The sequence below is a fragment of the Bidens hawaiensis genome, unplaced genomic scaffold (genome assembly GCF_021521415.1).
Source record: "Bidens hawaiensis isolate Kalapana, Puna unplaced genomic scaffold, B.hawaiensis_p1.1 tig00005935_1, whole genome shotgun sequence".
Taxonomy (NCBI): Eukaryota; Viridiplantae; Streptophyta; class Magnoliopsida; order Asterales; family Asteraceae; genus Bidens; species Bidens hawaiensis.
The window spans coordinates 1,068,550-1,140,638 of NW_027491390.1; the positions used below are offsets into that span (position 1 = coordinate 1,068,550).

General features: G+C 38.9%; 4 protein-coding genes across 12 annotated transcripts in view; 2 read left to right on the plus strand and 2 right to left on the minus strand.

Moving 5' to 3' along the window:
- LOC143631056 (E3 ubiquitin-protein ligase RHA2B-like) overlaps positions 1-332 on the minus strand; it is a 441-nt gene extending 109 nt beyond the window's left edge. Inside the window, exon 1 of the mRNA XM_077099915.1 lies at positions 1-332. This exon is cut by the window's left edge and continues 109 nt beyond it. Coding sequence (XP_076956030.1) covers positions 1-332 — 332 coding nt within the window.
- Positions 333-14,603: 14,271 nt separating this feature from the next.
- Positions 14,604-21,861, plus strand: LOC143631087 (DExH-box ATP-dependent RNA helicase DExH5, mitochondrial-like). Its single transcript, XM_077099935.1, has 19 exons — positions 14,604-15,002; positions 15,873-16,024; positions 16,115-16,202; positions 16,277-16,522; positions 16,622-16,717; positions 16,798-16,986; positions 17,149-17,308; positions 17,393-17,523; positions 18,107-18,274; positions 18,369-18,641; positions 18,714-18,908; positions 18,987-19,190; positions 19,286-19,355; positions 19,860-20,008; positions 20,082-20,391; positions 20,460-20,530; positions 20,611-20,763; positions 21,159-21,269; positions 21,345-21,861. The coding sequence occupies exons 1-19, from the start codon at positions 14,757-14,759 to the stop codon at positions 21,810-21,812; spliced, it is 3,480 nt and encodes a 1,159-aa protein (XP_076956050.1). The 5' UTR covers positions 14,604-14,756; the 3' UTR covers positions 21,813-21,861.
- Positions 21,862-41,410: 19,549 nt separating this feature from the next.
- Positions 41,411-50,791, plus strand: LOC143631090 (CDP-diacylglycerol--serine O-phosphatidyltransferase 1-like). 8 transcript variants are annotated; one of them, XM_077099942.1, is made up of 14 exons: positions 41,411-41,687; positions 42,202-42,231; positions 42,457-42,633; positions 43,092-43,157; positions 43,234-43,293; positions 43,495-43,585; positions 43,674-43,728; positions 43,829-43,908; positions 44,290-44,406; positions 44,801-44,885; positions 45,182-45,273; positions 45,596-45,849; positions 45,937-46,025; positions 50,531-50,791. In XM_077099942.1, coding segments are annotated over exons 1-14 (1,326 nt in total). In that variant the 5' UTR covers positions 41,411-41,685; the 3' UTR covers positions 50,659-50,791. The 8 variants fall into 8 exon arrangements, with proteins under 8 accessions (XP_076956057.1, XP_076956056.1, XP_076956058.1 ...); XM_077099941.1 differs by having other exon boundaries at positions 41,411-41,683; XM_077099943.1 differs by lacking the exon at positions 42,202-42,231 and having other exon boundaries at positions 41,413-41,693.
- A 1,159-nt stretch (positions 50,792-51,950) lies between these two features.
- LOC143631088 (nuclear-pore anchor-like) lies at positions 51,951-61,731 on the minus strand. Of its 2 annotated transcripts, XM_077099936.1 has the most exons (5): positions 61,308-61,731; positions 53,201-58,838; positions 53,071-53,123; positions 52,309-52,396; positions 51,951-52,217 (listed from the first exon to the last, which is right to left on the minus strand). In XM_077099936.1, exons 1-3 carry the CDS (start codon positions 61,611-61,613, stop codon positions 53,116-53,118), a joined length of 5,952 nt encoding a protein of 1,983 aa, XP_076956051.1. In that variant the 5' UTR covers positions 61,614-61,731; the 3' UTR covers positions 51,951-52,217; positions 52,309-52,396; positions 53,071-53,115. The 2 variants fall into 2 exon arrangements, with proteins under 2 accessions (XP_076956051.1, XP_076956052.1); XM_077099937.1 differs by lacking the exons at positions 51,951-52,217; positions 52,309-52,396; positions 53,071-53,123 and having other exon boundaries at positions 53,193-58,838.
- Positions 61,732-72,089: the final 10,358 nt, after the last annotated feature.

Sequence of the window (72,089 nt, forward strand, 5' to 3'; positions counted from 1 at the left end):
AAGTTGCGATGGTCAATCCAACCGTCAACGCACTCCTTGTGGAACACGTGTCGGCACGGCAGCTTGCGCACGTGCTCGCCGTTGTTAAACCGGTTCAAACACACAATACAGTCGGAGTCGGAGTCCGCCGGATCCGAACTGTACTTGTAGGATGGAATACGGTTGAGTATGAGGGTGGTGACGTCATCGGATTGGTGGTTAGAGATGTGTAAGGCGTGGAGGACGGTGAGGATGAGTGAGCGGAGGTAGGTAACGGCGGTGGCGATGGTGGCGAGGAGGAGGAGTGGGAGTGAGTCGGAGGAGACTTCGGTGAGTTGGTTTTGTAAGCCCATGGGTTTGAGTTTGAGTTTGAGTTTGAGTTTGAATTTGGGGGGTGGAAGATTAAGATTAAGATAACGAGGAGCAGGCGGCGGGTAAAGAGAAGAGAAGCAACAGAAATAGTTGTGGGGGGTTGGCAATGGCATGTGAAAGACATTGGTCACCTTTTCTTTAATAGATTCTTTAGTTTTTGGTTGGTGTTTTTATTATTATTATTATTATTATTATTATTATTATTTTCAAATATGATGGAATTGGAATCCAAATTTTATTCGGTTAAAACTTAAAATTATTAAAGTATTTGTTATTTAAATTTTAATAGGATTTTCGAGCGTATTATTTGGTGTTGGGGTTGTGAATCAGCGTGTTTAAAAACATTGTTGGGTGTTTGGTGCGTGTGTGAGGGTGGTGGAGGAGCATACTATGACGGATGCTATTAGGTTTCGGTTGGCGCGTTTTAGGGTTAAGCATCTAGTCTTCGGGTTGAAAGGAATATGAGCTTGATAAAGGTGTGGGATCCAGTGGTGAAACTATTCTGTAAAAGATTATCAATTTGGAAAGAGAAGAATTTTTCTTTTGGGAATTTGGAGTTGGGCTACTGTATTTAGATTAGTTCTTAGTACGTTGCCTATGTATTATTTTTATTTGTTTTGGGTGTCGGATGAGGTTTTGGAGAAACTGGATCGGACAAGAAGGATCTTTTTTTATGAGATAAGTCGCACAAAAAATTGCAGATTAATTGGGTTGCATGGCAACGGAAAATACTCATAATCGCTATGAATAAATATGGTGGGCTAGGGTTGGGGTCACCATGGTAAGAGAATCCCACTATGCTCGTCAATTGGTGGTGATGGTTCAAGGTGGAAAATGTAACATATGGTCTCTCGCACCACCAATATTGTTTGTTTTGCCCCCGATAGATGGCCCATCCAGGGACTCACGGATATGTTTTTGGTTGCTCTGGTAGATACTTCCCAAGTGATGTGTGGTTGAAAGAACGTGTTTTAAGTGTTTTATATTGTGTGTTTTACTTGTTTGTATATATCGAACACAATTTGATTGGTTTTATGTTTACAGGTGATTGGAGCTTAAAGGAGCAAAATGGGAGTATTTGGGAATACAAAGTTGCGAAATGAAATTTTTTTTTTACCAAGTTCGTTATTTAATATAGTGTAATGAAAAGGCCATGGTAAGCTAAATGACTGGCATTGTAAATCGAGAAATCAGAGGTGAACGATTTTTTTGTCTTTAATTTTTTTTTTTTAAGTTTTTACATGAGAGTTTCAAGAAGATTACAAGTTATAAGTTTGTGACTTTCTTGAAAGACCATGGCAAAACTATCATAAAAATTTTAAAACGTGGAAAATCGTATGTAAATTTTTTTTTTTTTTGCGAAAATTTATAATGAAACAAAGATTGCATAATGAAAGTTGTTATAAAATAAATTTGGGTAACGAAAATTCTACCACATGTATTATATAATTTAGTATAATTAAAAATGTCTTGAGAAGTTTAAATAATTAAAATTTTGAAGTGATCGTTCAAAATAAACAGAATAGCTATAAACATGAAATTTTTATACAAATTTTTTGTACATAGACTTTAAAGTAATGTTTTTGCGTTTTAAGGTAAGGATACATTGAAGTACTATGAAAGTGTGTATATGCGTATATTTATGATTTGGTAAAATAAACAAGTATATAAATAAACAAGTGTATTGAACAATAAAGTAGGGTAAACACGTATAGACAACACGTATAAGGATCCTAAAGTAAAGACTATACTAAGTCGTTACGTCTAACCACCTATCCTATAGTAACCTGGCTCTGATACCCATCTGTCACACCCCAACCAAAGGCGGCGGAACATGCCGGGGTGCAACCGATTGCCCAAATACACAAGACACTATTTAAAGTGACAATATTTAATCAACTCATTTATTTCATAAATCAATAATCGACACCTCTCGTTCACACAAACAAATTTAATACAAGTAACATTTATATTGTTCGTTTTACTAATACCCTAATAGTCTTGGTAATGTTTCTCATCAAGTCCTCGAGTCAAATAAAAGTCAAACCTGTAACATTTCATAAAATAAAGTTTGTTAACACAAAGGTTGGTGAGCAATTCATAAGTTTGAGCATATAAGTATATAGTAATAAAAAGCCACAAAACTTGTATACAAACAATAAATAAAAGTTATAAACTTGGATAAAATAGTTATCGCTAAACAAGTTAGCGACACCCAACTATAAGGGGATGCCAAATAGTTTAGGATTTTATAGTTATCGTTAATTGCATTACGTTAACGACACCTTGCGAAGAGGGGTTGCCAAATGGTCTAGGATTTATAGTTCCACCATCCAAAAGCGATAAACACATAAGCACATAATCATGTAAGCATAGAACACCAAATCAAGCATTTATTCAAGTAGAGTATACAATCATATTTGTGGGGTTTAAGATTCAAGTAAATAAAGCATTTAGTTTAATAAGTATGAAATGTCACCCCAAAACGAAAGATGGAAAAAGGGGTATGAAAGTACTCATCTCGATTGACGAATCGGGAAATAATAAATGATTGACATAAAAAAGCTTGTGAATGAAACGAACGAATCCGACTTGAAAGCTAATTGAAAACGAATAAATAAAATATATTAATGAACTTGAACTTTAGTTGAAACTACACTTGAAACATTGAACGAGAAGGTTTGATTATTAATCGGGTTACCGGTTAGTTTGTTAACGATTAGGGACTCGTACTAAATTGGTAATTTAAAATAAAATAATATTATTTTATTGGGCTTTTAAACTAAACCAATATTAAATAGAAACAAGACGGGTTTTAAATCAAGAGTTCGGTTGTTATAAAAATGAATTGATAATAAAGTTTATAATAATATTATTAATGATAAAGATAGTAATGATAATGATAATTTTGTAACATGTTATATATATATATATATATATATATATATATATATATATGTAAAAAAATAATACAAGGTAATACTACAAATTGAGAAATGTTGTTAAAACTAATAGTAGTAGTAGTAGTAATAATAAATATAATAATTATTATGTTATTGTTTGAATACGTTATTAATAGATTTATAAGTTTTAATAATAATAATTATTATTATTATAATAATTATATGTGTCTCATTAATAATAACTAATACTTATAACATTTAAATAATAGTATTAGTGATAAAAATATAACTCGAGTGACGATGACGTTAAATGGTAACTATGCCCGACATGGGTTTCGGTTTAATGAAATAAGTAGATAATATTAACAATATTATATTTTAATAATATCCGTTAATAATCATAATAATAAAGATAATAATATTCATAATAATAAATATTATCTTGTTAATAATAATAATAATAATGATAATAATACTAAATATTATCTTGTTAACAGTAATAATAATAATCTTTATGTATTTATGTTAATACGAAAAGTTATAACAAATTTATTAAGTATAAAAAAGAAACAATACCAAAACCGATATAGGATGAGACCCGAACCCGAGACCTCTAGTCCAACAACTTATGTACAAACCAACCGAACCAAAATATCAATTGTTAATTCAAACCCATAAGAAACATATCCATTTACCGTGTGTTCATCTTTTCCCAAAAACGAAAATAACTCTATACTTAAACCAACTCGTTTCAAAGTATATAACCAAATATATATAACAGGTTATTAACGAATTTAAATCTGGAAATCAATATATGAAAACTAATAATACCAAAACCCCAAATTATTTTACCTAATAACTGTTCTCGAGTCGTGGATCTATACCGGGAAGTAAACGAAACGAACCCGCTGGAGACGAAGCAACAGCAACTACCGGAAAACGAAGGCCGAGAGAGAGAGAGAGAGAGCTGCGAGAGAGAAATAACACGGAGAGAGGGGGAGAGAGAGAGATAGAGTGAGCCGAGAGAGACAAAGAAAGAGAGACAGAGAGGTAGAAGCACAGCGGTGGGCTCTCCGGTCGCCGGAAAATCGACCCGGAGAGGAAGGGGGTCGGTGGTGGCGGAGTTACGGGCCAAAGGAGGGAGAGAAGTGGTGGTGGTGCGGTGGGGAGATGGTGGTGGTGCGTCTGGGCTTGCCGGAAAGACGAGGAGGGGAAAAAGAGGGTTAACGGAAGGTGAGGGTGGTGGCCGGATGTGGTGTTGGCCGGGTTGGCGTCGCCGGAGGTGGTGGCCGGCAGGGTGGCGACGGCGGCCGGAAAACAAGAGAGGAAAAGAGAGGCTGAGTTTATGACGTTAAGGGTAGGGTTAGGGTTTGACATTTATATATGCATTACATATTTACAGAAATGGCCCCTCAAGTTTCAATCAAGGTTTAAAATGAGTTTAAAGGTTTCCAAAGCATATAACGAGTTTACGAAAATCATTTTAAACCCTTTATGTTTTATTTTTTAACGACACTACAATATGACAATCATCGATTTATTTAAGATCGATGTCTATAATAATATTATATAATAATTAAATAATGTTCTAAAATGTTGAGTTAGGTTTACGTATTAAAAGTTTACAAAAGCGAATATAATTCGAGATCAGAATTTAACGAATGTCACAATCATTGACCCGTTTATCATTAACCATAACATTGATTTCATTCATCAATACCTAAAACTGGTAATCAATTAGATATTTATTCAGTTGTGCCAATGTTCAGATTAAGTTTTGATAATCAGCAGAGCCAAATATTTAGTCTTTTGCTTATTAATTCAAACAAAGAGATTTCCAAATAGGTTTAATTACTTGTCCAACTTGCTTCACAACCTGAAACCTAGAGATTGGTTATTTCCTCATAATTTTTTACAAATCAAAGTAACATTGTTTTTGCTTAACAAATCTTTCAAACCGCTTGACATCGTTAGTCCACTTAGTTTAATATTTCATAAATTATGAATTTGATAGCACTTTCCACTGATTTCCTGTGAAGACGACCTTACTTACCCATACTAGTTACAAGTATTTAAGATTATAAATACTTGTTTTTGATTAGGGGACGGCATCTACAGCACCAGGGACTCACGGTTTTGTTTTTGGTTGCTCCGGTAGAGTACTACTTTCACCCGAGCACCTTAATTGTGGAGTGCTCCCTCTCGTCCACTAACATTAAGCCCAAAACGCGTTGGTGATTTAAGAGGCGTGTCATTTACTTATAAACCGATGATCTTTCATGTCCACGACTGATGTGGGATTTACCTAGGGTGCTACAGAAAACGAGGGACTTTCGCGAAGGGCAATTTGTTCAATTCATCAAGTACACATCGAGGGTGTGAACACCTTTCGTTCGCAAAGATGTCAATTCCGTGCCTCGAATTCTTCGTTTTGGTTGGACCATTGGATTGTGGAATGATAGCACATGTTGGGTTTTGGATTGATCGGGTGATCTCTCGGTATCAAGTTTGAAGAACAAAACAATTGTGTTCCAAATAAGGTTTGCGTTCTGGCTTAGCGTTCGGAGTTGGAAAGGTTGCTCGTATGGACCTCCAAGGCTAAAAGAAATATTGGTGTGGAGTCACTTCGTTTTGTACTTTTGCATGCAAATAGTCGACTAACATATCATAACTTCTATGAATTATGATATATGAATTATTATGTAAAAGTTAAACCTCCTAGTCAAAACAAATAGTTGGAAGAAGATAGATATGGGGTTGAACAATGGTCAATGGACCCAAGTTGGCATTAATGGTTTAGGGGTCGTTATCGTTATCACAAAAGCTATACGACAGTTCAAAAATTGTCGTGTTACTTTTCACAACAATTTAAAACGTTTGTTTTATGCGTTTATATTATTATACTAATTTACACTACAAAGTTTCTAATCTTTAAATTCTTAATGGTGACTTTTCTGGTCTTCATATTATTAACCATTTGATTTTCTTTACTACTTATATATACACATGTTGGCTCGACTGTAAGAGTGTCTTAAGGGCTTCAACCTATGAAACTCGTCAGCGGTTATAGTGTTCACAAACTTACTCATGAACGGACAAGACGAAAACAACATATAACACTATTGAGGATCTTTTCAGCAACAAGTTTTGTTATCTAATGTCAAAATACGACTATTTTAATTTGAACTTTTAAATAAGAATGTACGTAAGACATAACTAAAATTGCGTGATATTAAATAAAAATATATAAATATAATCCATACGTTTTTAGATTTTTATGAGAAAATTACTGTTTGTGTCCTTGTGATTTTAATGCGGAGACACAATGAGTCCCCAAATGAAATATAGCTTAGTTTATATGAGAATACTATTTAAACCGTTTTGATTTTTTTTTTCAAATAAAACTTTTTTCATTATATAGAAACATAGATATTACATCAACATAGCAGGTAGGCAGGCAACAAGCTGCGCCGCCACCCCTTTCTGAATTGCAAACCCTAACCTGCTAAAGACATACCCCTACCCCTTTGGAGTCGACACATTGTTATGCACAACCCGTTGGACCCTGGTTAGGAAACGGATAGCTTCCGGTTCCAAGGAGCCAAAGGTATCAAAAGCCAGAGGAACAAAAACATGTTGGTTCTCTTCGCAGGCTTTAGCATGTTTCTCCACCTAATTCGTTTCAGCCCTTTTCATTGCTTGCCTAGCTACAAACCCATTATCCCTCAAACCAGCTAAGGGAGATACCCCTGTGAGGTCAACACAAGCGTGTTTTCCCCCGGCCCAACCAAAGACGAGCAAATTTGCCGGTCGTAGAATGGATCTCCCTTCCGTGGGGTCTGTAAGGAAGTTTACGGGGGCTTCCTTGTTAGCTGATATCCCAGCTCGCCTTAAGATGTCCCAAAGAACGTCCCGCACCCAATCATGTCGGTATTTGAACCCATGCATCTCCTTGCAATCAACCGCATGCTCTCTGAATTTATCCAGGCAAGCTTTACGGCAGATCGGACATGTTTCGTCTTCTGGGTACATTGGGACCATCAAACGGTACTTAAGAATGGCCCTATACTCGACCGCAGACATGCTTTGGCCCAAGCCATCAATCGGGATAATGGTCAGAAAATCTTGGGCATGAGGACCTTGTAAGCATTCAATAACCGCCTTCTGTCGGGGGGACAATCCAAAAACTTCTCCCAGGCTCTGAGCGATTTTGCCAAAAGGGCATTCGCCAAAGTTTTTTGAGACTTTGGTGGGGCGGTGTCCTTATTAGAGAAACCGCCAAAGTCAAAGTCTGGGAGAGCGCCATTAAGGCGTTCCAGGGCCTGCACGTAGTCTGAGTCCAGGTCGACAACTCTGAAAGAGTTTAACTAATAGTTTGAATGTCTAGAATTATCACTTGGTAATTTTGTTTATATGTATGTTTATCTTGTTAGTTTGAAAATCTAGACAACAGGAGTTAGTCATAATATGTTATGTTTAGAAAGTTATAATATTAAATAGATGGCTTGGGGTACGTAATTAGTGTGTCAATAAATATAATAACCTAAAAGAGCCGATCTTGGTAGAGATTGAATTTCATGTCCGTGTTTTTGCCTGATTTCCAACACTTGTGACCAAAAAGAATTGTCGCAGACTTATTGACCGAAATCACAATAGTTTGCGAAACTAACAATTGTTGTCAATCTGGTCAAGTAGCGGCTACAAAACACCCAGTCGAGAACCGCACAAGGGCCAACGAAAAACTAGCGATCGGAAACCGATGTAATATAAAATATTATTGCAAAACTTTTAAATACACTACTACATAAACGAGTATATGTTGTGAAGGTTAATCTTGAAACAAGTTAAAAAAGAAAGTTGAAGGGCAAAGTGAAAGAGTTTAATTAATAGTTTGAATGTCTAGAATTATCACTTAGTAAGTTTGTTTATATGTATGTTTATCTTGTTAGTTTGAAAATCTAGACAACAGGAGTTAGTCATAATATGTTATGTTTAGAAAGTTATAATATTAAATAGATGGCTTGGGGCACGTAATTAGTGTGTCAATAAATATAATAACCTAAAAGAGCCGATCTTGGTAGAGATTGAATTTCATGTTCGTGTTTTTGCCTGATTTCCAACACTTGTGACCAAAAAGAATTGTCGCAAATTTATTGACTGGAATCACAATAGTTTGCGAAACTAACAATTGTTGTCAATCTGGTCAAGTAGCGGCTACAAAACACCCAGTCGAGAACCGCACAAGGGCCAACGAAAAACGAGCGATCGGAAACCAGTCGCAAGATTTGTGACCGCAAAAATGGTTGATGAATTTGGTTGCAAATTAACCTCCGTTGTAAAATAAGATTAGCCACGAAGGGATGCTCCAACGTTAACATTCACATAAGTCAAACATTAAGGTAGCGTTTGGTATGCAGTAATGGGGGATAGAATGGAATGACCCATTATGATGGAATGGAAAATAGTGTATTTGGTTGACCAATGGAATGGAATGACCCATTACATAGTCCATTCCATTCCCTCTAAAATACCTCAATTTCATTCCATCCATACCCCATGTTTTTTTTCCATTCCATTCCCTTCTTCACCCTATATCACCTTCACCACCCTCCCAACACCACCACCACCCAACATCAACACCCACCACCACCACCAACCACCGCCACCACTGCCACTATCGCCGTCCAACGCCGCCCACCACCGCCACCACCCACCTCCACCAACCATCACCATCGGTGCCAGCCACCCAGCACCGCCAGCCACCTGCCGCATTTATCAACCATCGCCCACCATCACACATGCCTCCCACCGACACCGCTGTCACTACCACCACCATCGGAGTCCACCACCGCCACCACCCACCTCCACGAACCATCGCCATCAGTGTCAGCCACCCACCACCTCCAGCCGCCTGCCACATCCATTAATCATCGCCCCACCATCACACACACCGCCCATCGTCATCGTCACCGTTGCCCACCACCACCTCCACTGTTACCGCCACCACCACCTCCATCGTTACTGCCACCGCTCCCACCACCACCACTCACTAGCATTTTAATTTTATTTTTTTTACCTACCAACAATACAAAGTAATGATTAATTTTATTCCCATGTGGTAACCAAATATTTCATTGGAATGGTAATAACTCATTCCATTCCTTTGTACATTGCATTACCACGTCCATTCCATTCCATCGTCCATTCCATTACCCCATACCAAACAAACGCTAATGAAGCATGTATATGTGTCACATACATTATTGACCACTAAACTTATTCACAATCCAAGTGCAAACAAAAGACTAATGTCTCATTCAAAATTTCAAACTATGGACCACATACATATCATAAATTTAATCCATAGATAATTGTACCATTTTTATTGCTTTATGGTGATATATATGTGATTTAACCGTAAAATTCTTGTTTGTATGAAGAATGTGAATAATGTGGAGCTTGCTATATTTGAATAAAAGAATAGTCAAATTGGATTATTGATGGAACCTGTTCACATGTGTGAATAAAATTGTAAAACTTTTGGATCATATAGTTTGATGGCTATGCTCATTTAGCAAAGAAGAATAAATCAATGTGACATCAACCATTATCTTACACGTGGTACTCGTCGGCTACAAGAAAGCTGGATTATCGACTTTTCGTCTACCCAAGAGCTTCAGCTCCTCTGTAGCTAGATTACTAACTTTTTGACTACACAAGTGCCCTGACTCCTATGTAGCTGGCTAGTGTGTCCATCGGTCTCATGTAGCCAAGTTAGTCCTACTGTAAGATGTTGGTTGGATGTTGTGTTGGACCCCAAGTGTTTTTTTGTGTGTTATTATATGTCGGTTTGAATGATGTATGTTGAACGAGCTGAGGTGTCAACCTCCGATTGAGTCTTTTTAGATGTCAAACATACTAATTATCGAAATTTACTTGTTTCCGAAGAGTTACTTGGAAAGAGAGTTATGTGGTTTTTTTAGTGCAAGTTGACAAAAGGCAACTGAGGTTTAAATACTATAAGCTTCGAGGTGCACTAATTTGAGTTTGTTTGTTTGGTTTTCTTCTATGTTTTTTTTTTCTCATTAAGAAAAAACTGAAAAGGTAATCTTATTGGAGGACACGAATGTAAGGGTCCAAATAGTTGTGTAACTTTTTGTTTATTATATTAAATTTTAATAAAATATATGACCCATTTATGAGAATTATATTATTGAAAGTGACAATTTCATAGAATAGTAACCAAGTTTTAAAAGTGTTTTAATTAGGTTACTCAACTTTAAAAAGTATTTCAATTAGGTCACTCAACTTTCATATTTTATCAAATTAAAGGTTTTAACATATTTTTTTAACGTTTTTATTTTTTGTTTCACATAGGAAATCTTTTTATCTTTTTTTATGTTGACGTTGAGTGGCGACGTGGATTTTATTTTTTATTTTTGAATTTTAATATAATTAACGTGTTTTAATTTTTTTAAAATATAACTGCATATATTGCAAATTCCGACCCCCACATCTTATCCTCCATTTCTTTCTTAAGAAACAAAAAAATCGGTGAGACTCGATTTAAAGATTTAGCGACCCAATTTGAGAAAAATATGCATGAGTGACCTAATTGGAACACTTTTGAAAGTTGGTTACTATTCTATGAGATATTCCCTTTGAAACAACAATACGATTCCTATGAAATAATTTCTTTTTAAGACAAATACAATTTGTAATATTATTACATAGTTGTGTAAACACTTGTTAATCAAAAAAATAACTTTTTGTATATTGACCCTTTAAGAAGGTCAAAAAGCTTACTTTAAAAAAAATAAAAAAATGATTTGATTAAAGTTATAAAAGTTCATAAATTATACTTTTTTTAATAACTACTTGAGTGTTTAACATTCTTGTATTCACTTAGCAACCATTTCTATCATGTAAAAGGTTAAAAGTAAAACAAATTATTTTAATAGCATAAGTCATTGTCACTTAAATATTTTTCCTCTAAGGTGGTACGATAATGGTTTTAATAAAGGGCATATTATTGCAATATTATCCAATCATTTTAAAGTTAATTATAATAATTAATAATACGCATTTAGGCAGACTGGGTCAACATATAATTCGATAACTGATGGTGACATTTTTGATAATAAATTTACGCATTTTTTGTGCGGGGATATTTTAATTGCACCAAGTCTAAATCGTTTGTATTTTATAATTAAAAGTGTATTTTATTAGTTCGTGTCGTGTGTGACATAATAGACGTGTGAGGACTGAAGATAGTTGACTTAGGATGGAACCATAGAAACAATAAACATTTGACATATGTTAAAAATAAAGATAAAATAAACATATGACGAGTGAATAAGTAGGTTGATTCCGTGGTCGGTTTGTATAATTACAGGTAAATTATATTTTACTGATTTGTGGTATGTATAAGGTAAGCTGAGAAACAAAATAATTTCAGTGGAATCGGGTTGGGGTTGAGTTAAACGGGTTATGGTTGATTTTGAGTTTGGGTTAGAATGAGTCGTTTTAATAAAACGTGTCACTTTGCTGGTCAAAAATAAGTTATACAAAAAATGAATTCGCCTTGAAATGGGTCATTTTAGAATAAGCTGACAATTTTGTAATGATGATTCAAATTAGTTCATTGTATAACTTTATACAACTTTTATGTAATTTTCAATAGACCATAATTAACCCATATACAACTTCCTTTTCTCCGATCAAACTTGCAAGCAAAACCGGTAAATCAAACCAATGTCCTAAATATGAAATGAACTAGGAGATTGAAAATGAATTTGATATATGCATGGTGAATTATAATTCAAAGCATCCATGCCTTCAGGTTCCCTGCTTTTTATGTAATCTTCAAACAGTTTAAATAAAATGACATCCGAGTTATGCGAATAACATTTCATGTTTTTGTGATTCATTAAACACGGGACTAGTAAGTAGAGCTTTACAAACGGAACCTTGTTTGGATCAAAAAATCAAAACCGATTTTTTTAAACTGGTTTCGGTTCCAAAGTGGTTCTGGTACCCTTTTCTTGTACACATCTACTAGTGAGTAGTGACTAGTGAGGTTGTAATCATGGGCCAGGCTTACCGCTATGTGAATTAGACAGTTTGACTATGGTTAAGCTACTATTGGACTATTGGGCTATGACTCAACATTGTCAAATTAATTTGCTTATTTGGTTATGGGCCAATTCCGTACACTTATAGACCTATCCATAGGGCTGTTGACGAACCGAGCCGAACTGAGCGAGCATATGCTCGAACTCGGCTCGTATTGAAACCGAGCGGCTCGGTTCGGTTCGAATATAGGGAAACGAGCAGAAAAGTCTTGCTCGAACTCGCTTGGTTTACAACCGAGCGGCTAGGTTCAGCTCGGTTTTGCTCGTTCACAATTTCAGAAAAATGGTTACTCCCGTCTTCCACCGATTCCATACCATGTTCGAAAACATGACCTGACCAGAATAGCATCATCGTTGCTGCAACTTGAGGGATATGTTGAACCGAAGTTCCAATAGCCCAATAAGGCTTAGTGTAGTGGGCGACGTTGGATGGCGATTTTGGGCGACGAGGGGCTAGAACACTGCCCCATGGCGATTTTTGGGTGATTTGGGGCGGGGGCGGATTCTTTTTATCGCCTAAACTCTTGAGAAAATAATAATATTTTATTATTTTGACCGTTTGACAACAGTACAAAATAAAAAAAAATTAATTAAAACAATATATTATATATCTATATAAACTTATACCTTCTTCTCCATTTCATATCCTCTTCTTCATTCACATCTATATAAACATAAACCTTCTTCAAAAAATCTAACAAAATGAATCCTACAAACAACCCGAACCAACCGACACTCGTGGAACTCGCCGCTACCATGAAAGAAATCATCAAAAAACACAAAAAGTGTGTCGAGGAACTCATCGATGCCATGAGAGAAACCGACAAACAACACGAAAAGATTGCCCAAATGTTGGAATTGCGGGAAATGAGTGAAGAATACAAATCCCTCAAAAATGCCGAGTTACACGAAGAGGTCGCATTATTGCAACGACAACGAATGGAAAAAATGCGCGAATATTATGGATATTAGTATTTTATTTAGTTATGTTTTTTAATATTTTAGTTATGTAATTTTTTTTTTAATTTTAATGCATTATTAGTTATGTTTTTTAAGTTTTTTGTATTTTATTTTTAATTTTAATGCATTTTTATCTAATTATTTAAATAAATTGGTTTTTATTTGTTTAGTTTAGTTATAAAAAGAAAATAATAAAAAAAGAAACTGTGGGCCCAACTTGTAGCCCCTACACCATTACACCCCAAAAACAAATTTCCACTACTTGTTGACTGGGCGCCACATGTCACAATTCGTCTCCAATTGTAGCCCCTCCACTACACATAGCCTAAGCATTCATAAGTGTCATATCTTCCTCATTTTTGTACTTGTTCAACGTTGGATTGAAACAATCAACGTTGGAGTGAAACCAATATACACTTTCTGAGGTAAGCGAACGCGAACCCGAAACCTACCACTCACATGACGATAAACTAACATACATATTTTTTTACGTTTTAGTTAAACTGTTACATGCTATAGTTTAACAAGTTATAAGTTGTTGGAAAAATGGTTTTTATTGGTCCCAACTATCGTCTTTTGGTCACTGCCGGTCCCAACTAACGAATTGGCTGCTGACGGTCCCAACTTTTAACGTATTTGTTCCTAACGGTCCGCAACTAATAGAATTCTAACGTCGTTAGTTTCAGGTCCCTGAAAAAACGTTTTTGGTCGGAAAACACACATTTTTTCCCGAAAACTCAACAATTTTGTCCCAAACATCATGGTAACTTTGTATCGTACCTTTATGAACCTTTTTTCTTAGTAAAAACTCCAATTATTTAGGTATTCGAAACCCTAGAACCATTGTCGGAATTAGTTGATGGTGCTTAAGTGATGGTGGTTGATTGCTGATGAGTCAATTGGTAGTGGTGGCGGTGTTCAGGTGGTGTTTTTTGGCAAAAAAAATTAACTTTCCAGGTCAAAAACGTTTTTCCGGCGACCTGAAACTAACGGCGTTAGGATTCTGTTAGCCGCGGACCGTTAGGAACAAATACGTTAAACTATCAACAGTCAATTCTTTGGTTGAGAGATCGAAAGGCAAGTCAGGACTAGTAAAAACCAATTTTCCATACTTATAACGTACAAGAGTGATCTCATCTCATAGGATTAACACAAAGTACAAAACCAAACCCCAAACTCAAACTCAAACTCTCAATCTACCGTCCATCCGCCGCCGCCGCCGCCGCCGCCGCCGCCGCCATCACCACCACCACCACCACCACCACCGCCGCCGACGCCACCAATAACACACTGGCAATTAACTGACCAACTGACCGATTCACCGCCGTGAGTATTCACTATTCAACTACTTTCGTGCCCTAAACCCCCAAATAATAATAATAATAAAACCTAATAATTGTCACCAGCAATGACGGACGCACCACGTCCGCCACCGTACGGGTCCGTGTACGTGCCGCCACATCTTCGCATTCGCTCTGTCATCACTCCGTCTGCAGCTGTTGCATCTAATTCTCCTGCTGTTGTTAATGCACCTTACATTGCTAATAATAATATTATTAATAATAATTATATTAGGTTACCGATACCGAGCCCTTATCCTTACGTGCCACCGCCTCATCAACAACAGCCACAATTCGTGCTCCCGGTTCACTCTGTGAGTTTTATTTAACTACATTTTGTTATATTGTTATTGTAATTTGGTAATGTGGTTACTGTAGTAAAGAGTAATGTTAATTTAGTTTGTTTGCTTAGCTAATTCAGTGTTGTGGAACTCGCTAGGTCGTGCGGTGGGGTATTGACTAGCGATTAATAGGAATGAACTGGATTGGATTTTTATACATAAACAAATTAAGTGTTAAGTGTAAACTTGACAAATAAAAAAAGGTTCTATTTTTTGACTGATTTGACTGAGTACTGATCAATGGGTCAGATTAGGTGAAATCGCATTGGTCTAGTGCTGATTACCAATTAGGCACTGTCTATAACCGATATTCACAATGCTGATTCAGTTTCAAGGCAAAATTTAGGTTTCAGAAAGGATATTCATTTGCAAGAAACATGCATTTGGTTTTAATCAGGTGGAAAGTAGGTGGATACTAGGTTAACACAGCTAATGAAAAAGGTGAATGCCGTAAGGATACATTATATGAGTACTGTTACTAACTTATTTATTTTTTTATTTGTTCTTTTAGCAATTAATACCATGTGTTAGTACATTAAACCATTTCTCCATTTGTTTTAAAACAGAGGTGTAGTTTGACTTTGGGGATCAATTGGGCCATTTCTTAACCCCTAAAGTGGTCCAGATTCTAAAACCTTGTGTGAAACTGAGAAAAAGTTGAGTAGTTGAGTAGATTACTAGGCGGTTTTATGTATGTTTCCATGGAGAACTAAATAGTACCACTACTGTACTGGTTTTATGGTTTGGTATTGAGTTAATTTGGTTTGTTGCTAAATGGCCATGAATGTGTGTATTTATAAATTTTTTGCCTTTTTTGTATTGATATTGATTTTATATTTACAGGGCCCTTCCACATCGGATTTAGATCCTTGGAAGCGGAAGCTAACGACACTACTGCAAAGTAAAGATACACAAGAGCTGATTTCAAGGGAAAAAAAGGACAGACGTGATTATGAACAAATAGCAGCTCTGGCTACTAGCATGGGCTTGCACAGGTGTTATTATTGATATTATTTTAAGAGTTGATGTTTTCATGCTTATTATGTGTATTCTTTAAATAAGTAGTTGACTGTAATTCTTGGCAGCCATTTGTATGCTAAAGTGCTTGTTGTTAGCAAGGTTCCATTGCCAAACTATCGTTTTGATCTTGATGATAAACGCCCACAAAGGGAGGTAATTTATCAAATCATATAAGTTTATTTAGAATATTATTAACTTCTTGAATGCTGACGATTATATGTTGGCAGGTGTCTTTACCTCCAGAGTTGCAAAAGAGAGTTGATGCTCATTTGAAGGAGTATCTTTCTAACAAGGCTAAGAGTAACAATGGTTCAAAAGATAGTTTATTTTCAAAAACAAGTAGCAATGGTAGCATCATTAATGATGATGGGTTATTTGAGCAACCAGAGCTGGGCCCACAGACCAAGGCGGCACTGGAGAAGATTAATTGGCTAAGGAGTGTTCAACTGCATACTGACCAAAAAGCATGGCAGGTTCGTTTTTTTACCTTGTATAACATATTATATTATCTAGGTTCTTATGCACAGAAGTACTAATATGATATAATTATGAAAAACATTTGTTTGTTATAGGACTCTTCAGACGGTTGGAGGATGGGCGAGTTCCGTAAAAGCCTACCCGCTTACAAAGAAAAAGATGCAATATTAAATGCCATTCAACAGAATCAGGTATTACATGGTGTAGTTTTCATGCATATATTTTTATCATTAAAAACTATTATACACATGTAAATAATATAGTTTTACAGGTTGTTATCATCTCAGGTGAAACTGGTTGTGGGAAGACAACCCAGATTCCTCAATTTATCTTAGAATCAGAAATTAATTCTCTGCGTGGGGCCACATGTAGTATAATATGTACTCAACCTCGACGTATATCTGCTATGTCTGTTTCTGAAAGAATCGCCACCGAGCGAGGCGAGAAGTTAGGTGATACTGTAAGTACTACTTTATCGTAGCTGGCAATTTTGAGCTGTTTACTTTTGAACGGGTCTTATATGGGCTAAAACGTGTTTGTTTTGTTCCACAAGTTGTATTATAATTGAAACGACATATCTTTATCTGTATAATATATAAATATGTTAACATTTTTGTTGAAGGTTGGATATAAAGTTAGGTTAGAGGGTATGAAAGGAAGAGATACCCGTCTGCTATTTTGCACCACGGGAATCTTGTTGAGAAGATTACTGGTTGATAGGAACTTAAAGGGTGTTACTCATGTTATTGTAGATGAGATTCACGAGCGTGGCATGAATGAAGGTATATAATACTATTAATGATGTTTTTAAAGTCTATAGTTTTTTTTATAGAAAATGTGGTTAAAAATGCTTGTTTTTTTGACAGACTTTTTGCTTATTGTTCTTAAAGAACTACTTCCTCGTCGCCCTGACCTTAGAGTAGTTTTAATGAGTGCAACCCTTGATGCAAACCTCTTTTCAACCTACTTTGGTGGGGGCCCATCGGTTCACATTCCGGTAATACTTTGGTTCAGGTTGAAGCGGATTTTTTTGAAGCTTGTAAACAAACCAAAGGGACACATAACAATTAAACAAACTGGGTGTTCATGAATAGTGTTTTGTTAGTTTATGTTTGTTCATTAATAGTATAAACGGACGGCCAACGAATGTAAACAATGGATTTTAATGAACAACAATATGTTGGCCTAAAAACGTTATTAAAACTAGACTAAATGGTAACGGGCGTAATAATTTTAATGAATTATTAATGAACATGAACGAACCAACAATGAATGTAAACTAACAAACATAAATGAATGTAGACTAATGAACATAAATGAATTTAAATGAACAAGCGGAAAGAGCGTCTACAAGCATAAACGAAAGAACGAGACGTGCTCGTGTTTGTTTGTTTATTAAAATAAACCATAAACAAACTTCATGGCGGGCGGTTCATGATAGGTTCGCTGAATGTTCGGTTTGTTTACAGGCCTAGTCATATTTTAATTTTGGGTTGTGTTGGCCCAAGCACATTCCGTCAGTTTTTATTAAATTTTTTGATGATTTAACTAATGTGTTACTTTTACTGCATCGTGTGTAGGGTTTTACTCACCCTGTGCATGGCTATTTTCTTGAAGATGTTTTGGAATCAACCGGATACCAATTAACTGCAGAAAATCAAATAGACGATTACGGTCAAGAAAGAACATGGAAGTCAAATAAACAATTTATTAAAAAGAGAAAAAGTCAAATCGCCTCAGCTGTTGAGGTAAATCATCTTCTTATTTCAAATCGTTTAGTTTGTTCATGTTCTCGTCTATTAACTTTTAATGCTATATTTTGAAAAAAAAAATTGAAAATAGGACGCACTCGTATCTGCTGACTATAGGAGCTACAGTCAACAGACACGCGAATCTATGTCGTTTTGGAATCCCGATTGCATAAATTTTAATCTTATAGAATTTATATTATTCACGATATGTGAGAATCAAACACCTGGTGCGGTTTTAGTGTTTATGACCGGGTGGGATGACATAAGCTCTCTAAAGGAAAAGCTGCAAGCACACCCTGTTCTTGGAGATCCGGCCCGTGTTTTATTTCTTACGTGCCACGGTTCTATGGCCAGCTCAGAGCAGGTGGGCCCATGTGCATTTACATACTCGTTAGCTTTTTATGATAAAATACTGACTTTTAAGCTATGCATACAGAAATTAATATTTGAAAAACCGGCAAATGGGGCGAGGAAGATAGTTTTGGCTACGAATATGGCGGAAACGAGTATCACAATCGATGACGTGGTTTTTGTTATCGATTGTGGGAAAGCTAAAGAGACATCGTATGACGCATTAAACAATACTCCATGCTTACTTCCTTCTTGGATATCAAAAGTTTCCGCTAAACAAGTAAGTTTTATATACTTTTATCTGAATATGATAATCCTTTTTATAATTATTTATCAAAATTTTTTGTTGGATATACAGAGACGTGGACGGGCAGGTCGTGTTCAACCCGGAGTGTGCTACCATCTATACCCAAGATCCGTTTATAACGCTTTTGCAGAATATCAATTACCAGAAATATTAAGGACACCTTTGCAGTCACTTTGTCTTCAAATCAAAAGTTTAAAATTTGGAAGTATATCTGAGTTTCTATCTAAAGCTCTACAGTCACCTGAATTATTGGCGGTATTGATCAACAGTCAACTCGTATATATAATTTGTTTTGTATTTTTAATATAAATATTACATCATATATACTTTCATTAATTGACCGTTCACAGGTTCAAAACGCCATCGAGTATCTCAAGGTTATCGGTGCTTTAGACGAGAGTGAAAATCTAACTGTGTTGGGTATGCTAATTTTCGTTTACGTTTGTTTATTTAATAAACGAATGAACATGAATTTAGTTAAACGGACAGACATGAACGCGTGTCTTGTTTGTTTATGTTTGTGAACGTTTGCTCATTTAAATCTGTTTGTGATTTTTTGTTCGTTAGTTTACGTTTGTTGTACGCTAATATATTCATTTTTTTAAATATTTCGGCCCATTACATTTAGTCTAGTTTTAATAACAACACGTCAACACATTCTTATTCACATTTACTATTAAATATTAATTGGTTTTAACTCAGTTATGTTCATTCGTGAATCGTTTGCTTATACATTTAACGAACGAACATAAATGAACACAAACATGTTTATTTTTTTAACAAACGAACATGATCAAGAAAAGTTCGTTTAACTATTTATGTTTGGTCGTCTGTTCAATTAAAGCTAGACGAACAAACACGAACATGCTCTGCTTCGTTAATGTTTGTCAGGCTCATCAGTTTTTTATTTATTTATTTTGACAGGTCGTTATTTGGCGATGCTTCCTGTGGAGCCAAAACTCGGAAAGATGCTTATACTCGGTGCAATTTTTAACTGTCTTGACCCGATACTCACAGTCGCTGCGGGTCTCAGTGTCCGAGACCCTTTTTTGGCACCTTTAGACAAAAAAGATGTAAGTTGGACATTATGAGGAAAAAATATTATTTTTATTTTTTATATTATTTTCTGAGTTTTATAAGTTACAGCTGGCAGAGGCAGCTAAAGCACAGTTTTCTCGTGATCATCATAGTGACCATCTTGCCCTTGTGAGGGCGTATGAGGGTTGGAAAGTAGCTGAATTCGAGCTTAACGGTTTTGATTATTGTTGGAAAAATTTTCTTTCCGCACAGTCTATGAAAACCATTTATTCTCTTCGTCGCGAATTTCAAACCGTACTTATAGATACGGGTCTTGTCGATAGCAATATTACTACTTGTAACACGTGGAGTTATGATGAAAATCTTCTCCGTGCGGTTATCTGTTATGGCCTGTATCCTGGAATTTGCTCAGTTGTAAGTTTATTTTGACTATACATATATCTAGTTATTTTTATTTAATATTTTGTATATTATATTTATGTTAAGTTTATTTGCAGCATAATGAAAAGTCGTTTTCACTGAAAACAATGGAGGACGGTCAAGTGCATCTACACTCGGTAAGTTTTATATCTAAAAAACAAATTGAAAATGTGTCTATTTTGAATTTTTGATATGTTTTTTCTTTTGATACTGTAAGAACTCGGTTAATGCACGCGATTCCAAGATTCCCTTCCCGTGGCTGGTCTTCAATGAAAAGATTAAAGTCAACTCTATTTTTCTTAGAGATTCAACAGCCATTTCTGATTCAGTAATGCTACTATTTGGTGGGACCCTTTTAAAAGGCGATATTGTAAGTCCGTTAATTTGTTATCTGTTTTGGTGTATAAAAAACAAAAAAATATTGATTTGCGACTGAATAAAACAAACTGAAATGACCGAAAAGACCGAACCGAACCGAATTTACGGATTTTCATTTTTAGTTTTGATATGTAATTTAGCCCAAGTGTACAACTGTACCAGTGTATTATTCCCAAAATTCACTATTTTGGCCCAGTTTTGTTTTCAGCCCAAAATTTTCCAAGCCCAAATGGTAAAATCGAAACCAAATCAAACCCAAACCGAAGCTGAATAGTTTTTAAAATCTCAAAAGTCGAATTTTCGGTTTGTGTTGGTTTGAGTTCAAATTCAATTCTTACTCTCTTATTATTATTCACTAACATTTTTGCTCTTTTTTTTAAAAAATAGGACGGTCACTTGAAAATGATGGGCGGATACCTGGAGTTCTTTATGGACCCCACATTAGGCGAAATGTATCAAACTTTAAGACAAGAGCTTGACGAGTTAATTCAGTGCAAAGTATGAACTCTATTTTATTTTATAACAATCAGTTATATTTATTTAATTTATTTCTGATTAACATTCATGCATCAGTTAACGAACCCCAGAATGGACATACACACGCACCATGAGCTTTTATCTGCCATTAGGTTACTTCTACCCGAAGACAAATGCAATGGCAAATTCGTATTCAATCGCCAGGTGTTATACAACGACTCGAAACCGTATGTCGCAGCGGTACCACCGCCACAGCCGCCAATTTCTAGGATCGATAGTGGACCGGGCGGTGACAATTCAAAAGGTCAACTACAAACATTACTCACTCGAGCCGGGTGTCCGCCCCCGACTTACCGAACCACCCAACTGCCCGACAACCAGTTTCGGTCCATATGTGAGTTCAACGGGATGCAGGTTATGGGCCACCCGTGTCATAACAAGAAGCAAGCTGAAAAAGACGCTGCAGCCGAGGCGCTAGAGCGGCTCACCGGTAGCAACGCGGGCCGGGATTTTGTTGGGAATATGTCAATGGTGTTAAAGAAAAGCAAAAAAAGTCACAACTAAATGAAGATTTTGACCATGATTTTGTTGTATATAAATATATAATGTAACTATTTCAATCTTGCTTCAATGGTATGACCAACAAATTGTAGGATTAATAATCATTAGTTTATGTTGGCAAATTTTATGTTTTGTTAAGTCCCATGTGATTTTATGTTGTCCCAAAATAAATGAAACCCTACATTTCAAGAGAAACAAATTGTTTTAATTAATAAAGTAATGTTTTTTCCTGTTTTGTTTTCATAAGTTTTCATAATATTGTAGCATTGTCACATGTGTTGTATAGTCTCAAGAAACACATGAATTTCAAACAATTAAAATTAGGGACCTGTGTCTTTCAGTTACTAAAGTTTGGCAAAAAGAAATAAATTCAATGGTCGAATATTCTTTGATCTTGTGGGTAATGAGGTCAAGGCCCATATTATACATAGTGTGTATGAAGCATTAAAGATGAAGCATTTGTTTAGGGTGAGTATATAATGTAATGAACTGTTGTAATGGTTTGTACACACTATTATAATTACACAGTTCGTTCATGCTAGTATTGTTGCAATTGGTTTATACGCATTGTTTTAATTGGATGACTTTGTTGCGTCTCTGTAATTAGTTTGGTTGTCTCGCTATAATCAATAGTGCCTAGCATTTTAGAAAATGTTTTTACATTAATGTAGCAATACATACAAAACCTAAACAAAATTCTTGATTTTAAGATATAATTTGACAATATATATATATATATATATATATAAAGCTATTTGAGTTTAATAAGTTCATAAAACTATATATATTTAAACAAAATAATCAACAATAAGTTAATTTTACCTTGGCAAGAAGGCTGTGGTCCTGTATTTAAGAAATTGGCAACCCCAACTCATTGTTTATTAATGTGGTCATGTGATGATGCTACTTCTTGTTTCCTATTTAACTTAACCTTTTTATACATAGTTTAATAAATATGTAATCTTTTAATATCATCTTCAGCTATATTAGGCCAGGCTATAAGGTTGGCATATCAAAATTTGCTTCATATAGTTACAATAATAATAATAATAATAATAGAAAGTAATTAAAACACACAAGAAATGTATAGAGATATAAAGCATAAACAACAAAATCAGTAGGTCAAGCCAATGGGGTTTCTTGCACAACTTGAAGAGGCAAGTGTAGAATTATTCTTTTTCACTTTTTCCCTTCGTTTTAATTGATGGATTATATGATGATCATGAATAAACAATAATAACTAGTTGTTCAAACACGCACGTTGCACCGTGGGAGCTTGATGTCTCATCTGTTTGCTACGGTACTGATTCATACCGTATTAACAATTTGTGGGGTTGTTTGTGTAACTTAATGGAATATTTGGGTTACTAATACTACATTAAAAATTTGTGAGGTTAATTGCGTAATTAATAGAACTTGGAGATTACTATATTACAAAGTTGCAGGGTTAATGGTGTAACTAAATGAAAGTTATGAGGTACCAAATGAAAATGAAAATAGTCGTGTGAGGTTAATTATGTAATTAATGAAACTTGAAGATTATTGTGTAACTAAATGAATCTTAAAGGGTATAATATATAAATATCTTTGCACGAGTTTCAAAACTAGAGTTGCAATTTATGTAAATGAATCTTGCGGGGTTGTTTATGTTGTTATTAGGGTGAAAGGGGTAACCGTCGGTAGCTGCCCAACATCAACATCCGACTTACCATCGACAACTTAAACGCTCACCGCAAGTATCAACCCACAAGAAACCGCACAACCCAACACTCTCTCTCCTTTGCATGTCTTTTTTGTGGGGCTGTTTATAGTAATTAGGGTGGTAAGAGTAATCACTTTAATTCATATATCTATAAGCACTATGAATTAAATGTCAAATATTTTATAATATAGTATAGATAATATAAAATAAAATAATTACAAACGTTTATTATATTATTATATTTTATTTTGTTATGTGTCTAGTCAAAGGTTTAAATAAAGAAAAAGTGCCATGTTATTATTGAATATATTTGTTTGGTATATTTTCTTATCTTCATTTTATTATCATCAAGCTCCATTGAGGGGCAAACAACATTAAGCATTACAATATAAAACTGAGGCAAGACAAAGGCATGGAAACAAAGACAACAACTAATAAAAGTTTGATACCAAAGACAAACAAACACACATGAATCCAATGCTACGAACAGTGATGAAACTTGGACTCTATTTCGAAAGGGAAAGAGGGACTCAATACGTATAAAATTTTTCGAATGAAACGCATAGATTAAAATACTAAGCAAAGGGGGGGGGGGGGGTTGAAGCTTCTCACTTGGTCACAAACCGACAATCGTCATATAATCAAATATGTTGCTAAAACATGACTTTTCAACTAACTTGTGGCCCGTAACACGTAAGAATTCAATATTAATTCAACTTGAGTTGATTTGTCTCGATTTACTGGCTGCTAACGACTTTCGAGATAAAGAAAGTCCATTCATTGACTCACCGAAACAAATTTTCATCAATTTCTCTTGTACATTCGTAGTTTGATAGTGTTTTTTGAGATTTGTATCTCTTGTCAACTTGTGAAATGAGACTTGACTAAGAAAATACTAACATATAAAATCATCGAGTTATGTTACCTAGCCATGGCGCGACTTAAATATACAAGCTCGTTTTCCAGCCAACTCGTCTTATTCCGATAGTTAAAACAATCTAATGTTAGTTTCATGATATTTGAATTTGAAAAGAGATTGTTTTGATAATATATACTATTGTTTTGATATTTTATGACAATTGTAAGTGTTTCTAACTTCATTTGAAAATTAAATTTGATAATATATACTATATGTTACTTCAATATTGAAATATGATTTGAAAAATAATATTATATAATTTTGGATTAGAGATGTAAGATGCATGTGTTTGTGTCTGATGTTGTCTTTGAAATGAGTTTAGTGACAGCCACCCACCTGCCAGCAAACATCTTCTTCCACTTGTCTTCTTCTATGCTATTTGTTTGTTTCTTATCTTGCTCTTTGTTTTATAACTTTTACCTTTTATTTTTATCGATTCAAATAGAAACTCGTATCAAATGATTTAACTGTCTATTTATCATGTATGATATGACTTTTGTTTATTTATAACTTAACACAATAATAAATCAAACATATATAGTTGGGCGCGTTGTTAACTTGTTATAATGTGCTAGACACTTCGTTATATACTTTGAATAAAACTGACATGTTGAATGCCTTTTTTAAGGTTTAGAATATTATACACGCACTAAAACATATCGAATCAGACTTGAAAAGTTGGACATGTCATTGTAACATATTACATGCACTATTAGAACTTTCGGCACACCAAGTGTTAATACTGATACCTGTTGAACCATTATAGCATAACATGATTAACATCCAACCACCTCTCGTACCATAAATATTGTTTGTTTTGATCACAGAAAGCTTATTGATTTGTTTTTGGTTGCCCAATTGGAGACTTCCCTGGATGTCGTCATCTATCCTGATACTGCTCTCACTTGAACTCGTTTAACTGTGAAGTTTTTCTCTCGTCCACTAGCATTTTGTCCATAATGCGTTAATGATTTAAGAGACGGAACATTTCTTATGAACCAAGAGTCTCTCATAGTCTCACGTTTGGTCCCCCTTGTTTTCTTTGTGCCGTAGTGTAAATTTACCCGTTTGCGCTTGAAATTTTGTATACGTAGTGCAAATTTACTCATTTTCGACTGAAAATTGGAGCACGACCCCCCTCGTTTATGTTTTTTTAAATACATTTTGAGTCTACCCCCCCCCCCCCCCAACTCTTGACGAACTCGTCCAAGCTTCGCCACTATCTACCGATGTGAGATTGGCATAGGGTGTTATAGTGCCTAAGCATTTTATTCTCTAGGGCCGGTGGCTAACTATTTATTTGTCAATGGTGTGGGTAAAAAAAGATTTTGTTGGGTAAAGCACCAAGGATTTGTAGCATCAAATGACAATCAACCTTCCAAACTACCCACCCTTATAATTGATGGGTAAAAACCACAAAGCCATGATGATTAAAGGGTAAAACACCACCAAGTGATGATGATTGATGGATACATATATGTTATGTTTTATGAATAACACATTTCCTTTTTTCATCTTTCAAGTTCTCATCTAGTATTTGGCCTTTTGCTATATATATCAATGGGTCCACTCTTTTTGAGTTATACTTTTTTTGTTGATAAGAATTATTAGAAGATAAAACTGCAAAGACATTAGAAGATACAAACACCAAAGGGAAACCAACATACTTGCAAGACAATCTAAAACCACTCCCAAACATTATCCCGACACGCGCTAGAACAAACACTAATGCCTAGCTAACAACCGACTAAACCTAAAGGCGACACCCGACAATCGTGTTGGTCCTAAAACTCAGTTCTATATCTATATATATATATATATATATATATGATATAGCATGAAATGATATTACAAAGTAGAAAATGGTTAGGGTTCAAATCCCATAATTGATATTTACGTAATTATTTACCATTCAAAAAAAGTTACCGGTCAAACAAATAAAAGTTAAGTGTACTAATATGTAATGATTAGTGTTATTATTAATGTGTAATGATTAGTGCTATTATGAGTAATGATTTGCTAGTTTTTAGGACATAATTAATGTCTTGATTATGACGAATGATGGTGATAATAGAGGTTCATCAATGATTAATGGGTGCTTTGTAAGGTCATGCATACTTTAGGACGAGTAATTATACAAATCAGATCTTAAGATATCTTTAACTATATATTAGTAAATGATTTTTTTTTGACTTCACAGTTAAGCTATCTTACTGCGCGAACACGTCGCGCCCCGCCACCCCACTCAGGCCAACTATGTTGACATGATCGGGATCCACGCTGGCATCCGAGTTTGGCTTGGCGTTCCTGGTAAAACCCAGTTGGCTCACCCCGCCCGAAGGCACGACAAGTTTAATTGCTCTGGTAAAATCCGGTCGGAATCAGGATTCGAACCCGGGACATCCGGGTCATCCATCATGTTCCTGACCATTGGGGCAAGCCCCGCTGGTTATATTAGTAAAAGCTTTACAATCCCTTAAGTTTGACTTACAAAGTTTTCCTATAGTCGTTGTGTTTCCTCCAACTTGACATTGTTTCTGGGTAAATCACGCATAAAGTATCAGAATTAGTATGGACAGTTGACATACCGTCTCATGATGACTCACTAAGATATTGGGGGTTGTTTCAAACGTTATTCAATTAAAAAAAATGCTTTATAATCCCTTTTTTAACTTTCATTCTTTTTTAAAAATGTATTTAAATTAATTTATTACACACATATGAAAATCAATTGTTCTTTGCATATACATAACTCTATTTTATCAATCAAACATTAGTTCATAAAATATAATTTTTTAGGGTTTGAAGCAAATCGAACAAGTTAAATGTACATGCTAGAATAGTTTAGAATATGTATTATACATATATAGAAATCTATTTATCAAACTAATAATAATAGAATGATTTAAAAGATCATTTAAACACATTTTAGAAGTCTTATATAACTTTCTTTTAGTTAACTTTTACACTTGCATACAACCCACTTCTTTGATCTTGTTATCAAAAGAACAAAATATAAATTAACTTAATCTCATGTGAATTAGAGGAAACTGTCAACTTTAATTAAAAAAAGAAAAAGAAAATATCCATCTTTTATACATTTTAATTTTGGTAATACATCAAAAGTTGATAAATTAGTTTTAGGCTAGTATTTTTTTACAAGGGTAACATAAGTTCTTAAAATTGATCTAAAAGGCAACATGTTGCTCACTATCAACTAAACGAGTAATATTAAGGATGAGGTGGAAAGAAGTGGCGTGCCAAACATGTCTCATTCTTCACCTAATGGGTATAGGAAGACGTAGAAACACAATCGACGAAGGTAGGCGTTCTTGTAAAGTGTACAAATGAAGGATTGCTAAAGGTGTAGCGAGAGGTGTTGGTATTTAAGTTAGAGAGGTGTTGGTGAGAGTTAATGTTGAAGATGTTACAATGATTACAAAAGCCCCTATGACAACACATAATTTACAACAATCCATAATGATGACAACTAGAATTTAACCTAATGTATAAGTCGAAATCCAAATGACTTTGACTTTCCAAATAGACATAACTGACGTGAACGGTTATATAAGCGGAAAGACATTGTTTCTATCACCTAAAACTTAAACCAAGGATAAAAATATTTAACTTCACAAAAACTAAAATCTCAATCCTGACAATTAATTTGATTCTCCATATCAAAATATTACAAACTTGTATTTCCTTTATGATACAAAAATGTAACATGTTATAGAAAAGACAAGTGTGCCATTGAAACGAGTTTGGTGGCTTCCAAATTTATGTTTTTAAGTTTTTGTGCCTCGGAATTTGGACCCCATGTTTATTGGATCTGAGATTTGTGATTCCTAGGTTATAGTTTATATTTTTTTAACCTACTTCAAAACAAAACAATGGGCTTACACCCTTTTGAATAGTATAATAAATTGGTAACGAATCTTTTCTATGAAACTCCTATTTTTAGTTCATGTTCCGGAGCTATTTATTTAATGGAAAGGATGTTTTATAAGAATATTCGGAAGTCAAAAAGATATTAGACCATCTCCAACGTTATAGACGTAGAGTGAACCCGTCTCATATGAATGAGAAAGAAGAGAGACGGAGACATGTAGATAGTCTAAAATATAATGTTGTTAACAAAATAACTTGTGATATCTTTATGGCTTAGTCGATATAGTTACGGATGAATGGGATAATGACTCTCAAAATAAAGTACATTGAATAAAAATTTAGTCGTTTTTTATTTAGTTTGTTTTATGTATGTGGACGAACAAACTTTTAAAAGGCTTGTATAATGTATCGTAAAATTCTACAAGTATATAATAGATCTATACATTCATACACAACACTTTCCATTCTTCTGTTTTTACTTGTATTTTTCTGTTTCGGTTTTATTCCACAAAATTGGTACACAGTTTCTTAAGAAACCACTAATACATTTTTTAATGTTGACGTGCACCAACCCTTATAATAGATAAACATATTTTATATAAACATTTTATTTTTTTACACTTGTGTTTTTACTTGTAAATAGAGGTACACAAATAGGGGGCACAAATAGGTTTTTTTTAGCTCAAACCAGTTCGGGTTATATTCAAACTCGGTCAATATCCAGTTTGGGTTGAGACTGGTTTATAAGGGGAAATGATTGGTTTGTATGAAACCGGTTTAAATGGTTATAAACCATTCGGTTCGGGTTTTAAGTTCTCAAATCAATTTCAACGTTGAGGTTTGGTTCGAGTCCAAACTGGTTTCTCTCATATTGGTTTTATAATAGGTTAAGATTTGTATTAGAAATAAGGTTTGGTTTTCAAGCCAGGTTTTTTATTTTTTATTTTTTTGCATCTACGGTTGTAAGTTTATAAATACTAAAAATTAATGCAAAGAATAGAAAAAAAAAAAATCCTTTTAACCCACACCAACACATTTAAAGTAGAGACATGAGCATCTATCAGAGAAGTTATTGTCAAAAAGGCTTAATATTTTTTAAATCTTTATTCCCACATAACAAAACCAAAACAATCAATGCTTGTAATAAATACCCCTATATTTATTTTTTGTAATGACCAACAGACATATAATGCTTATATATTTTGTACTGGGTGATCCAATAGCAAAAGACCATCATCAGCTGGCCCAACCAGCCGTACAAAATTCTTAAGCGCTTTCAAGTTATCTCCAGTTTCGGGGAAAACTCACATGTCCAAAAGCCCACTGATGGTAAAACCTGGACGCTTTCAGGATCGAATTGGAGATCACAAAGATCTTAGTTTTCCTTCATTGAGCCACCAATGATCCCCCAAAGTGTGTAAGTAAGGATTGAACTGGGTCTTCATAGAAATGCTTTCTACCACTACACCATATTGGAAATACACCCCTACATTTATCCAAGTTATTTGATTGAAAATCTTGTTTTCTGCTATTTAAATCCTATCAATATTTAATTTGCAAATTTTTAAAAGCTCTAAATATATCAGGATCAAACAAACAAACAAACATAAGATATTTAAATGACAACCCAAACTCTTTTATATGATCAAACGAACATAAAAGAAAAAAGAAAAATACAACTAATAACCTAGACTCATATTTATAACTAAATAAGACTTATACCATAAATTAGATAATTTAAACATCCAAACTAATGTAAATTAATCTTTTACTTTGGCCCTTCAACTTTCAACTCATACGCGTTATAAGATTAACTTTCAACGATACACTAAGGATGTCACTTTTACCCAAAACTCGATACTCAACCCGAAAAAACTCGTACCCGAACTGACTCGACCAGAGAAACCCGAACCAGAACCAAATTAATTCGGGTTGGTTCTTGGGTTCGAAATCTAGGTTTCGGGTCAACCCGAATAAATTTTTAGTTTTAAAACCATATATAGTTTTATGTGTTATAGGCTAAGCCTTAGCCGATGACGTTATTAGAATTTAGTACAAATCGATTGTTCCCGTTTACTTTATTATGAATCGATTGTTTATTGCTTATTAATGTTTCTATTTATGACTAAAAACAACTATAATCCAACACCCTAATCACGACATATTAAAGACGATTATGTCGGTCTTGTTTACTATGGTTGAACTTTGTTAAATTTTACTCTTATTATGATGTTTTATAATCGGTTTATTTTTGTTTTGTTATTGGTTTATTTACATTACGAGTAAAGAATAATATAATTTAAATTTAGCAATGTAGCTTTTTTTATAGGATACACGAAACCCAATTACCAAATTACTTGAACCCGAAATAACCGTGAGATTTGGGTTGAGTTTCGGGTATGAATTTAAAACTTTGAAACCCGAAAAACTAACTCGAAGAACACCCCTACGATACAAACTTCGTGAACAAATGTAGAAAAAAATACAACAAATTTGCTTCATGTTGGATCCCTCTAATACCTTGAATAACTCCTAACTTCTAGTGAAGAAACATATCATAAAGGTTGTGTTTGCAAAGTTGTCGTCCGGACCCATCCTAGGATAAATCATGATTAAGTCTATAAATTTAAAGACAAAAATTCATAATTTAAGATAAAAAAGGGTGAAAAGGAATTAAGTAATTAAAAAATAGGAAAGCATGAGGCTTTGGCTCTTTTCTCTTGTATAGTAAAAATTGTGTTAGTTATGGTCTTTGTGATTAATGATGTGTTTTATAAGAATAATAATGTGAATTAGAATGTAATTTTTTGTAAGTTGAGTGTCTTAGTCAATGATCAATAGGCACTTATGATGTCATGGACAAATCAAGTATTTAAAGGTGTCCATTGAAAAACTTTTTATACATATTAACAAGAAATTAATAGAATAATTAACAAATAGTTTGTTCAAGGACATATCAAGTATAATAGATGTTAAGATTAAGAATTATTTAAAAAGTAAGAATACATTTTTATTTCAAAAAAAATTTATAATTTAAGAACATTTATTCACTGTTTAGCCTTAACAATCATGTTGTGACAGATCGATAATATCAGATGATATAAGGGGTTGTATGTTACAAATGATACTAAAGTTCCTCATATTATTATGTCTAGACATATGATTATGTGTGTTGGCTATGTTATTCAAAATCAATGGTAATACAATTGTTAACACATCTCCCACACATTCAATGAGATCAAAAACACAACATTAAGAACGACACATACCCATATAAATGTATACATAATCACAAGCGGGCACTAGGAGATTTGTTGGTTTGTTCTCTCAAGCTTAATCCACTGCTTAAAAGCTCAATAAAAAGTTTTTCAACTTATGTAAAATAGATACTTAAAATTTAAAATCTTTACATTTCAACATTTTCTCCTTTATGCTTTCCCATGTCATAGAGCTTCTTTGATTTACCTAAAGATATATACAACCCCTTGGAACATCAAAGCTGATCAAACTACCATTCTAAATATTCATAAAAAATTCTGAAAAAATAACTAAATTGTTAAAAAAATATATCCAAAAAGTCTTAAAACTCATCTCAATTAGGGGTGCAGGCAAGCCGAGCCTGAGATCGATATGCTCGGCTCGTTAATTTACACAGAGCCTGAGCTTGATCTCGGTTTGTTTCGAGCTTTATTTTCATAGCTCGAGCTCGACTCGTGAGTAGATTTCAAGCTTGAGTTCGGCTCGTTTACTATTTATTAATTAATTTTTATATATTTTTAATTATTTTTGTATATATATTTTTTTCAATTATCATTTTATTTATAAAATAATATATGTTATATAATTATAATTATAACATTATATATTTTAATTAATATTTATATATATATATAAAGTTATATAAACGACAGACTCGTGAGCCGGCTCAAGCTCGATAAGTGAAGCTCGGGCTCAAGCTCGTTTATTAAACGAACTTACTTTTAGGCTCACCCCCAGGCTCGATTAACTTCGGCTCGATCGAGTTTTTTCACGAGCCAAACTCAAGAAGCTCACGAACAACTCGGCTTGTTTACACCCTTAATCTCAATCCAACATCAATACCAACTTAAAGTCAAAATGTATCTTTTAAAGTTAAAACTAAATAAAAGCATCATCATACATATAGTAAAGCCATAAACTTTTTCTAGAAATTTAAAGAAAAGAGAATATTATCAATAATATCCGAATATATATATATCTATTCACTATTAACTATTATTAATCGACGGTGTGTTTACAGAGAGTTAAAACATACAGACGACAAATCCAACATGTTACGTCGCTATTAAATCGTCTTTGGCTTCCTTCGTCATTCTCTTTATCTAATTAAACCTGTCCCTCATTTCTTTCTCTCTCTATATACCTATACGTACACGTTCTTTATATCTATATATATTCACCCACCTCAAACATTAACCAAGAAAATCTTTTTATTACACCAAACATCAAGATTTTCATTTTCATACCGAAGAAACACTAAGTGACCCCGGGCAGATTACGGATAATCTGGGGGTTAAGTAATGTTTCCCACGAGGATGAGGTCCAGCAAAGAAAGTTGTTCTTCAGGTGACCTGCAAAACAGACACCGTAAGCTCGTCACTGAGAAGGGGGGGGGGGTTCCTCCTTGTGACCACCCTCCGGCGTGAGAATCAGACTAGATTGCTCTGAATATGTGTATATTAAGAGATTGCTAGAGAAGATAAGATAATGAGATATCAGATGATGTCCTTACCATTCCAAGGTGTTGGAGTATTTATAGCCGAGGGTAGGTTTCCAAGAAGGTACAGCCGGCTGAATAGTATTCCTGTTCTACCAACAGTGGGCTACGCACAAGCCATGCTGGTTGGTGGATAGGCTGCTGCCGATAGTGACAAGGTCGGCTGTATACTGTTCCTTTACTACCGGCTATGCACTGTTCCACCAACTGTAGGCTACGCACGTCCCATAGTAAGGGTTGGTGAGTAGGCAGCGGCTAATAGTGACAAACAGTACTAGAGGGTGCTCCTCCTCGTACTGTTGTCGGTGAGCTGTCACCCTGTGATTGGTTCATGGGCAGTTTTGGTCAGATCGTCTGTTTTGCCCATACCTTGGCAGGTATAGTACAAAAGATCTTCCAAAAGCATACGGACTGGCTCATTTGGGCGGGAGTATTCCCGCCTTGCTCATTCCTTCAGGTGACATTACTGAAGTATCAAGAGTTAGTGCCTTGTGCGTGTAGCCTTGCTATCAGTGCGGGTAGCCTTCCCTGATGGCTTGTATCCGCAGCTGCGGGAACAAGCGGGGTACTTTACCATTGGGAGGCTTTACCTGCGGGAACAGCTAGCGTACTGCACGTAAGGTCTTCATCTCTAAGCATGGTGGGTCCTGCGGAAGCAGTTGGTCGTTGCGCAGACGTCCCTCTTCAAGGTGAGTCTTGCGGGTCCAACTGGGCTCTGCTGGGACCTACCTCTTCAAGTCCCCACAGTCCAATGTTCTTCTCATGAATTATTAATAAGTGAGGTGAACTTTTGGACTTTAGCAAGGGGTTTTGAAAAGTGTTTTTAGTTTTAAGGTTTTCCGTGGGGATTCTTCCCGCGGTTTTCCTAATGTCACGCAGAAATTCCCGACTTTTCTGCTTGATCTTTGGGTATGAAGCGGGTAGGTCTGTAACCTCCTCGCAAGTCAGGAGCGTTGAGTCCCACTTGTGGATTCTCTATGGGGTTTTGGTAGTTTTGAACATAGTGATCAATTATGTTAAAACCACCAATTCCATCTTGGAGTTTAAACAATATAGTTCTCGACGTTCCCGCTATTCGGGGATGTTATTCCCGTTTCCGCAAGCATGGCCCAGAAGATCCTTCTTGGTTTGAATTCCCCGCGGAGCGCTAAGTATGTGAAGGGTTTTGCCTTGACACTGTACCCGCACTCGTCTTACGATTACTTTACTTCCAAGGTATTCCTGGCATCAATTCCCTGCGGGTGCTAAGTATGTGAAGGATTTTGCCTTAACACTTTACTCGCACCTGTCTTATAGTTACTTGGTTGCCAAGGTAAGGGGTATTTTCCCGCTTTTGAATCTTTTTGAAATTTTGAAATTCGAAGAGTTGGTGAAAGGATAAGAACAGTCCAAACTATTGAAACGTCATCCGACGGTTTCTTCAGACAGTGTCAGGACGTGCAGGAAGTTATGGCGACGTGACAGTATATGGTCATTCCAGGCGCTTTTTCAGGCGCGTGGGCGCGAATTTTCGGGCGCGTGGCCGCGAAACTAATGGCACGCGTCCTTTCAACAGCTGTTGCCAGCTTGCTCTTTGCCACGTGTCATAGTTTCATTGCACCTGCGATTTCTCTCTCTTCCGCATTAAATTCATCGCATTGATTGCGATTAGTATATAAAGGGGGAGAGGGTCCTTTGTAATCCACACTTTCACTTTTCTCTTCATCTTCAAAACGATTTCCGACGAATACTCACATTTTCAGTCGAGCATTCTCTTGAAATCGTTTTCTTTTTCATACCTGCAAGATGTCTTCTGCTTACGATCTTGAGGCTACAGCCCAGGAGGCTGGGGTGTACGCCGAGAACCCGTCATCCACGTCCGACAAGGATGACAAGAGTACTGCTGGCGAGTGCCAGTGTGCTCTGCCTGTCGATCTATATCAGTACATCGTCAGGAAGTTAATGCTCGAGTCTCTCGAGCCTGAGTTTCCTGAACCTCATCAGACGGTGTATGATGCCCCCAGAGGCAAGATCGGGGTATATGCCGCATTCTTTGTCTATGGGAATCTTAGGTTCCCCTTGACGAAGTTTGTGTACCGTGTTCTGGAGAGGCACGGTGTACACCTGACCGAGGTACACCCGATGGCGATCGCAAAGATTCGCCACTTCGAGTGGGTGTACCGGATTCTGGGCGTTGAGCCCTTCGTCGACCGCCTGATGACCTTCTACTCTTGGAGGTGCATCCAGGGGTGGTATACTCTGATAACCCGGATCAAGGGTTTGAAGATTTGCGCAACCGAGCGCAGTCTTCGTTCATGGAAGCGGGAGTTCTTTTATATATCCGCTCGCGCCATCCCCCTTGCCATGAAGTTTAAGAATGGGCAAGCACTCCCCAGCCTTCACGCCTCCAACTACCAGGAGGCGGAATGGTTCTCAAAGATTTCCCGAGTCCAATCTCCGGTTTACCGCTTTGCGGAGTCCGGGATGGTGATGCTCGGGATGAGCCGGGTGTGGAAGGATGCGGAGGCGCAAAAGATCCCGATCGTCCTTGAATACGGTTTGAACTCTGCCCCTTACGGTATGCTCTGTCTTCTTTGTTTATATAGGTTTGTCTTCTAACTGTTTTTCTTTTATTTCAGAGGGGAACGACTTGCAGTCGCTCCTGTATCCGCGGGAGGCTGATAGTCCCGCTCGGATGGGTACTCGTGCTCTAGATGAGAACGAGTTGCCCATCCTTGAACAGACGGCGGATCGGTTCGTGGAGGTCTACCCGCCAGGCCACGAGATCCTGAGCGCCAGGCGGCTAGGTAAGGCGTTATTCAACCCTCGACCCCTCAATGCTGAAACCTCTGCTGGAATTCCTCTAATCTTGTGTTCTGATGAGGAATCCGCAGATGGTCCTCCGTTAGTGCGGAAGAAGAAGGCTGCATGCGGGAAGGGGAAGGCGAAGGTGGCCTCTACTGCCGATCCGGTGCCTCGGTCTGATTCAGAGACCGAGAGCGAGGAGGTGGCGGGGAACCCTGGTGGTGATAAGACCACTGCTCCGGAGGCTGCAACGACTGTCACCTCCGGAGAGCCCAGGATGACGACGGTGAGCGGCGTAAAGAGGCCGGCTCCATCGGGTTCGTCCCCGCCTGTCCGCACTTTTAGGCTCAAGAAAACCCACCCGTAAGTACAAACTTCCTTCATTTTTAACTTCATAGCTTTCCATCATTAATACTTATCTCCTTTGTGCAGGCGTGGATGCTACCGCATTCCGGGGTGGAGCGGGGAGGAGTACCTCCGGACCCATGACGGTAGGCTTGGTCAGCCTACCTGAGGCGACGACCCAGGCGGCTGCGCCTGCTTCAGTTGGTTCAGTTGCTCACCCCGTTGAGCCAACTGTTCCAACTGTGATGACATCACCGCCGGCTGTCAGTGCCATATTTACTGAATCTTTCACTGAGCCGGCGGTTACTTTTTCTGCGGACTCCGCCGCGGCGACCACGGTTGTGAGTTCACCTACGGTGAGTTCGCCTCCGTTGGTTTCTACTACCGCGGCGGCCTTCACCATGCCTCCTCCATCATCGGCAACGACGGCCGATCCTTCAGGTATGTTTGGGGCTTCTCGCCAACCTCTGCCTCCTTCCCATCTGCCTGACCTCTTGGACGGATTTCCCTTGGGTTCAGGTGATGGGTTTGGCGGCTATCGGCCTGTTGTCGACCCTACAGGTGCGTAGGGTTCTTTTGGCCTTTTTTTTTTTTTTTTTTTTTTATATATCATCTTTTCCTAACTGCTTTTTGTTTTTTGCAGTGTCGGATTCCAATGAAGTGTATGTTCCACGATGGAACATCCGCCGAGGAACAACCCTTCGCACGCCTGTGGAGTGCGTGGAGTGGGCTCGTCACGCAGCTCCCAGTGGTGCGTTGGGGGAAGCCATGGCTAACTACCAGGAGGGTAGGCTAACCAATGAGCTTCGGGTTCTCCTGGCCCGGATGCAGCCGCGCGTCGAGCTGCTTTTTCGTGAAAACGACAAGTTAAAAGCAGCTCGCATCCAAGAAGTAGCTCAGGCGCGGGCTGTCCGGGAGGAGAATAGGAGGCTTACCGCAGTGGCTGCGGAAAAGGAGAAGGCCTTCAAGGCCCTCGAGGTTGAAGTTCAGGCCCGGCTCGAGGCCCGTTCCAAGGCTGCCCAAGCTGTTAACGAACAGCTTCGGCTGGCTAAGGAAACTGCACGGAACGCAACCGAGAGGGCCACCAAGGCTGAAGCTGTTGCTGAGCCTCTACGCCTCGAGAATGAGGAACTTAAAGCCAAATTAGAGGCGCTCCAACAGGCTCATGATGCCTTGGCGATGGAAGACGCCAAGAAGCTCCAAGAGATCTTGGACCAGAGGGGCGTGCTTGACCACACTGAGCGGAAGCTAAAGGGCGTTGAAGAGGCTGCTGCAAAAGAAGTGTTGCTTGCCAACCTCAATAAAAGTGAAGCCGAACGCGCCCGTAACCAAGCTCAAGCCGCCCTCCAAGAGGCTCTGGTTGCCAAGGAATGGCTTCTTCGAGAAGCGTTATCTCAGGTAAGTTTAACTTCATAATGTCTTTACGCTTTTCTTTGTAAATAGAAAATGTTTTGATACTTGTATTTTTTCTTGTAGGTTGTGCATCGAGTCTTTACGGACACATCATACGACGATGCCATGTTTGATATCTAGGGCATGCTTTGTTTAAGTCCTTGAAATCTATGCACATGCGCCATTGTTTGTTATTCTTCGGTACCATAACGGGATTTGCAACCCATGTTTGATATCTGCTAACGCGTACGATGCCTGCGTCAAGGAGTTCCTTGACTTGGGTTCAACACACGTTAGTTTGTTCTGGCCCCATTACTCTGCGCTTTTGTACGACTGGCGTAACAGCCGGATCGCACTTAAGCTTATGCTCTGCCTTACTTCGGGGTACACCAGTCATGTCAGCTGGTGTCCACGCGAAGATGTCAGCGTTTTTCTGTAGTAAGCGTTTGAGTAAGGTGCGTGTGGGATCAACAACTGTTGGGCCAATGGTAACGGCCTGGTCAGGGTATTTGCCGTTGAAGGCCCATCTTTCCGGTTCGGTGATGGTTGGTTTAGCCATCTTTGGTTTGGGTTTAGATGAGACAGATGCGATGCATACCTGGGGAATGCCGGTGATCATCGCTACACCCTCAGCTGTTGGCCATCCCATCATGCCGTGGACTGAAGATACCACGGCGTTGAATCTTGCCATCCCGTCTCTTCCGAAGAGAATGTCGTATGTGTGGTGTGGCTTCCTCATCACGACAAAATCCACGTCTTCTGTGCGTGAGTGATTCCCGTCCGTAAGAGTGACGGGGAAAGATAGGATACCCAGGGGGGTGTTTGTGCTGCCGTCGAACCCTTCCATCGAGGCGTAGATCGTTTCCAGGCGTTCCTTGTCTTCGTCATCTAGCTTGTCGAAGAACTGCCTGTACATCACCGTTGACGAGGCGCCGTTGTCAGCAAGAGTGCGAGAAGTGATGTAGTGCCCCAGCTGGCTTTTGATGACGATAGGGCCTTCTTTGCTGGGTCCTCCTGGCACTCGCGGGAAGCGCACCTCAGCTTCCTTCCACGCGCATGGTTCTGTCGCTCGCCTTTTTCTTCCTCTGATGTTGCCATGAACCATGTTGATGCTGATGTCAACAGGCTTTCATCCGTTGCCTCTGTACCGGTTATCATTCCTTCCTCCCTTCTTGATTGATGCCACAAGGTGTGCAAGTCTTCCATCCTTGACGAATGTTTCAACAATATCCTTCAAGGATGTACACTCCTCCGTACTATGACCTTTTGTCCCGTGGAAGTCACAGGATTTGCTTTGATCCGCATTAGGTCGCTGCCGGATCATTGGAGCTTTTGGCCATGGTAGTTTTTCGGTGGCAAATATCTCCGTGACGCTTTTGGTGAGTGGCGTCCACCGGTGTTTTCCGCTTGAAGGGTGTGTGTTATCCCTTCCGCCAACAAGAGGGCGAGAGCTGGATGAGGTGTCAAAGTTTACCCTTGACTGCCAAATACCTAGCTTCCTCTTTTTGTTCTGCCGGGCGATCCGAACATTGTTTTCTCTAGTCCTTTGCGTGTAGAGGTGTGTACTCTGGGGAAGATCCCTTCCCAGTTGCTTCTCCGTCTCGGCAAAGCGCTTGGCCGCCGTCATGATGGCATCCCATGTGGATGGCATGCCGTCCTTACCCGTCAATGTGTGGATAAGCTCTGGGTATTCGGCGCCCTGGATGAAAGCGGCGCGAACAAGATCTTCACTTATGTTGCCCAGACTCAGCTTTTTGGAGTTGAAGCGAGTGATGAAGTCTAGTAAAGATTCATCCTCCTCTCTAACGCAGTTGAGGATCGTCCACTGTTCTTCAGTATATTTCCTCTGTTGGCTGAAGTGTTGGCTGAACTTATTCTGAAAGTCCGCCCAATCATAGATGTGGTGGACCGGTAAACGATCGAACCATGCCCTGGCCGCTCCAACCAGAGTCATCTGGAACATATAACACCACGTGGGTTCCGTCCAGTTACTGACGGTTGCCCCCGCAATGAATCTGTTCAAGTGGTCGTCTGGGTCGGATAGACCATCATAAGTGCCGATGTTGGACATTTGTTTGGCACTTCTCGGGGCGATTGCTTCCGCAATGTCCCTTGCAAACTTGGACTTTCCTGCATTTGCAGCAGTTGGTCTAAAGGTTTTGGAGAAGTCACGTGGGTTTCTCCCCGCGTTTGTTGGTTTAAAGGTTTCTCCAAAATTCCTTGTCGGTTGGAAGTCCGTTTCCTTACGCTTCCCTTTTGCCTTATGGCGAGGGTTTGCGTCGGTATCGGATTCTTCCCGCTCATCGTCCGAGTACTCGCACTCACTGTTCATGTTGAGATGTTGGCGAGTACTGCCGAATTCGTCAGCCTGTTGAAGTGAACGCAAGCGTTCGTCCAACTCAGCTTGGAACTCTTTCTGCCGTGCTTCGGCCCACGCCTTAACTTGATCGAGTGTTTGGCGAGGGACCCTCGTCCGTTTCTCCAACTGGGCATCAGTGAACCCCAGTGAAATATTGTTTACTGCACTTGTCCCGGCTTGGGTAACCGGGGTAGTGTTCGTAAAATTTGTATAACCGCCGGTGTTCCCCCCAGTTGCTGGGGTTGTGGTTACCGGGGTTTCTTGGTCACTTACTGGCTTTGGGACCGGAGTAACGTTAACCATTTCTTCAGAAATTTTGAAAAAACTAAGAATTAGTTCTAGCTTTTATGCACAGATGGCGCCAATGAAGAAACACTAAGTGACCCCGGGTAGATTACGGATAATCTGGGGGTTAAGTAATGTTTCCCACGAGGATGAGGTCCAGCAAAGAAAGTTGTTCTTCAGGTGACCTGCAAAACAGACACCGTAAGCTCGTCACTGAGAAGGGGGGGTTCCTCCTTGTGACCACCCTCCGGCGTGAGAATCAGACTAGATTGCTCTGTATATTAAGAGATTGCTAGAGAAGATAAGATAATGAGATATCAGATGATGTCCTTACCATTCCAAGGTGTTGGAGTATTTATAGCCGAGGGTAGGTTTCCAAGAAGGTACAGTCGGCTGAATAGTATTCCTGTTCTACCAACAGTGGGCTACGCACAAGCCATGCTGGTTGGTGGATAGGCTGCTGCCGATAGTGACAAGGTCGGCTGTATACTGTTCCTTTACTGCCGGCTATGCACTGTTCCACCAACTGTAGGCTACGCACGTCCCATAGTAAGGGTTGGTGAGTAGGCAGCGGCTAATAGTGACAAACAGTACTAGAGGGTGCTCCTCCTCGTACTGTTGTCGGTGAGCTGTCACCCTGTGATTGGTTCATGGGCTGTTTTGGTCAGATCGTCTGTTTTGCCCATACCTTGGCAGGTATAGTACAAAAGATCTTCCAAAAGCATACGGACTGGCTCATTTGGGCGGGAGTATTCCCGCCTTGCTCATTCCTTCAGGTGACATTACTGAAGTATCAAGAGTTAGTGCCTTGTGCGTGTAGCCTTGCTATCAGTGCGGGTAGCCTTCCCTGATGGCTTGTATCCGCAGCTGCGGGAACAAGCGGGGTACTTTACCATTGGGAGGCTTTCCCTGCGGGAACAGCTAGCGTACTGCGCGTAAGGTCTTCATCTCTAAGCATGGTGGGTCCTGCGGAAGCAGTTGGTCGTTGCGCAGACGTCCCTCTTCAAGGTGAGTCTTGCGGGTCCAACTGGGCTCTGCTGGGACCTACCTCTTCAATAATATTCACTATTAACTATTATTAATCAACGGTGTGTTTACAGAGAGTTAAAACATACAGACGACAAATCCAACATGTTACGTCGCTATTAAATCGTCTTTGGCTTCCTTCGTCATTCTCTTTATCTAATTAAACCTGTCCCTCATTTCTTTCTCTCTCTATATACCTATACGTACACGTTCTTTATATCTATATATATTCACCCACCTCAAACATTAACCAAGAAAATCTTTTTATTACACCAAACATCAAGATTTTCATTTTCATACACACCCTTTTAATTTCATCATTCAACTCTTTGTATTCACAGAGATCAGACGGCTGTTGATCAATCAATCAATCAATCTTGCTGCTAGGGCTTCTTATTAATCAATCAATCTTTATGTATGTATGTGTTATGTATGTATATGTGTATGTAATAATAATAATAATAATCAACATATCCTTTCTCTTTCTCTCTCTTCTGATAATAATCTGTTTCTGTTGTACATGGACATGTATGTCCTTGTGTACTTTCAATAACTATCTATGTGTGTATTGTGTACCTTTTTTTTTCCATTTAAAAAAAAATTAATTTTTATGTTTTTTGTGTGATTTCTGATGTGGGTTTGGAATCTTGGATTGAAATTTGGTGCCAACTTTGTGTTTTTATTATTTTTTAATCAATTTTTATGTTTTTTGTGTGATTTCTGATGTGGGTTTTGAATCTTGGGTTGAAATTTGTCATAAAGTTTGTGTTTTTATTGATGTGTTTGAGAATTAATGAGAATCAAGTTTTGGGTTCTTGAATTATTGGGAATCTTTTGAAATTAAGGATCAAAGTGTTTGATTTGTGAAAAAAATTGAATTGGTGGTTTTAAGAAGTTGTTGGTACTTTTTTTTAATTGTTTTCTTGGTTGTAGGTCCTATATTCAATTCCCAAAGATTAAAAGGTATTTAAACCCGCGACTATCACAAGTTTTTTTTTTTTTTTTTTTTTTTAGAATTTAAAAAATCATTTCAAGATTTATTTTGAAATTATTTGATAATTAATGGGTTGGTTTTCTTGTTTGTGATTTGGATCATTTCTTGTTTGTTTATATAATCTTTATCATGTGTTCAAGCTAAATGTTCGGTTTTTGGTATATAATTTTGGTGTTTTGTTGTTGTTTTACTAGTGAACAGTATAAGATGGATGCTAATGGTCATAGAAGAGGAAGGAGACAAGGCAATGCTGGTCAATATAATGGTGAAGTGAGCACATTGACTACTGTGGATGAATTTGACCCGTGGACAGCTTGGGCATACAAACCCCGTACGATTACATTATTGTTCATCGGTGCATGTTTTCTTATGTAAGTTTCTTGTATCACATCAATAGTTTTGGTCATTGAATTGATTGTTACTTACCATTTCATTTTTCAAATTGCTTATTTAAAAGTGCTTATCTATGTATAATAACCGGCTCAAAATAAGCAAATACCGTCTAAACCACAATACGCTTTGTTAATATGCATTTCTTTTTCATATATTAAGACGTTTGACTAAGAGCCCATATCGGACGCATTCTTTCATAACCAGTTTTATGTTAAGAACTGCAAGAACCTCATAAACTTGTATGTTGTGCATTAATGATTTAATGAGATAGTATAACACTTAAAGCAAGAGGTACAAATGCATTATGCGTTTCTCGGAATTTTCAACATTAGAAAGAACTTGTTTGGTGACGTTTAATGGAACTAAGTTATATAAAATGGGATTTGTTTGATTATTATTTTATTTATTTATATGTGCTTTTGGGATGAGATTTCAGTTGGGCGAGTGGAGCTCTTGATCCTGAAGGTAGTTCATCGGCTGATATCGTAGCATCAGTCAAAAGGTTAGATTTTGTGGCATCTCTTTTGCATGAGTTTATTATCCTTGAAAACATTCATAATGTTTATTTGTTTTTAAAGGGGCATATGGGCAATGATTGCGGTTTTCCTGACTTATTGTTTGTTGCAAGCGCCTTCTACGTAAGTTCTCATACCATTATATATACGTATATTTTAAGTTCTCATACCGTTATATACTTATTGTTTGTCGATTTAATTCATCATTCATGTTGGTTGCCAAAGTTTATCTAAGTTTAGTGGTACAAGTTACTTTGCAAGGGTATTTTGGGCATATTATTATTTGCATGCATGACATGATATTCCATTATTATGGTCTTGCAGGTTACTAATCAGGCCACATCCTGCAATTTGGCGGCTAGTTCACGGGATGGCTGTTATCTACCTTGTTGCTTTAACATTTTTGCTATTTCAGGTTTTTTTACGAATATGTTTTTTATTGTTTGTCAAATGTTGGGAGTGTATGGTTACTAAAGTTTGCTTTATTTGCTATCTTTCGACAGACTTGTGACAATGCTAGGCAGTTTATGAAGTATCTTCACCCTGATCTTGGTGTTGGTAACATATTTTTGATCATATACATTTTAAACTGTTTAATATGTAAATTAGTTTATTTGGTAGCTTGACTTTATATTTATTATTATTATTATTTTCTCAGAACTTCCCGAGAGATCATATGGCGTGGATTGTCGGCTTTATGTACCTGAAAATCCTACTAGCAGGTTTATAAATGTTTATGTATGATTTCTTCTTTCACAATCTTTTCATTTCTTTCTTTAATTCCCTTTTAATATTTGACTTTTGTATAGATATGTGTTGATTATGATATAAAAATGAGTATTTTACATTAAGCCATTTCACCTTAATCTTTATTGCATATTCTTTGACATTGAAAGAGTCATATTTAACAAAGTTATAATATTTAGATATTCTTTGAAACTTAAAGAAAGTTATAATAATATACGAAAGAGTCATAATAAAGGTTTTGAAATTAAACAAGAAAATTCATTTATATCAATCTTGTAATGAAAGTACCAAATGCATATTATCAAGGTCAAAATTGGACCTTTTTGACCAAAAGAGCTTTTAAAGACTACTAATTTGTTTTGGATTTTGCAGGAAACACTTTTTGATGAATTTGTTCCGGCTCATATTTTCGGGTGGTGGGGAAAAGCGATAATGATTCGTAATCAACCTCTTTTGTGGGTATTATCAATTGGGTTTGAGTTAATGGAGGTTAGACAGTGAAGATAGACTTTCTGTTTAGTACGAGTCAAAGCGGGCCAGTTTGGGTTCTGTTGACCATCAAAACACTTTTTTGTCCATTTAGATAACTAGTGTGTTTATTATGATTACAATAAACATACTATTAGAGTAATAATGTAACCCTTGAAGTTTGAATAAAACAATATAGGTGGTTGTATGCACTAAATATAAAGACTTTAGTCAACTTTCAACCCGTTTGACCCGTTTGCCTTTTACCTATATTTTTTTTTTAATTTGACATTTTTTTAGAAAACCCAACTCAACTATGCTTATGCACTGTGATGAGTCTTCTAAAAAGATCACAGTTTCGTTGTCTTTTATTTTTATTTTAAAGGGTGATTGATGCATTTTTTTTATATTTCAGCTAACTTTTCGCCATATGTTGCCAAATTTCAATGAGTGCTGGTGGGACAGCATTGTTCTTGATATATTAATCTGCAATTGGTTTGGTAAGTAATCACAAACCCTAATCTATAATGCATAATTATAACATCTAGCATGGAAAATGGACTAAAAAGCTGTTACCTTTTGCTCAAATAATCCAAACTAATCACTAGTTTTTTGCATACTTGGCTTTGGAACATATAAATGTTCATAGAATTTTGTCAAACTTTAGTTAATAATATAGAATTATTTATCTTTTACATACCCGAATAACCATTATGCGTCCTTTGAACCAAGAAAAAGTCCATCTTTTCTTTTGTTGACTTTTACGTTGGTAACATTAATTTTGTTCATTTTACAGGTATTTGGGCAGGAATGCATACCGTTCGCTATTTTGATGGCAAAACATACGAGTGGGTGGGAATAAGCCGTCAACCGAATATTTTGGGAAAAGTAAGCTCGTCTTTTCATACATTTGGTTAAAAAGTTTTAAGTCAAAAAGGTCAAACTTTGACTTCTTTTTTTGGTTAAAGTAGTAATATGTCATAATTGGTCTTTTAGTTAGTGTGCAATTCTTTGTCATTACATTAGATATAGAAATGCATTTGGTTAAAAAGTTAAGGTAAAAAAAGGTCAAACTTTGACTCCTTTTTTTGTAAAAGTGGTAATATTTTATCATTGGTCTTTATGTTAGTGTGCAATTCTTTGTCATTACATATATAAAAATATGATGTACCATATTAAATATTCAATGAGCTGGACATCTTTTTGGCAGGTAAAACGAACATTGAGTCAATTTACGCCTGCACACTGGGACAAAGACGAGTGGAACCCACTTCTTGGCCCGTGGCGGTTCATCCAAGTATTTAGCCTTTGCATTGTGTTCTTAACCGTTGAACTCAATACCTTTTTCCTCAAGTTTTGCCTGTGGGTCCCACCTCGAAACCCGATCATTGTTTATAGATTGGTCCTTTGGTGGCTCATTGCAATCCCTACTATCCGAGAGTACAATTCCTACCTACAAGACCGGTAATCATCTCTTTCTTGCAACGGGTCAAACTTGCCACCTATGTATATGCTTGACTTCTAACTTTTTATTGTGATATATTTTTTTAGAAAACCGGTGAAAAAGGTGGGAGCTTTTTGTTGGCTTTCACTTGCAATCTGCATCATCGAACTCTTCATCTGTATCAAGTTTGGACATGGTGAGTTTTAACTTCTTACTTTCCGAGTTCTATATACGCTTAAACCGTCTAAAAAAATTAGCATCGACACTGTCTTATTTGTATCATTGTTATACATCCTGTACACAGTAAGACAGTAGCTGCAGTAGCTACTGTAGCGTAAGACAGTCACTCTCACAAGTATGGTTTAAACAATGTTCTATTGGTTTGACCACCAGGTTTAACAAGTTTGAAACATAGGGTAGATGGTCTAGCTACCCAACTGTAGCTGCAGTAGCTACACTGTACCTCCTTAGCCGGTAGCCAGTAGCCAGTGGGTAGGAAACCTTGCCCGCCAACTAAAAAAAAGAGGGATTGAGAGTGGATTTCAGGTTCGATAGTGTCGAGAAGGTATTAGCCACCGGTGACCGTACTTTCGTAAAAGCACCATTGGGCGGTGGTTCCTCTTCTCTTCTTCCTCTTGAACCTCGAACAAAACAAGATCTCGGCATCAGCTCGACTAAGAGTTCCTAATAAAAAAAGTAAACTTCACTTTACTTAAGACGAAGGAACCGAGTGCAAAAAAACAAAAACCGGTTTCGCTTCAAACTACTAGTAATTAAGACTAAAAGTAAGGAAGTCCTTTTCTTGACTTTGGCTTGCGTTCATTATACCTACCCCCTTTTTAAAGAACTTTATTTCAATCTCAACAAAGAAATGAAAGCATAACTCTTTGCTTGTTTCCTCTTACTTACTCAATTGTGGAGGTCTCTCGGGTGTCTGATCCGATCAGTCTCGTGATGAAGAAAATTCCAATCTTCCACTAAGAAAGGTCTCGTCACGACAACTCAATTTGAAATAATACGGCGATCCAAAATAATCTCTCCATAAAAGAAAAGAGAGAGCTCGTAGGCCTTATTCTGCAGATCAAAGAGCGACGTAATTCCCCATTCATCCGAAATAGTATTTTAGTATAGAACAGAGGCATTGTGGGCCGACTACTATGACTACATGCGCATCTAGTGCAGTGGCTTGGAAGCCAGCTACCTTGACCATCTTCCGAAGTTCTAAATAATCTACTGATCAAAGGCGGGCTGCTCTACATTCAGCCACATCACAGTGACCCCCGAAGCGATCTTATTCTAGTTGCGGGACGAAATGCGACAGCCAATTGCTGGCTCCGAATAACCAGCCCAGCAAGAAGCTCAATTCTTCTATAACATAACGGGGCGGGGTTGCGCGCGAGCCGAGTGACGTAGGTGCACAAGAGTACTTCGCGCCACAACCATCTCTTTTTTATGGGTTCTACGGACCGATGCCTGCTGCTTCATCTGGGAGAAAATAATCATAGATATGCCGGTCATTAGAAGGAAGAACCACCATAAAAAGATTCCTCGTGTATCATCTGTAGCAAAATTATGCACGGGAGCTAGCAATCCGGACCGTATTGAAGAGGTTCCTGAGACACAGCATGGAAGAGTCACAATATTCAGAAACGAGGTCCAAGAATGAAGAAGGGGTAGAATTACTGAATGAATACGAGCTGTAGCTAATACCCGAGGCATAAAAGAAGCATTTTCCACTTCTTCAAATGATTCTATGTATCCAGAGTAGTCTTCACTGAAGTAGGTATAAATGAGACTCTCCTTGACGTCTATACCAGGACGAACCAACATGAGACCAGCGGCATAAGGTCTATGTTTATTATCAATCAGAATCGTCTCGAGATCAGAGACCATGAATGGTCTCCATTACTGATGGACAAATCTGTTCGGAAACAGAGCTCTTTTATCGCGGAATTAGACCTGCTATTAACGTCGGCTTATCTGTCAGTCGTGTTGGGTCTGCCGCTCAGTTGAAAACTATGAAACAAGTCTGCGGTAGTTCAAAACTGGAATTGGCACAATATCGCGAAGTGGCCGCCCTTGCTCAATTTGGGTCAGACCTGGATGCTGCGACTCAGGCATTACTCAATAGAGGTGCAAGGCTTACAGAAGTACCGAAACAACCACAATAGATAGCATTCGCTTCTGAAAGAATTTGAACTAATTGTGCCACAGTTGAGCGTTTCTGTCCAATTGCTACATAGACACAATACAATGTCTCACTCTCAGAGGTGCTCCTTGAGTTCATTTGCTTTTGGTTTAATATGGTATCGATAGCAATAGCTGTTTTCCCAGTTTGTCGGTCCCCGATTATAAGTTCTCGTTGACCACGGCCTATAGGAACCAGGCTATCTACCGCTTTTAACCCAGTTTGCATAGGCTCGTGCACAGATTTACGTTCAATAATCCCAGGGGCTTTCACTTCGACACGTCTTCGCTCGTGATCGCTTAGAGCCCCTCTTCCATCAATAGGTACTCCCAAAGCGTCGACCACACGCCCTAGCATAGCCTTTCCCGCAGGGACATCCACAATAGAGCCAGTGCGCTTGACAAGATCTCCTTCTTTAATAGCAGTATCACTACCAAAGACAACAATCCCTACATTCTCATTCTCAAGAACAGCTAACTAAACGCAACCGCAAATAGAGCGTCTTGCCTTCACAATCTCGAAGGAGAAATGTAGTCAATGCGGTACATAGATGCTATCCCTTCCCACTGCTCATTCTAATGCAGGGAAGGCTCGTTGATACCTCCTTTTCATTACCGTGAATGGCACACTCTAGTCGGCAGGGAATGAGCTATCGGAAGTTGCTTTCAGCTCTGGAACTGAACTACCTTGGGTTTAGCCCGCTGAACATCATCTGTATCTAGTAAAAGATTGAAAAACAGGGGTCTACCCTTCTCCCCTACGTACTGATTGAAGAGGAGGGGTTTGAGTGGACTATCTTACGGTAATGGGTTAAGCTGGTTACGGCCAGTACTATGGAACAAAACTGTCGAAAACAGTCTTTCTAAAATAGACCAGATATGCCGAATCTGAGCTGAGAGATGCTAGGTCTCGCTATCGTGCCTCATAAGCCAACTCAGAATCTAAATCTTTAGTGTGTATTTCACTAATATGAAAATTGAAAACATACCTCGTGCACAGATTTACGTTCAATAATCACAGGGGCTTTCACTTCGACACGTCTTCGCTCATGATCGCTTAGAGCCCCTCTTCCATCAATAGGTACTCCCAAAGCGTCGACCACACGCCCTAGCATAGCCTTTCCTGAATCGATGACTTGACTGAAAGGTCCTACCCGACTCATACTTAGGACAGGCTTAGCTCTAGCTATCTAAAATGAAGAAATTGTACAAGGGAGCAATCCTATTTCACAAAGTAACTTCTCAAAGGGCGAAGGCGTAGTATCGATTACTTGTGTTGGACTACCTTTATAGGATAGATCTGATATACTGTTAGGTTTTGGTTGGGCTGCTTGGTACGGAATTCACTGAGATTGACTTTAGATATCGCATTTCCGGTATAGCATTTACTGTTCGATATTTCCGGTATGTAATCCTCTATACTAGAACATTCCTCTGTACTCTCCAATAAAACTTGTTCTAAAGCTGCAATTAACAAGACATCCTTCTCAGTAGAAGGTCTACTAAGAGTGAGATAACCAGCTTTTTTATTAGGGTAAAAACGTAAGAGACCGCAGAAAGATGAACTCAGAACTGTTTTTTGATGACAAAAAGATTCGTATTCATCTTCATCCTCCTCTATGTGACAGACAAGGATTGGAGATAGCTGGTAATCACCAGACAGAATATCATCTATCATTTCTTCACACTCCTCTACAGAGATTCGATCAAAAATGACAGTCCGATAACAGGTATGCAAGGTAGGCCCTTTTGACCCTTTAGGAGGAAAGCGAGTTAGCTGGTACGGGCGGACCCAGAAAGAAGAGAGGATGGTTCACCACCAGTCAAGAAAGGAAAAAGTTGGTTCAGCATGGCAAGCGCAACCTGCAGAAATTGTATTAGACTGCTAGCTTTACCAGCGGTAGGAGAGTTAAAAGACGGTACATGAGCGAAGTAGGATCCTCTTTTTTTGTAGCCCATCGACGATATTCTTTGGTTTTGGTACATAACAATTTGCATAAGCAAAGTCGAATATTTGTTACAAATCTAGATCCCGCACTCTCATCTCTAGTCTCTAGCTATCATCTTAGTATATTAGTCAAATATATCTTGTACTTTCTTGGGCCTAACTAAGAAAAGAGAACAAGAGAAGAAAAGCAAAAGCAAATACGACTTTTAACTCTCCTACCGCTGGTAAAGCTAGCAACATTAAGGATATTTTTTATTGAAACTTTTTACTCCTTCACCCGTAGCAAGTACTCATTTCTATTTAGTTGTTTTCTTACTCTATCCGGCTATTGAACCTGGTTTCCCTCTGCACATGGTAATAGAGAGTTAGACAGCTTAGAGAGCTCCTCAAAGGGCTAGTTCTCACTCTGTTTTGGGGACCCCCAAGACTGTCTTTCCCTGTGTTTCCTAGTCTATATAGGTCCATTAAGCAAGTTGTGATGAAAGATTCAAAATTTAGTCGGTTTGACCAAGAAAGTCAAACATTGACTATTTGCATTATGCTAAATAATGGTTTTTATTTTTTAGGTTTATTTCCAACTCCAATGCCAAGATGGCTGGTGATTATGTGGACATCTGCTGGTGTGATCTTTTTGATGTTTTTAATGTTGTGGACGTGGCAATCTCATAGAACACGAAGACGAAAGCGGGAGTGAAGTTTTATAAATATTTTTACGGTTTTCAGCATTCTTTGATTCGTTGGTGTTAGATTTTTGTAAATGCTTATTCCTTGAAATTGTAAATGCTTATAATTGAATGATCAAAAAGGATGAATTATCCTTTTGACTATTTCTCGGCGAAGATTAGACCAAATTTGACCATAAAGGTCAAAGGGCAGAATTGCAATTTTTCAATAATATTGCTGATTAAAAAGTTGATATGATATTTGAACATCATTTCTTGAAAAGTTGAAATGATATTTGTGATCAGGATTTATCTACATGTCATGAAAGAAATGATATTTGAACATCATTTCTTGAAAATTTTGAAATGATATTTGTGATCAGGATTTATCTACATGTCATGTAATGATAGTGTTTTCGGTACACCGTAACATGTAGCATTATTGATATGTGATTATAAAGGGCTACATGCTAAGCAAATTTTAATACACGTGTTTAATACGACTTGATCATGATGTTAGAACCACTCGTACTATTATTTTTGAAATAAAATAAACAAACATAAAACTAATTATGGTGATCTTTATTATTATGTATATCAAAAACCATTTACGTGTCTGTCTCTATAATTTTCCTATTCATCAAAATCTATTTTTTCAACCGCACATGTATGTACTCAATGTCTCCCTGATACTTGTTAATATTATTGATCATTATTATTTAGGGAATCATATAATGATTGTAAATACCTTTCACCACTATATTTTATGCATTAATCTAATTAGTCAATCAATCATACCCAGTAAAATCCCACCGACAGCAGAGCTATAGGTAGGGTCTGGGGCATTAATCTAATTAGTAATTAGGCTAATTACATAGTTGGTGAACTTAGCTTAAAATGATTAGATGGAACAAGTAATAATGCACAAGAGACATGCTTCCACTTTCGCAGTTTTGCGAAGGGAATAAGTATCATTTCCTCTCCAACCCACGACCACAATGTTTGACGGTGGCACTGCCATTAGCACCTGTTTTCTTGAGCTAATTCCTTATCGTTTTCAATGATTACATGTAACATGACACCTTATCATTGGCTACTTGTATGAACGGTTCGTATTTAAGTTGGTTGTTGATAGTTCTTAACTCCCTATGATTGCTGCAAATTGATCCAAGAGTGTTTTAAACATGTGTATATTTTAGTGCAAACAGAAAACTGATACACATACGCCTAATATGCGTTGCAAATACACATGTTGTGTATGCTAACTGATGACAATGAACACAAACGTTCGGGACAAAAAAAACAGAAATGACTTGTAAATACCAACTTAGGCTCTTCAAATATTAAACACCAAAACACACATGGTAAAAACAAACCATGCACTCTCTTACCCAAACATGATCACTGGGTCACATGTAGGTAAGTGATAACATCCACCTTCAAGACAGGAAAACGTACTAAATGCACTAGTGCAGTCGAAAACTCAAATACAACTAAATCATCCGGTCTGTTGATATATCATAAAAAAAGATTAATTTAAATATCAAATTCCATAACTTCAAGATTGACCATTATATTCATCCAAAACTTCCTGCAATAAAAGAATTGGAATTAATTATCGATATGATAATATGTATATGCGAGACAACGAAATGAAATGAAATTGATCTTCTAAGACAAACCTTCATATCCAGCTCTACAAGACTTTGATTACCAACAATAGCTTATTTAGCTTTCTGCATTCCGAATACTAATCAAACTATCCACAACCTACACACCAAAATAATATATAATAGACAAGGCAGGTAAGATATTCAAAGGTAAATCTAAGAAGTCTGTACAACCGTAAAGAATGAATTTAATTATTTTCTTTTAAGCAAAAAATAGAAAAGAAAAAAACCAGCAGGCGGGATAAGAGGTTGACGTACATTTACAAAAAGAAAACATTTTGAAGAGATTCTTACTAATTGATATTAAAGCTAGTAAGATAGGTTTACCCGGCTTAAACTTTGAGTAAAAAGAACATTCACAAAAGTTTAAAGATACTTTAATAAGTATAGAATGGTGTTTAACTGTGTTATAAACTATAACTCATTCTGAAACTTTAATCCAATCATCTTTTAACTATTGCAAAAGTTCTAGTTACCCTAACAGTAACAGGTAAGCCTACCTCATGAACTTCAAAGCCTCACTAGTCAAAATCTTTTCAAAATTTCTTCTTTTTGTAAATCTACATCAACCTCAAGATTAAGCTTTTCAACTTCATCCGAAACAGCTTATAGTGTTTGTTTGCATACATACATAACAGTCCAAAAAATAGAGACATTATAGCTAAAATCAAACTGGTCAAACATGTTGAATGGCTCATCAGGTGTATTTTAACACATAAATCATCCTAAAACGCTTAATTTAAAACCTCAGATTATTATTTCGAGAGTAACTACCTGACAATAAAAAGATGGAGATCAACATCAGGTATAGGCGCCACATCACATTCCTACAAGCATAAAAAAAGTCAACACGTCAGTTAACTGCTCTATGAAACTATAAATTTTTTTAACAAACATCACATACCCTGAGAACCAGGTGTTTGACCACCACGACCAGTACGTCCACCACGAGTTCTCCCGCGCAGAACGACCCGTCCACGGCCCCTGGTGGCAGGTGGCAAAGGTTGTTGTCCCTGTCCCGCCAGTCTCCGCAGAGCCCTCTGTCTCGCTCTCTCATTCAAATTTATAGTGGTGGACCCCGTATCAACAACAGGTTCTTCCTGTGTGGCCCCTGTTGATGTAACCACACTATCTTGATTTCCAACACTCTGTGATGGTTCAGCAGTAACAGAAGTGTTTACAGGTTTCTCATTTACAGGAGGAACTATAACAGCAGTTGTTACGGTTACAGGAGCAGTAACAGTAACAGGATCAATGGTAGCCTCTTCAGCAGTGGACCCTGCTTCATCATTTCCGTCATTAATTACCTGCTTATCTATTGAACTTTCAGGAGTTGTTTCTTCCGGTTCTATTTCACCTTCTTCATTTTTGTCTTCATTATCCTCCATTGGTAACAATGGAGAACTCACCTCCAAATCACCTAGGGTTTCTTCAATCATATCCTCTTCAACTGGCATAGTTGAAGGTGAAGGTGAAGGCGACCTAATCGGATCCGTTTCTTGGCCAACAACAGTAACAGAATCAGTAACCATTTCACCCTCCTCAGGCTCACTTCCTCCTTCTGCTACAGGCTGCAATGGTGCGTGCTCCGCCTCACTAACCTTAACTTGGTCTTCACTTTCAGTTTTGTTCACATTCTCTTCACCAAAAACATCACTTTCCTCAACCACCTGATCTTCACCACCTGCCTCAACCTCCTCGTCTTTTCCAGTATTATCATCCTCTTCAGTTACAGTTTCAGGAGGCTCACCACCCTCCTGTGGTTGTTCTGAGCCTTTAGATTTCTTAACTTGAGGCGGTGCCACGTCAGCGGCGCTGATGTCACTCACATGTGATCCCTCTGAAGTAGAGGGACGTTTGCGTGCAGATGACGTGGCATTAACATCAACCACACCAACCGCTTCTGACATATCCACATCACGCTTTGGTTGCTCGGGTTTTACAATACGAGGCCGGACTAACCTCCGTGCGACTTTACGCGGTTCGACTTTCTGTTTTGATGCGACCGGCGGCTTTGCACTCTCCCCTACCACTGGCATAGTAGTAGTAACCGCCTCGCTTGTGGTGGTTACTGGTGGTGTGTCTGTAGCAGTTACAACTCCAAATTCAGGGGTTAAATTATGTGCTACCTGTTCAATGTTTTCCACAGCGGCAAGGCAGGCGGCTGCCACGTCATCAAACATATCACCATCAGTTTTCAGCTTTTCAACTTCGTCTAATAAGTTTTTCAATGCTTGTTTATGTTTCTCCAACTCGTCTGCCAGCTTTGACCGTTCCTCACCGATACCCTTTTCAGTTTTTTGGTTCTTTGACTTTTCAACACGAACTTCATCTTTTCCCTTTTTAACCTCGTCTCTTAACCGATCCACTGTTTTCTCCAACATTTGTATCCTTGTATCTTTTTCTTCTTTTTCTTTTGACTCATCTCTTAATTTCTCAACTGTGTTTTCAAGCATTTGAATTCTTGCATCTTTTTCTGCTTGTTCACCCGAACTGTCTACATTGGTTCTCTTCACTTGGTTAGAATCAACTAACTCTTTAGAAAGTTCTTGATTCTTCTTAGATGTTTCCTCTTTCTCTTTCGCCAAATTATCACACCTCCGTTTTAACGATAAAATAATCCTCTTCTGTTTCTCAACTTCTGATTTTAACAAACTCTCAGTTTGCACAATATTGTTTATTTTCAACTCCCGTTCATCTATTTCCACTTTGCTTCTTGCAAGATCGGTCTCCAACCGTACGATTACATCTTGCTTTTCAGACATAAGTTTCTTAACCTCCTCTAACTGTCCATCTTTATCTGACAACTTCACGTTTATCTGTTGATAATCAGTTCGGATTCGAACGTATTCTTCAAGATCCACATCTTTAAACCGTTCAAGCAGCTCGGTTACTCTTGTTTCTAAATCTTTCTTGTCTTTCTTTAGCATTTCTATCTCTCTCTTACACACTTCCACCTCGTTTTGCCTTTCAACCACCAAAACGTTTAAACTCTCGACTTCAGTTTTAGCATTACAGTTTTTTTGACGAAGCTTTTGACACTCTTCAAAATTATGGCGGTTTTCTTCTCGAAGCTGTACATTACTTTCCCTCAGCAAATTCATTTCTCTAACTTGAACCTGTAACGCTTTAAACTCGTCCTCTGTAAAATGAACCGATCGAGAATTTTCTCGCTCAGTGCGAAGTAATGCTTGAGCTTCTGATTCGGCCTTCATGGCACTTTCAAGCTGTGACTGTAACCGTAGCTTTTCCTGCTTTAACAAAGAGATCTCAGTTTCTGCTATCTCTTTTGACCGCCTTAAATACTTAACCACGTTTTGTAATCCACCATCATCCGAAGACTGTTCACCCGAACCGTGACTCTTTTCCGCCAGCTTAATGTGTAACGCCTCGAGTTGATCGAGCAAGATTTTGTTTTGTTCATTAATTTCATTAAACCTTTTCTCTGCTTTATCTTTGGAATCCTCTAGAACCATTTTTTCAGTCTCCCACTTGCTCTTTAGCTCATCATTTTCGGTTTTAAGAATGTCGGATAGGCGTTGGAGTTCAGTCGCTTTCTCCTTAACTGATGCTAATTCTTGTGATGTTTTGGTCAACTCTTGAATCGTTTCAGACTGCAAAATAACCTGTCTTTCATAATTATCTTGAGAAGTACGCCATTTTTTATGTTCACTTTCCAAATCATCTTTCATGGCGGTTAATTGTGACTCTAAAGCTTCGATACTCAATGATTTTGCAGTTAATTCTTCTTTTAACTTAGAAATTTCAGACCATGAAGAAGCTAGAGCTTGTTCTTGTGATACAGCAGCTGAAGCTGCTTCATGTGCCTTTGAGTTATAACCATCTTGAAGCTGACTAATCTGTTCTTTCAACGACACAATTTCATCTTCCAATGATTTTTTCATGTTTTCGGCCTCGGTTTTAAACTGTTTGTGCCGAGTTTCCATTTCCTTCAGCGCAGCTTCGTTCACCTGTGCTAATCGCTTATACTGCAACATGTGTTCTTTATCAGATTGAGACTCTGATCTCAATTTCTCAATCTGTTCCTTCAACACTGAGATTTCGTCAGTAGTTGATAAGACAAGGGCATTCTCGTCATTTCCCACAACACCTTTCATTTTCTCTAACTTGGATAAACGCTCTTCAGCAGCAGAAGCACGAGCATTAGCATCAGAAACCGAGCGTAAAGCATCGACTAATTCTTTCCCCATCTCTTCAATTCTTTGCATGGACGATCGCATAGCTGATTCGTGCTCCAGTGTGAGCTGGCGAATATTATCACGTTCTTGTTGAAGCTCTTTTTTAGCCTCAGCCCAATCCCGTTCAGTTCTTTTCACATAATCTTCTTGGCTCATACGGTGAGCACTTCTAGATTCTTCTTTCACTTCTTCAGCACTCTGAATTGTATTCAAAGTAGCCTGCAATTGATGAACACGTTCTGACATAACACGCACCTCCTCAAACGCTCGTTTTTCAGAATTCACTAATATCTCCTTCTCACGTTTCAAAACCGATACCTCCATGTTTAACTTGCGTGACAGGTCTTCTGCAATATGCAAAGATTCAGAAGCTTCGCGAATCTTTTTTTGATAATCAACCACCAATTGTGAAAACCCAACATTTCTTGCAATAACACCATTCATTTCCTCCCGTTGACGGTCAAAATCTTTCATAAATCTTTCAAGTTTCTCATGAGCAAAAGTCGCCTCTAAAGCTGACTTGTCACGTTGTGACTTTAATGTAATGATCTCGCTTCTTAACCCTGTTGTCTCTTCTTCTAGAAGCTTCATACGTTCATAAGCTTGTTCTAATGCTCGTTTTGAAGAAGCGTCTAAAGAGCTTACAATGAGTGGAACATTGTTTCGTATGTCAACCGGTTCGGGATCTGAAGATTGAATTTGAAGAACGTGGCGTTTATGTTCTTCTTCATATAATCTTTTGTACATTGCAACAGATGTATGAAGTGATTCAATCATTTGTGCTTGTTCTTCTGCTCTAGCCAATACTGCATCAACTTTAGAAGCGGTTTCTTTAGAATGCTTTTGAAACTCCTTTCCAAAATTCTCCTTTAACTCGGTTTCTTTTGTTTCAATCTGCTCGGTAAGAAGGCGAACTAGACCACGAAGCTGTACATTTTGCTCGACTAATCCGTTAATATCCTTAAAAGTCAACATTCGGTCAGAGAAAACATCATCAGAATCCAAACCAACATCCATCTGGCCTTCAACAGAATCATAATTACCAGATCCACCACGAAGTTGTATGTCCCGACATTCTTTTAATAAAATCGTCACCTGTTTTTGTAAATCAATGTTTTCCTTTTGAGCTATATTGTAGTCGCGCTCATGTTTTTTTAACTCAGCCTTTAACTCCTGAACGGTTCTCTCAAGAACGGTTTGTTCAGAGAGTGAATGCTGCAGTTTCTCATTTAGTGTATCGTATGCTTCAACCATTCTTTCGTGTTCCGCTCGTTCATCTAATATAACCTCGGCTTTCTCTTCGATTTCATGCAAAACACGTTCCAGAATCGATTGTGAGTGTTTTCTTCCCAATTGCTCGTGTCTCAAAGCATCTACCGCTTCTTGGTATTTTTCATACATTTTTACTAAACTCCAACCATCACGAAGAAGAGAAGCAGCTAATGCTGTCCCTGAAATGCCTGATGGAACACTCGGAACAAGCATTAAATTATTGTTATTATCATCATCTTTGTTAATACGGTCTCCGTATGTTTTTGTGCTATAACTGCCCATCTGCAAAAGATTAAGCTGGTCTGAATTCCTGTAATTTTCCAATTCTGCTTCATACTTTTCAAGTTTTTCTTTTAATTGTAAAACTTCGTTTTCGAGTTGTATTCTAGTAGATGTTTCTTTATCAAGTTTTTCTTTATAATCGTTTTCAACTTGACTCGCGTGTGTCTCAAGAGCCTTAATAACGCCTTCAAGCTCGTTAGCCTTCTTGGACAACTCATCTGAATTCTCTTTGTAGAGTTCAACGAGTTTGTTTACAGTTGACAGCTCAGCAGACAGCTGTTCTTCAGTCGCTGCAGCCATATCTTTAGATGAACAGAGTTCATTCTGTAAAGCTTCAATCTTTGACTCAAGTTCCTTGATTTTATCATCTTTCCACTTTAATGTGTTACACGTGTCATTGTGTTTTCTTTCAAGATCTTCAAGCTTGGATGACATATCCGCCTCTAGTTCATTATGTGTCTTTCTTAGCTCCAAAAGACTGTTGACTTTAGCGGTCAACTCGTCATTAAGCCAAAGATTGTGTCTATCGACCAACTCTTTTTCTTGAGTCAACCGAGCCAAAGAAGCATGGATGCGTGCGTGCTCGGTCTCCAATTCACTAATCCGTGATTCCTTGGACGAAATAGTGTCGGTCAAAGAAACAATTTTGTCAAGATAACCCTTGATGCTAGAATTCTTCTCGTTAATCTCCAAATCCTTATGCTCGGTCAGCTGCAGCAGTTGACTTTTTGACTTTTGAAGCTTGGAAACTTCCAGCAACAGACGCTCAATATCCCCATCTTTGCCAATCTAACAAAAAAATAACCCAATTAATTATAATATTTATTGAAAAAACGGATTTCAGCGACATTCCAGTTGCAGTTTCAAAAGTACTTCAAGAAAATACATGAATAACACATTACTTAATTTGAACAACAATTTACTAACTTATTTTGCCAGTTGTACCATTTATCCCTATATCTACGTCTAAAAAACATGAAACTTTTGGGTGTCCATAATCACATAACAGTACAAATCGCAGAAATCTAATTGAAAAGGTGAACTTCTTAGTAAAGCGGTAAAGCCAGTTAAATGAATGCAATTGAAAACATCATCTAACAAGGAAACATAATGAGCAAATCATTGTACCATCTATTCCTATATTTACATCTAGAAAACAAGCAGCCAAGTACAGTTAAAAAAGTGAACTTCTCAGTAACCAATTACAATGATTACAATCGAAACATCATTCAGCAGGAAACCATGATGAACAAATCAGATATGAAACCATCTATCCGTATAATTACATATAGAAAACAATTATTTTTGAGTGTTCATGATCACATAACTGTACAAGCAGCCGAATTCAATTAGAAAAGGTAAACCTTCTCAGTAAAATTAATTACAATGGTTGCAAAATATCTAGCAGAAAAACATGATGAACAAATCAATAATGCAATTGTACCATCTATCCTAAAGTTATATTCAGAAAACAAAACCTTTTTCCCACTAAAACCAATTATAATGGTTGCAATTAAAACATCATCAAGCAGGTAAACATAATAAACAAATAAAACCACAATTAAATAAATAAAATATTACATCTACAATAATGCAATTGTGCCATCTATCCCTAGGTTTACATCTAGAAAAAGAATTACTTTGGAGTGTTAATGATCACATAAGCAAGTAGCCAAATTCAAATAGAAACAGTGAACATCTCAACAAAATCAATTAGAACTTTCACAACGAAAACATCATCTAGCAGGAAAACATGATAAATCATTTAAAAAATGCAACTGCACCATCTATTCCTATAGTTACCTCTAAAATAAAAACAAAAACTTACAATGTTCAAGATCATATAGCACTACATGCAGCCAAATTCAGCCAAATCAATTAAAAAGGTTGTACCATCTATCCCTAAATTTACATAACATTAAAAACAGCCAAACTCAGTAAAATCAATTATAGTGGTTGCAATTAAAACATCATCTAGTAGGTAATCATAATGAGCAAATAAAAACACAAAAAAAAAAGAAATATTACATCTAGAATAATGCAATTGTACCATCTAGCAGGAAAACATGGTGAACAAATCAATAACGCTGAGTGTACCATTTACCCCTAAAGTTACATGAAGTAAGCAAAACCTTTTTTCCCACTAAAACCAATTAAAACAGTTGCAATTATAACATCATCTAGCAAGTAAACATAATAAGCAAACAAAAACACAAATAAACAAAAGAAAGATTACAGATTAGAGGTGAATTTGGTGCTTTTCGGCTTGAATCTGAGCGACTTCCGATACACGTTCTTCTAAATTAAAATGTGTGTGTGTGTGTACAATTACTTGTAAAAATGTGTATGTATATGTATATAAAATTGAAAACTATATATAAAAATTCCAATCCGACTAATCTCAACTAATCCCAATTAATCGCCAGTCTCCACCCACCGCCCGACTAGCAACTTCTGCAACACTGCCTAAACTTACATCTATAAAAAGAATTACTTTTGAGTGTTCATGATCACATAAACAAGAAGCAAAATCAACTAGAACTGTCACACTGAAAAACATTATCTAGCAGAAAAACATGATGAATCAATAAAAAATGCAACTGCACGACCTATCCCTAGAGTTACCTCTAAAACAAAAACTTACAAACTTCAAGATCACATAACACTACAAGCAGCCAACTTCAGCCAAATCAATTAAAATGGCTGCATGAATTAATCAATAATGCAACTGCACCATCTATCCCTAGAGTTGCATCTAAAAAACACAAAAAACTTGGTATCACATAACACTACAAGCAGCCAAATTCAACAGAATCAATTAAAATGGTTGCACTTAAACCATCATCTAGCTGGTAAACATAATAAGAGAATAAATAAAAGAACCATTACATATTGTAGATAAATTTGATGCTTTTCAGCTTGAATATAACCGACTTCCGATACACGTTTTTCTAAATTAAAATGCGTGTGTATGCATGTGTAAATATATAAACTACTTATAAAAACATGTGTATATTGAAATTACATACAGAAATGTGCATATATATATAAATTACATATAAAAATGTGTGTGCATATAAAACCGAAAACTACATATAATAATTCCAATCCGGTTAATCCCGACCAATCCCGATTAATTGCCGCCCTACTAGCGACGTCTACAACACTGCCTAAAGTTACATCCAATTAAAACGGTTGCAATTAAAACATCATATAGCAAGTAAACATAATAAGCAAACAAATAAATAAAAATATTACAGATTGAAGATGAATCTGATGCATTTCGGCTTGAATCTGAGCGACTTCCGAAACACGGTGTTCTAAATCAGCACAAAGTCTCGAGTTATCCGATTGAATCGTAACGAATTCGGCTTTAAGCGAAACATACTTCTGTTCCAGAAGCGAACAGGTTTGTTCGGCCGTAATAGACGCAGCATCGTATTGAGCCTTTTGAGTCTCGAGTTGATTGTAGAGGTTTTGGATGTAAGCGTCGGCTTTCTGAGAGATTAGTGATGGATCGCCGGAGCACCGGGCGTATTCTTCGTCGGAGAGAAACAACGGCATGGCTTCCGGTGGAGATTGAATAGTGAAACCCTAACCCTAGAAATGAATATTATTATTATTTGGGGATTTTGGAGGGAGAGATGAGGCTTTGAAGGATATGAGAATATGAGATGTGGAAACTATTTTAAGACGGTTTGTGTTTAAAAAGACTTGAAGGTTCAGTTCGGTTCAGTTTGAATGAGATGATAAGATTCGGGTTAATTGGTTTCAGTTATCAGGGTAATCGGTGTTCGGGATTTGAAATACATATCGGAATGCATGCTTTACGATGTAACTTAGCATGTTATTCATTAGATGATAAGTATAAATGTCAAATATAAAACTCCTAATGTGATCATTCGTTCAAACTCATGCAGTAAATACGTTATATTAACTAAAAAAATGTCAGATAAATTAAGGAAAAACTCAAAGCTAAAGGATTTTAACAGATAATATAAACTAGAAGTAAAACGTTAAATCGTCATTTCACAACAAAAATAAAAAGAATCATACACACACATAAAAAAGACTTTTCTTCTAATTATGTAAGTAATACATTTTTTTAATGTACCTGAAGAAACGTGGATCGACTCACTGGTAGACGATCTACTTTCCTCGGGTGTGATTATGCTATTTCACCGATGGTTCTCTGGGATCTGGGTTCTTCCACCTACAAAATGAACAGCACCGTAAACTTACCCCTCAGAAAGGGACAGAGGGGTCCTCTTTGGGGTAACCTTCCGGTGTGAGAATAAGTATTTGTAGGAGAAGATAATAATATGAGAGTAAGGAATTTGGAGTGTATTGCTTAATATAGCTGAATACTGTGTGTTTTTGTGTCCTCTCCTTGTGGAGTTGATGTGGTATTTATAGTGCTAGGGTTTCCCATGATTGGGCTCAGACCTAATTAGGGCCTTGTTGGCCTCCTCCAATTGCTTTGCGCCACGTGTCCTTGGGACACCTGGTGCTTTTTCATTGGTTATAATCACGTGGTAGCACATGGGTTTTGCTGAGTTGTCCACCTTTCATTGGCAGCTGTCAACATCAGCATATTCTTATTCCTTAAAAAGATACATTCTGGAAGGTTGTCTGACGTGCACAATCAAGGTTGCCCTAATCCTGATTTGGATAAGGACGAGGTTGATTATGTGCATGTGTGATATGCGCCTATCCTGAGGATGCGCGAGGTCTTCTCTTTATTCTCACGCGCAGATGTTTCATGCGCAAATGTGATACGCACGAGCATGTGATATGCGCCACGCGCGGATGCGCCACGCGCATATGTGATATGCGTGAGCATATGTGATGCGTGAGCATATGTGATGCCTGAGCATCTGTGGTGCCTGAGCATGTGATGCCTGAGCATGTGATGCATGAGCATATGTGATATGCGTGAGCATATGTGATATGCGCCATGCGCATAGGTTTTGGCTTTGTGCCTTCATAATGTCTTGATTTCAAGCCTCTTGTCTATATCTTGTGGTTTGACCCGCCTCGCTCGGTGTTGAGGCGGGTACATACCTCTTCAAGCCCCCCCAGTTTAATGTGTGTCTTGTATCGCGCGAGCGAGGTAAGATAGATATTAGACTTATAGTTTGCTCTTTTAGTAAGGGTTTGTCTTTTTCTTCTTATTATTCATCGTTGCGCGAAATTCTATCCTTTTGGTTGAAAACGAATCGTCCCTGTACGTGGTTGGTTGTTGCTGACATGCGTCAGTGATGGAGACGTGTCAGACCTTTCGTGTGCTCGAGGTGCTACAGTTGCCTTTCGTGTCCCCTCACATAGTGTCAGGGACACGTGTCGCGCTCGCGTTGGTCCGTTCGTGCGAGTGGTGGCGCGTGAACTCTGGCAGCAGCTGTATAGTTTCTTTTCGTGTCCCCTCACACAGTGTCAGGGACACGTGTCGCGCTCGCGTTGGCTTACACCTGCGAGTGGGGGCGCGTGAAGTCCGATCAGCACCAATTTTTCTCTCTCCTGGGCCTATAAAAGCCAGCCCTTAGAGTTTTTATTCTTCATCTTCTTTGCTGTTTTATTCAAAGCTTTCCTTTCTTTCATTCTATTCCGATTACCTTTCTGCTTCCAGATCTCTGTTCTTCAGAAGCATCCTTTGTCCGTTTTTACAGTTGTATGTCTGATAGCTCAGACAACACAATCTCCCCCATCCATTGCCGTGTGAAATCGTTAGTGATGTCTACGTTGAAGAAGACCGGCAAGGGGAAGAGGGCTGCTGAGGCCTCATCGGAGGAGGTAGGGAGGACTAAGGCAGTGAAGAAGTGGGATGAGATCCCCTGCAAACTTAGGCAGTCCGATTTTGACAGCCTTATCGCCTCTCAGGGTTTTCTCCCTGAGTTTGGCTGCATGTTGCCTGGGGCCGGGCAAACGGCGGCGGACCCGCCTACCGGCTATATATCCCTTTACTGCCATTTTTTCACCCACTGCAACCTTCGTCTCCCGATGACAAGGTTTGTGGGTGCGGTGCTTAGGTTTTATGGGATTCATATATCCCAAGTCCATCCGTTTGGACTCGTGCGCATGACTCACTTTGAGTTCATGTGCAAATCTCAGCGCGAGGAGCCCACCCCTCGGCGCTTTCAGTTTTTTTATAAGCCCAAGATCCAAGATTCTTGGTTCTCATTTATTCCTCGCAGTCAGAAGGTCAAGTGCTGCACTGTTTCATTCAAGAGCCTTCATGACTGGTCCGAGAGATTTTTCTATATCAGGGCTGGTGTGATCCCCATCCGCATGACCATGCGCGCGATCTCTTCTGCGCCTGCGGATGTGGGTGTCTTCAAGAACCCAACTGGCGCCTGGGTTAAAAAGTTGACTGCCGAACCATCCCCCGCCAAGAAAATTTGCGAGGAGGCGCTGGTGGGGGTTGGTATGAGCAGGAGGTGGGCTGACAGCGCGACTGAGCCCGTTATCCAAGTTGACGGCTTGTGTAAGTTAATCTCATTGCCTTACTTCTGCGCGAATATAATTCGTTTTGCTGATATCATTTGACTTGTTTTGTGCAGTCAGCAAGGAGTATGTCCACGCCGCCTATGATGAGCATATGGAGGGTGGCTCCGTCGCGCTGGGCGCTGGGGAGGTTGGCTTCCCCGATCGCTTCGATGACATGTTCATCCCTGTTGATCTGGGATTTCCCTTTGACAGCGATGCGCCTGGTAAGCCTTTGTACTTATACATTTGCCTTTATAATACCAAATTTGGCTAACACTTCTTTTCTACGTATTGTAGACGCGCTTGAGAACTACGAGCTGGAGCTCGCGGAAGAGGAGGAGGAGGAGGAGGAGGAGGCGCCCCAACTAAAGCGTAAAGCTAAGGGGAAAACTGGCGCAGGGGCTAGTAAGAAACAGAAGAAAGATGTTGCCCCTGTTGCTCAGGATCCTCCTACTCAGGCGAGGGGATTTGAGAAAACCCAGGAATTTCCCCCCAAGTTTTCCTTGTCTTCCCTGCCTCAAAAAGTGGGCAGACCTCCTGTCCACACGAGGTATGGTGCCACTACCTCCTCCCTTCGCGCGGTGGAAAAGGGAAGCGGCGTTGCGCCTTCGACAGGTATACTTTGCTTATCTTTTGGTTATCTTTTATGGTTCTATGAGTGCGATTCTGATAGAATTACTAATGAATCTTTGCTCACTCAAATGTTTGTAGAGCCGGCGACCTTGGTGGATCAACCTCAAGCGCAACAAGATGCCGAGGCTGCGCCGGAGGTCGCTTCGAAGTCCCCTGTTTTACCCTCGAAAAAGGGTAGAATGGACTTCATGGCGATGTTTGCCTCGCGAACGGAGTTGCGCCAAGGTACGTATTGTGCTTTTATTTTCTGACTTTTTTCTTTTAGATCAAGTCATGAACCATTTCTTTTTGTTGATTTTTTCATAGGAGTCGTAGCTGGCGTACAAGCTGCTGGCGGCACTCCTGGCGCCGGTGCCAGCGCCGTTGGTTCTGCTCCTGCTCCTGCAAGCGGTGAATCTCCCCTCATCGGGATTACTAAGGAGCAGGAGGCCGTTTTACGCGCCGATCTGGCGGCGTCGAGACCTCCCTCACCTCCTCCTGTGCGCAGCCCTCCTCGCGAGACTGATTTTGGTTCTCGGTCGCAGGAGAAAAGGCCTGTTTCAGAGGAGGATGAGGAGGTTCAAGCTGAAGGTCCCGACAGCGGCCGCGCCAGCCCTGTCGCGCCACGAGGTTTCGCGGCGCCGTCTTCTAGTGGGCCTGGCGCTGACTTTTCTGCTTCATCCCCGCAGGTATAAGTTCGTTTTTGCTCCGCTGCGCGGACTTCCCTATTAGTGTTTTGATGACTTAGATCATTACTTTGTGTTTGCAGGAAGCCGATCACATTTACCGCCCGAGATGGAACGTTACTGAGGACAGCTCATTTCAGTCCATGGGTGTGTGTGAGGACTTCTGGGCTCATTCTGTGCCTCCAGCTGAAAGGAGGTTTCAGGAGGGCCGCGCTCGCGATGACTTGCTCAAAGATCATCTGTTTGCTGGGTCGGCTTTCTTTGCTGCCTCCCAAGAGCTTCGCTATGATTACGTGAAGGTACGTGATGCTCTTGCGGAAGCCAAGCAAGAGGCTAAAGTGTCTGCTTGGCATCTTTCTGATGCTCGAGAGAGAGCTGAGAAGCTCCAAGCAGAGCTCAGTGAGAACAGAGCAAGTGCGAACACCGCCTTCGTGAAGCGCGGTCATGAGCTGCAGGCTGCGCGGGAGAAGCTACAGGCGGCCGAGGCGGACTCTGCCAAGTACGCGCGTAGAGTGCGCGACTTGGAGCTTGATGCTGAGGCGCGTGACCAAGCTCTCGTCCAGTCTATAACTGACAAATCATCACTGGAGAGTGAGGTTGCGCGCCTGAAGAAGGAGCTGGCGGCCGCGCAGGCCGAGAAAGATGAAGCCTTGGCGACGGCAGCGTCTAGCCAGGAAGCACTCGAGCTATCGCGAGCGGAAAAGGAAGAAGCCCTGGCGGCATCAGCGTCCGACAAAGAGGAGCTGAAACAGACTAAGGAAACTGTTGAGTTGTTAAACTCTCAGATTCCTGCTCTTGAGACGTCTGTTGCTTCCCTCGCGCAGGATCGTCAATGGCTAATCTCACAGGGTGTGACTCGTTGCGCCTACGCGATGAAATACTCAGACGAGTTTCAGGCCCTGGTGATGGATTGCAACGCTGCCGCGCGCTTGGTGGGTCGAGCTGAAGGGTTTAAGGATGGCTATGAATATGGCATGCTGAAGAAGAACCCATCCGACTACCCTTATCAGAGCGACGTTGCCTGCGCGGACATGGCCCAGATGGGGGAGAAGTATTTGAATACTCCCATTCCCATCCTTGCGCAAGTATTTTAACCTTAATGAGATTACCTTGACTTATTTTCCAAGTCTTTTTGTACTCATATTTTTCCTTATGATTTGCAGATATCCGCGCTTGCTGACAAGCCCGATCTCGTCGCGCTAAAGAAATTACTTGACGAGTGCGAAGGGGCTGGTGGCGGCGATGATGGCGCGGGGCATGCTGCCCCTGCTACCGGCTCTGGCGTGGCCAAAGGATCCGCTCCTGACACTATTGTGATAGAAGAATCCATTCAGGACGAACAACTTGACTATGGTCAGTTTGGAGATGACGAGGAGCGGGCTGCGCCAGATGCTGAGGGCGGTGATGAGGACTATGAAGAGGCTGACGTCGACGTGGAGACTTGAGAAACCCTTCATGTTTTTTATTTTTATTTGTAGTTTGTATCTCATCATTTTGTAAACTTGTAAATTTCAATGCTTTGGAATGAAATTTTGTTTTTCCCTTCTTCGCATCTTGCGCATTCCCCATTCATCTCTTTATATTGCATGTTTGCTTGTTGAATATAAGATATGCTTGCACGTTGAAATAAGAACAAGGTTGTAAGGAAATTATTATACTTAATCCTTGTCATATTGTAAGTGATTTTGCCATATCTTGATTATGTTGACACGTGCCTAGGCGTTTTCATTATTCCTCTTTTGCGCGACGTTATCGCGCATTTATTATATGGAATTATGAGTTTTTTAGCCTTTACGTATCAATATGTGTTGCTCAGATATCCATTACAATTGCATGCGCGACCTCGACCTGAGACCTTAACAACTATGTTTTGGCATTTGTTTTGCCTTAGTTGTGTTTAGGTATTTTTATGGTCAGGCTGCGCAGTATGTAGGATGGATGTTGTGAGTGATTTGAGCTAAGGCTCACATTATTGGGCTAAGGCCCTGAGCTAAGGCTCACATTATTGGGCTAAGGCCCTGACGTTTTAGAGTTAAGACTCGTTAACGCGTTTGAGCTTGAAGCTCGCGCATGTATGTTTTACTTCGTTTTATTTCGTTTTGATGTCAATACAATGTTGTCATATTGCTCAAAATTAATAAAGGGAAGTGTGAAACATGTATGCAAAAGGTAATAGAATTGGGCTAAGGCCCTGACGTTTTAGAGTTAAGACTCGTTAACGCGTTTGAGCTTGAAGCTCGCGCATGTATGTTTTACTTCGTTTTTATTTCGTTTTGATGTCAATACAATGTTGTCATATTGCTCAAAATTAATAAAGGGAAGTGTGAAACATGTATGCAAAAGGTAATAGAATCCACATTAAGAGAAGATAGCGCGTATCATTATTCATAATGGCTTAAAAAGCCTTGATTACAAACTTGACATTTTTTACAAGAAACATTTTCTAAGCTGTGCCGCGTTCCATGCGCGCGGGATCTTCTTTCCATTCAAATCTTTTAAAGCGTATGCGCCTTTTCCCAATTCTTCCGAGACTTGATAAGGTCCCTCCCAATTGGGGGACATTTTTCCCGGGGGTATCGCGCGGCTAGCTTCATTGTTTCGAAGGACAAAATCATTTTTCTTGAAGTGGCATTCTTTCACACGCTGGTTGTAATATTTTTCCAGTTTTTTCTTGTATTTGGCTTCACTGATGATAGCCGCCTCTCTGCGCCCTTCAAGTAAGTTGAGATCCAACCTTCTTTCGCGCTCGTTATCAATCTTGCTCATCATGAGCACTCTATGGGATGGGCATCCAATTTCTGCTGGAATCATTGCCTCCGTTCCATAGGTTAGGCTGAACGGGGATTCGCCATTGCTGGTTTTGCTTAATGTCCTGTGTGCCCACAGGACATTAGGTAGCTCTTCGACCCAAGAATGGGATTCTTCCTCCAACCTTTTCTTCAGCCCATTTAACAAGCTTTGATTCGCGCGCTCCACTTGGCCATTCCCCTGAGGGTGGTATACCGAAGTGAAGATTTGGTTGATGCGCAATTCCTTAAGCCAGTTGGATATCTTTCTGTCAGTGAATTGTTTGCCATTATCGCTCACAATTTCCATGGGCAAGCCAAAACGGCATATGATGTGGCTCCAGATAAACTGCTTCATCGCTTCTGCTGTGATTTTTGCTAGTGGCTTGGCTTCAACCCATTTTGTAAAATAGTCTACTGCCACTACCAAAAATTTTACTCACCCTTGCGCTTGCGGTAGGGGACCCACAATATCGATTGCCCATTTGTGGAAAGGCCATGCGGAGGTCACCGGAATCAAGTTGTTCTTTGGCCGCATGGTGTTTGGCGCATAGCTCTGACATGCTTTGCATTTTCGGATCTCTTTTAAAGCGTCCAAGTACATGCCTGGCCAATAGTAACCTGCGCTCATTGCCTTGGCAACCACCATGCGCGGGCCAGCATGTATTCCACAGATTCCTTCGTGTATCTCTCTGATCACATAGCTTGCTTCCTCAGCGTCTAGGCATTTCATGAGCGGTCCAAGATAAGAGCGCCGATATAATGTACCATCAAGCAGTTCATAGTTCTGCGACTTGTGTCTTATCTTCCTCGCCTGTGCGCGATCGTCCGGTACTTTTCCCTCCTTCAAGAATTCCATTACTGGAGTTATCCATGATGAAGGGGTTGTATGAGTTACAAGGACAGACTTCGCTCCCACCGACGGGTTGCTCAATACTTCCACCCTGACATCTTTGCCAAAGTGATCGAAGCTGGTTGATGCCATCTTGCTCAGCGCGTCAGCAGACTTGTTTTCGCTGCGCGGGATATGAATGATTCTGAAGCAGTCAAATTGCTCGATGAGCTTTTTCGCCTGCTCTAGATACAGAGGCATGGTGTTGTCCTTGGCATCATAAAGGCCATTGACCTGTGCAGCTACCAAGTATGAATCAACATGGGCCTCTAGCTTTTTAACTCCGAATTTGTGCGCGATGCGCAGGCCAGCCAGCAAGGCTTCATACTCAGCTTCATTGTTGGTGCTCTTGAAGTCCAACCTGATGGCGTAAGTATATTCCTGATTCTCTGGATCCACCAGCTTGAGGCCTGCGCCGGATCCTTCGTTGTTTGACGCTCCGTCGGTGAATAATCTCCAAACATTTTCTTCATCATTGGCTCGCGGAGAGTCTACCTCGCGCTGAGCCTCTTCAATTTTTCCTTCGGGGACTTCTGCAATGAAATCAGCCAAGACTTGTCCCTTTATTGCTGGACGGGGCTTATAGGCGATCGTGTGCTCACCTAATTCCAGCGCCCACTTTGTCAGCCTTCCCGAGAGCGCGGGGCACCGCAAGACTTGCTGGATGTTGTAACCAGTCAGAACTTCAATGGGATGACCATTGAAATATCTATGAAGCTTGCGCGACGCGTGTGTTAGTGACAAAACTAACTTTTCCATGATGGAGTAGCGCGTCTCAGGATCTGTTAGCACCCGACTCACGTAGTATATTGGCGTTTGGATTCCCTTGCGATCCACCAATAATACTGCGCCGATGGCGCGCTCTCCTGCTGATAGGTACAATGTCAAAGTTTCACCAGGAAGTGGAGCTGTGAGCGCGGGCAAATTTATCAAACATTCTTTTATCTCACTGAAAGCTTGCTCGGCCTCAGGAGTCCATTTGAACTGGCTTTTCTTTAAGCAGTTTCTCAATGTATTGACAAATGGGGTAGATTTGCTTGCATGGTTCGCTAGGAACCTGTTGATTGATACCAATCTACCATTCAGCTTCTGGACTTCTTTCATGGTGGATGGCGAGGGCATGTCAAGGATGGCCTCCACCTTCTCAGGGTTCACCTTGAAACCATCCTTGGTGACCATTACACCTAGAAATTTTCCCTCTTGTACGCCGAAAGTGCATTTGCTCGGATTGAGCTTCATGTTAACTTCCTTTAGGCGTCCAAGGGTTTCTTCGATGTCTTTGAGCATTTGTTTTTCCTCCCTACTTTTGATCACCAAATCATCCACGTAGACTTCTAGGTTTCTTCCAATTTGCTCGCTGAAAACGGCATCCATAAGTCTTGGGTAGGTGGCTCCCGCATTTTTCAAACCAAAGGGCATTTTTGTGTAACAAAAAACACCCTTGTCGGTTCTGAAGGCGGTCTTGTCCTCGTCTTGTGGTGCCATTTGAATCTGGTGATAGCCCTTGTAGGCATCCAGGAAACATTTGAGCTTGAATGGCGCCACGGAGTCCACCTTTGCGTCGATGTTTGGGAGGGGGTAACAATCTTTTGGGCACGCTTTGTTGAGGTCCTTGAAGTCAATGCACATCCTCCACGACCCATTACTTTTCTTTACCATCACAGGATTGGCTACCCATGTCTGGTATCGTATCGGGCGGATGATGTTTGCGCGCAATAGATCCTCAACCTGCTCATTCATGGCCCTCGCCTTCTCATCCCCCATGACTCTCTTCTTTTGAGCAATTGGTTCTACAGACTTGAACGTGTTGAGAGAATGTTGCGCCAGGTCTAGCGGAACCCCCGTCATATCAGAGTGTTGCCACGCGAAGACCGACATATATGCTGTGAGCAATCTTTTCATTCTCAACCTCATGTCGTCTGATATCGTAGCGCCAATTGTGATTGTTTGCTCCGGGAATTTTGGGTTGAGAATCCATTCCTCTGGCGCGTTGTCTGCCATTGGAAGTTTCATTCTCCCTTCCCGCGGAGTACTTGTCACTGCACACAAATGATCTCGGTATACAAAAGTTACACCTGTTGGTGTTGGGAACCCCAACGCGCCGTGCGCTGGCGACGGTATGGCGTTGAATTGGGCAATCGTTCCCCTACCCAAGATCATATTGTGGCATGAAGTGGTGGGCAAGACCAGGAAGTTGACAACTTCGGCTCGCTTGTGTTTTTCATCCCCCATGGTTAGTTCAAATTGTATTTGACCTAGGGGATGAATGATTTCATTTGAAACACCAGAGATTGGTGCATTCACAATTTCAAGCCTTGCTTGGTCTGCCGGATCCAGTTTCCTGAAACATTGCTCATACAAGATGTCTGATTCGCTGCCAGTGTCCACCAGGACTTTTGACACTTCATAATGAGCAATGTGTGTAGTGATGACAAGAGGACTGCTGATGGAAGGGCCTCCCCTGATTCTTGGGAAGATGACTTGTTGCTCGCGCCAATCTCCTTGGATTTGCGCGCTTCTCTTTCTCGATATTTGCCCTTGCCTTCCTCCCTCGGCTACACAGATTCTTTTGTACTTTTTG

Bases quoted from the DNA above. Each gene is read 5' to 3' on its own strand.
- LOC143631088 (XM_077099936.1), bottom strand. From the start codon at position 61,613: ATGCCGTTGTTTCTCTCCGACGAAGAATACGCCCGGTGCTCCGGCGAT. The intron at 58,839-61,307 runs GTAATATTTTTA...TTTTTTTGTTAG, and splicing joins ATCAGATTCATCTTCAATCT to ATTGGCAAAGATGGGGATAT.
- LOC143631087 (XM_077099935.1), top strand. From the start codon at position 14,757: ATGACGGACGCACCACGTCCGCCACCGTACGGGTCCGTGTACGTGCCG. The intron at 19,356-19,859 runs GTATGCTAATTT...TTATTTTGACAG, and splicing joins TGAAAATCTAACTGTGTTGG to GTCGTTATTTGGCGATGCTT. The intron at 21,270-21,344 runs GTATGAACTCTA...TTCATGCATCAG, and splicing joins ACGAGTTAATTCAGTGCAAA to TTAACGAACCCCAGAATGGA.
- LOC143631090 (XM_077099940.1), top strand. From the start codon at position 42,407: ATGTTCGGTTTTTGGTATATAATTTTGGTGTTTTGTTGTTGTTTTACT. The intron at 43,586-43,673 runs GTTTTTTTACGA...ATCTTTCGACAG, and splicing joins TAACATTTTTGCTATTTCAG to ACTTGTGACAATGCTAGGCA. The intron at 45,850-45,936 runs GTAATCATCTCT...ATATTTTTTTAG, and splicing joins AATTCCTACCTACAAGACCG to AAAACCGGTGAAAAAGGTGG.